At 53.0% G+C, this 55,959-nt stretch overlaps 3 protein-coding genes across 27 annotated transcripts; all 3 read right to left on the bottom strand.

Moving 5' to 3' along the window:
• Positions 1–562: 562 nt before the first annotated feature.
• Positions 563–28,772, bottom strand: Wiz (WIZ zinc finger). 22 transcript variants are annotated; one of them, XM_074053870.1, is made up of 13 exons: positions 28,615–28,772; positions 26,926–27,187; positions 21,460–21,532; positions 17,562–19,690; positions 16,192–16,515; positions 11,946–12,116; positions 10,529–11,032; positions 9,063–9,452; positions 7,918–8,469; positions 6,374–6,901; positions 5,747–6,166; positions 5,290–5,485; positions 563–4,211 (listed from the first exon to the last, which is right to left on the bottom strand). In XM_074053870.1, exons 2-13 carry the CDS (start codon positions 27,128–27,130, stop codon positions 4,052–4,054), a joined length of 5,652 nt encoding a protein of 1,883 aa, XP_073909971.1. In that variant the 5' UTR covers positions 27,131–27,187; positions 28,615–28,772; the 3' UTR covers positions 563–4,051. The 22 variants fall into 22 exon arrangements, with proteins under 22 accessions (XP_073909971.1, XP_073909973.1, XP_073909972.1 ...); XM_074053872.1 differs by lacking the exon at positions 28,615–28,772 and adding an exon at positions 27,984–28,408; XM_074053871.1 differs by lacking the exon at positions 28,615–28,772 and adding an exon at positions 27,291–27,627.
• Positions 28,773–30,096: 1,324 nt separating this feature from the next.
• Rasal3 (RAS protein activator like 3) lies at positions 30,097–42,035 on the bottom strand. 3 transcript variants are annotated; one of them, XM_020167147.2, is made up of 18 exons: positions 41,939–42,035; positions 41,468–41,799; positions 38,400–38,524; positions 38,171–38,252; positions 38,011–38,072; positions 37,518–37,588; positions 36,863–36,989; positions 36,664–36,762; positions 35,616–36,164; positions 35,095–35,239; positions 34,710–34,854; positions 33,639–33,875; positions 33,344–33,545; positions 33,120–33,238; positions 31,781–32,174; positions 31,323–31,480; positions 30,733–30,796; positions 30,097–30,631 (listed from the first exon to the last, which is right to left on the bottom strand). In XM_020167147.2, exons 2-18 carry the CDS (start codon positions 41,787–41,789, stop codon positions 30,488–30,490), a joined length of 3,045 nt encoding a protein of 1,014 aa, XP_020022736.2. In that variant the 5' UTR covers positions 41,790–41,799; positions 41,939–42,035; the 3' UTR covers positions 30,097–30,487. The 3 variants fall into 3 exon arrangements, 2 of the variants coding, with proteins under 2 accessions (XP_020022736.2, XP_073909969.1); XM_074053868.1 differs by having other exon boundaries at positions 38,171–38,249; XR_012441300.1 differs by having other exon boundaries at positions 30,547–30,631; positions 30,733–30,956.
• Positions 42,036–47,300: 5,265 nt separating this feature from the next.
• On the bottom strand, positions 47,301–53,064 carry Pglyrp2 (peptidoglycan recognition protein 2). 2 transcript variants are annotated; one of them, XM_020167148.2, is made up of 5 exons: positions 52,896–53,064; positions 50,711–51,691; positions 49,150–49,360; positions 48,282–48,579; positions 47,319–47,437 (listed from the first exon to the last, which is right to left on the bottom strand). In XM_020167148.2, the coding sequence occupies exons 1-5, from the start codon at positions 52,954–52,956 to the stop codon at positions 47,426–47,428; spliced, it is 1,563 nt and encodes a 520-aa protein (XP_020022737.2). In that variant the 5' UTR covers positions 52,957–53,064; the 3' UTR covers positions 47,319–47,425. The 2 variants fall into 2 exon arrangements, with proteins under 2 accessions (XP_073909968.1, XP_020022737.2); XM_074053867.1 differs by lacking the exon at positions 49,150–49,360 and having other exon boundaries at positions 47,301–47,437.
• Between the last annotated feature and the right edge of the window lie 2,895 nt (positions 53,065–55,959).

The following is a 55,959-nucleotide window of genomic DNA, read 5'->3' as shown; positions in this document are numbered from 1 at the left end:
CTTGTACCTCCCCATCTCAGCCTCTCAAGTAGCTAGGACTACAGGCATGAGCCACTGGCACCCAGGAAAATTTTTAAAATTCCCATTTAATCTGGGCATGGTGGTACATGTCTATAATCGCAGCTACTCAGGAGGCTGAGGCAGAATGGCAAGTTTGAGGCCAGCCTGGGCAATTTAGAAAGACCCTCAAAATAAAATGGGCTGTGTTGCTCAATGGTAGAGCGCCAACCCCCCCCCCCCCCCGTACAGAAAAAGGAACAAGCAAACCCCCTTGGAAACTACTCTCCTAAAACCTTCTTGGTTCATCCTGGACTTCACCCAAGTCTAGGGATGTAAATTGAGTAGTGCAGCATTTGCCTAGCATACATGAGGCAGAGTTCAATTCCCAGAACTCGCCATCCCCCCAAAAAAATGCAGCTCCCCATGCCAGCATTAACCCCAGCACCTTCCTTGGATGTGTGGAAACCACTGTCAGGGACACTTCATAATTTCTAAGAGAAGACAGAGGAGGACCAGACAATGAAAATGGTGCTTGTTTGTGAAAACTTATCAAACTGTATCGTAATTTATGTACTTTTTTATTTTATGGTGCTGGGAATTGAACTCAGGGCACTCTACTACTTGAGCTACACCCTCAGTCCTTGTTTTTGAGAGTTTCAGGCTACCTTTACCCAAGATGGCCTCAAACTCACAATCCTCCTGCCTCTGCCTCCTGAGTAGGTGGGATTACAGACATGTACAACCATGCTGTCAGCTTTTTGTATCCTTTTAAAAAGTTTGAAATAAGCTGCTGCTTTTTGTTAATGATTGCCAGTTTCTTTAGGTATAATAATGACACAGCAAAATACTGAGATGAATTGATCTGAAGGCCAGGATATGCTTCACAGTAATTTAGATAGGAAAGAGGAGAGGGAAGGTAGAGATTAGGTCATAAATTGATAAATGATTAACAAGGGTTCATTCTACTCTTGTATATTTGGATTCTCTGTAATAAAATGCTATGATATAACCCCCCCTCCTCAAAATGGGACTTTTTCAGAACTTTCTGCCCGATGGAATAAAGTTATGATTTTAGTCAAAGTATGAAGTACATAGTGGTGATTAATGTGTTACAGCTTTGGGATGTACTTTCATGTCACCCTCTAGGATGCCTGCCTTGCTTCCAAACTAAAGTAGCTCCACCTCTTCTATATCCCATTCCTTTCTTTGTGACACTTGCCACAGTCATCATTTCACCCTGATCTGAAGATCTGAACACCCAATCTCCTCACAAGCTTAGAGGAAGCAACTCCAAGGCTGAAACTGTGCTCCCTTGCCTGAGACAGTATGAGTGGCTTAAGCAGAGAACGGCCATGCTTAGAAGTTTTAGGAAAAGATTCTTTTCCTAAAAGGGGTAAAAATTGTAGGTGACCATTGCAGGGATACACAGTGTACAATGGTGGGTGGGGAGGTGCTTCCCATGTTATAACTTCTTTATCATTTGACTTTTTTTATTTTTTTCTTTTTGCATCCATCCTATCTCACTTTCACTTTTTTTTGGTGGTACTAGAGTTGAACTCAGGGCCTTACACTTGCTAGACAGGCACACTACTACTTGAGCCACTTTGCCAGCCTGTTTTTGTGATGGGTTTTTTCAAGATAGGGTCTCTTGAAGTATTTGCTTGGGCTGGCTTTGAACCTTGATCCTCCTGAATAGCTAGGATTACAGGCATGAGCCAATGCCACCCAGCTTTGCTTTTACATTTTTAAAACTGAGTTATAAAAAGTTAAAGAGGTAGCACCTTTGGGTCAGCTCTCATCCCTCACAATGCTCTCCCTGCTTCTTGAGTCTTGGATATCACCAACCACAGTACAGGATGGAAGGTGAGGTGAAAGAAGCCCTCCGGTCAGGCCCACCTTGCAGGAGTCTTATTGCTGCCTGCTAACCCCTTCTATTCAGGCAGGGGCATGGAAAGAGGGAGAACAACGAAAAACAGGGTTTGGGATAGAGGAGGTCCCTGCTGTCCACCCCCATGACATCATTTCTCCTTTCCAGAGCTTGGCCAGTTGGTGAAAATCAGCTGAAAAACCACATGCAATAAACACAGGAGCAGCCAACAAAATCTCTTACAATCTCAGAAATCTTCAGTGATCGCTAGTAAAGTGAGAAAATAAGTAAGGTCATGAAAAAATCAGTAGCTCCTTTTTTTTTCTCCCTGTGCTGGTTAGATTAAAATGGAGGCCTCTCTTAGAAGTCACATGGAGTGGGGAGCTGGGGTTGTAGCTCAGTGGCACAGCACTTGTCTAGCATGCCCAAGGCTCCCAAAATGGATATCCAGCACCACATTTTGAAAAAAAAAAAAAAAAGCGGGGCACAGTGACTTGCCTGTAATCCTAGTTACTTAGGAGGCAGAGATCTGGAGGGTTGAAGTTTAAGGGCAGCCCAGGCAGAACAAAAACAAACACAAAAGCATGATGTGTGCCTGTCATGCCAGCCAGACCAGCCCCATCCAGTGGAAAAATACTGGAGACCATGGGCGATCCTACCTGAAAAAAGGAAAAGGGCTGAGAGTGTAGCTTAAATAGTAAAGCACCTGCTTAGCAAGTGTAAGGGCCTGCTTTTGAACTCCAGTACCAAAAAATAGTCATGTTTTAATGGTAGGTGAGTTCCAGCTCTCGGCATCCTCACGACCCCCAACCTATGCTCCTAGAAGCTCTGTGCTTCTCCTCTGTCCCCACCTCCATGGGTCCCCGACACCTTCACTGGACAGCTCCTTTCCTTGGAAAGCCTTCCTAGCCTCAATCACTTCTGGGCTCCTTTCCCAGACCAGTTGCCAGAGCCCTGCTTCTCTGCTCATAGGAGCAGCCTCATCAGCCAGCCAAAGCCCCCCACCAGCCATGGCATTCAGGGCCAACAGCTGGGAACTTGGGTTCATCCCAGCTGCATCTGGTTGACTTGTCGGCCAGTGGGGAAACCCAGGGCCTCCAGGGTTTTGGGCAGCAGTGGAGGCCCTGATCCCAGCCCCAGCTGCTAGCCAATGCCAGCCTGTCCACTCGACAGAAAAACACACGCTGGCCGCCTGCCCCGGGGTGTTTCCAGAAGAGAAATTTAATCTAATTTACATACTTCTAGGTACATCGAGATCGATAACCAAAAGGTGGCCACTGAAAAAAGTTCAAAGGTCAATCAGCTCCCGGTATCTAGCTGGCCCAGGATTGCAAAATAAAAAGATCCACGTTCCTTATCTCTACACAAAACGCGTTTTTAAAAAAGTGAAAGGTCTAGGGAGCTATACATAGAAAGCAACAGTGAAAAGGGGGAGGGAGGCAGGATGAGGGAGGAGAGTCCCACTCCTCACCCTATCCTCTAGGCCCTGGAGCCCCTGAGGCTCTGGGGGCCTTGACATGGCAGGAGGCAGCTGTCAGCTCTGAGCTCTTCCCAGCAGGAAGGCCCCTTTGGGGGGCAGCCAACAAGAATTTCCGTGGCATTGTGGGCTCAGTGGGGGCCCGCAGAGGGAGTGCGGCTTCCCCTGAGCAAGCACCGTGGCATGATGTGGTCGTTTGACTTGGGAACTGGGGGGCTAGGACAGATCCCAGGTCTCACGAGGTGCACGTGCGTGCATGTGTGTGTGTGTGTGTTGCATGTGCGTGAGAGGATAATTCATGGGGGTATAGGGGAACCAGAACAGGGGTCTTTGGGGTCTTTGCAAATGGCCATCAGTGGCAGACATAGCCCCACCTGGCTGCTAGACACAGGGGAGTACTGTCCTTCCCTGTGAGCAGATCGGCTGCCACGAGGGACCTGATTACCCCTGCTGGACCAAACCAGGTGGGCATGGACTGAAGAAAAAGACACCCTGTTGCCCCAGAGTCCTTGGACTGGGGAAAGGGTGGCTAGCTGGCTCCCAGTGCCCCACTTGTAGTGTGCCCGGCCCCTGAGGGGCACCGGGTTTGAGGTTTTGGCTTGCTCCTTTGGAAACGGAAAAGAAAGAGGGAAGAGAGGGAAGAGGACACAGAGGAGAAACATGAGGAGACAGAGGTGGCACAAGTGGGAATCTGGAATGCTTTTGTGTTAGGGTGTCTCTGCCACTGCTGTCTGTGCCTGCACAGCCTGAGGCTCCTCAGGCGGGGGGTCTGCTTTGGAGAAATTCATCTCCAGGATGTGCCGCTGTAAGTGTCGCACCCACTCTTCCTGGATGGAGAGAGGGCCCTGGAATTCCACTTCACAGAACCTGCGTGGGGGGAAAACAAAGAGAAGGCGTGGCCAATGCTGTGAAGAGAGGCAGGAGCTTATTAGCCTTATTCACATTCCTAGGCACACCTGCCACTACTTAGTGTGGACAGAACAAGCCCAGGATTTGAGGAAAAGGTGTCCAAAGGCCAGGTGTCTCGCCCCTGGATGGCCACTTTCATCCATCACAGGGTCATGGTAGGCTTGCCTAGAGATGAAGTTTCGGTAAAGGCCACAGGGCTTCCCAAGCACCTCTGCCGTATGACTGATGCATATGCTCTGAGAAAGTAGCAGGTACAGAGAAGCAGAGCCTGCCTGACTCACAGCCCCCCATCCTCTGTGGCTCCAAAGACTTTTGACTTGGCCTGTCATAGCCTGAGATGAGTCACCCTATGTCTCAAGCAGCCCCGTTTGCTGGTGTCGGATAATACACGTGGACTTGTTAAGAATAAATGAAGGTTCTGAGGATGTAGCTGAGTGATTGAGTGTTTACCTAGCATGCATGAGGCTCTGGGTTTGATCCCCAGAATAAAAAAAACAAAACAAAACTGATATGACCTTTTTCTTGGGGTGGGGAGGCTGTACTAGGGCTTGAACTCAGAGCTCTGCTAGGCGGGTGCTCTACACCTTGAGCCATGCCTCTATCCCCAAAGACCTATGTTTTCAAAATCAGAAAAATACTTGTCGAGTATTTACCATGTGCCAGGCATGTTTCTAGGTCCTTTGTAATAATTAAATTCAGTCCTCAACAAATCTATCAGACAGGTCTGTAATCAACTCTGTCTTACAGGTGAGGAAACTGAGATACGCGGAAGTTAAGTTCTTGTCTAAGGTCACTAAGCTGGTTAAGTGTTGAATCAGAATTTGAACCCAGGTCTGGCTTACTCCAAAGTTTAGGGTGTCAGCCTGAAGCTCCTGAGGTTCCACTGTCTATGAAGAGCCCTTAACTAGGACCCGGCCACACCTAGGGACAGCCCATGAGGCCACACTTTTCAACCTCCACACTGTCCTGTTCCCAAGCTTCTGATGGCCAAGGCCCAGCTAAGTGTCATCCCTTTCTCCCCTCACAGGCAGCGTACCTGCACTTGAGGGTGTAGATGTTGCCAACAAACTTGACAAGTGATGTCTGGGGGGGCCGAGGCACCAGGGAGGGAACTGGCCGAACCCGGGGTGGGGGTTGCCGCACCTCCTCCAGCTTCTGCTGCAAGTCATTGGCCTCCTCGCTTCCCCGGGCTGCAGAGGCATCTGGGGGGCGGGCTTGTCGGCGCTCAAATTCTAAGGTGGGGAAAGGGATGGGAGATGAGCAGGAGGGCCAGGGCTCTAGGGACACCTCTGCCTTCAGTAAGCAAGCAGCAGACACTGTGGGACTCAAAGAAAGGACAGTTGGTAATGCCGCTGTCTGGATAAATGGGATGGAGACAGACGAGTGGAGGGCTGAGCAACTGGGGAAGTAAATGCAGGGCAGGGCCCAGTGGGCAGCTGGTGGGCCCCAGCAGGAGCCTGCCACCCATACGACCCTCTTCCACTGGAACTCACTGTTGATATTCTGCCGCTGGTGTTCCTCAGACTTCACGGTCCCTGGAGGGCTGGTTGCCAGAGGCCGCTCACCGCTGTCAGCCGCCCGGCCGGCCTCAAGCCCAGGTTCCCCCCCAGCACTGCGGCCAACCAAGGACAGGCCCCCGGGTGCCAGCCCCAGGGATGGCCGCTTATCACTGTCACGGCCATGGCCGGCACTGCGGAACTTCTTGGTGAAGGGGCGGCCGCCCTGGATGTAGCTGCGGTAGGCGCCCACCTTCTGGGGCCGGTGCTTGATCCATTCGCTTAGCGTCTCGATGGGCGAGCCGTTGACACACCACTCCGTCACACCGAACTGCCGCAGGTGCGCCCGTGCGTGGCTGGCCAGGGCTTTGCGGTTTTCAAAGTAAAGGCCACATAGCTCGCAGCAGGCCTCGGTGGCTGCAGGCAGAGGGGGTGCTGCTGAGTCATGGCCCGGAGAGGGCAGGCATACCCAAGTGGCCTGAGCAAGGCCAGACGCCAATCCCACCTCCCATAGGGACCTTGCCTCAGGGGCCCTGCTTGGGGACAGTGTGGGTGTTTGTGGCACTGCCCGGCCTTGCAGGACCTGGCAGATGCCCTCCCGGGACCCTGCCACCTGCTGCTTACAGGAGTGGGAGGTCTTCTCGTGGAGGGTCTTTGCCTTGAAGGGCAGTTCAGTCTGGATGTAGGTCTTGGCCTTGACCTCTGCGGGGAGGAGGCGGTCCTCCTGCAGGGGCCTCTTTGCTGCCACTGAGCCCAGGAAACCAGTAGCCGAGGGCTTGGCCCCAGTGATGGGAGTCAGGCTGAGCTCCCGGGGAACCTGGGCTGGCCCAGCTCCTGGTTTGCCTGGCCGGCCAACTAGGGGCGACAATGGCAGTGGGGAATGCACAGGCCCTGGAACAGCTGTTGGGGGCCCATCCTCAGCCAGGGCAGGAGCCAGGTCTCCAGCTGGAGGCTCCTTCTTGATGAGGCACGGTTTGGACTTCTTCTTCAGGATCTCCCGTAGTGTGTCGATGGGTGAGCCATTGACGGACCACTCGGTAACACCCATTTGCCGCAGGTGGGAACGTGCATGGCTTGACAGGCCCTTGCGATTCTCGAAGAACTCACCACAGAACTCACAACGGATGTCACGCACTGGTTCTGCCCGGGATGCTGCAGGGGATCCAGAGGGAGGGGGGGAGGAGAGGGAGGCAGCGGCTACGGCAGGAAGCCTCCATGCTCAAGCCCCGTGTCAGGGCCAGCTGCCTGTCCATGCCTCCCCCAGACTCCAGTGACCTGCTTCCTCATCTGGGTCTCCAGAGACCTTTGTATACATTCAGCCCTCTTGTTCTATCACCTTAAATTCTAGCTGGCTTCACAATGTCTGCCTTTGTGATGCTGGAAAAGCCACTTCCCCTCTCTGAGCCTCAGCTTCCTTCTCTGCAGGACGGAGATGAAAACCCTCACTCCCTAGTGTTACTGGGAGGGGTCAGCACATAGCACAGAACCGGTGTGTGAGCTCTAAAGTAGAGCCTGGGCTATCCTCATGTGCTTGGCATATAGCAGGCACTCAATCAACCCAAGCAGACCGGACACATCATCAGTGTGACAGGGAAGCAAGTAACAGTGACATGATGACAATGACTGCAAAAGACAGCTTTCTGTAAACAGGCCCTGTGCTAAGTGCTTCACCCCACCATACAGACATGGGACTATGCTCACCTCCATCACCCAAATGAGGAAACCTGCCATGGTCATATTTTACTACACTGTAGAGGAACAGTGATCTTGACTCAAACTTGACTGCAAAATGTCAAACACTCAATGAGCAAGAATGTCAGAAGACACAGCTCAGACATCTGTCAGTGCACCCTGTCCCTGCCCATGGCAAACATCACTAATTGATCCCTGCAGTCTTTCTTCCTGGGAATATGGTTGGCAGCCACTACCAATTGGTTGAAGATGGCACAAAAGAAAATCTTTTTGCCATCGCTGAATGACACAGTCCTGCCTCCCCCATGCATAACAGAGAATCAAGAAGCTCAGTGGCAGGAATCTACACAGCAAGAATGCAACAGCTATCCCTGTGTATCCTCCCTTCCGCTTCAACCCAGGTGCTATGGATGCTCCCAAGGGGAGGCAGGGAAGAGATCCCTCCATTCTCCCTGCCCTGCCACAGGCTCACTTACACAGGTTCAAGGGTGTCATGTCTTCCCGCGGCGCCCCCCAGGGACCCTCAGATGGGTGCGACTCCCCATGAAGGGCCCCCGGCAGCATCTCTCGTTTGATCTCCACCCGCATTTGTTCAGGCTTCAGCTTCTTGGGCAGGGAGGGTGCAGCCAGGCCTGTGAACATCTTCCGGGCCGTGGGAGGTGGAGAGGCAGTTGGTGAGTGGCCCAGGGGGCTGCCTGGTGGTGGTGGCAACTTCTTGGTCAGGGGCGAGATATGAAGGTCCGAAGGGCTGCGGGCTTCTAGTGAGCTGCCAGGACCTCCGCTGCCCACCACCTTGGCCAGGGCTTTTGGGCTAGGCCCTGGAGGGTGGGGGTGTCCACCTGGTCGGGACTGGGTCCGTCTCTTCAGAATCTCCCTCAGCGTGTCAATGGGTGAGCCATTGACATACCACTCGGTCACACCCATCTGTCGCAGGTGGGAGCGTGCGTGGCTTGACAGGCCCTTGCGATTCTCGAAGAACTCACCACAGAACTCACAGCGGATGTCTCGAGTTGGCTCTGGCCCAGAGGCTGCAGCAGGAGGAGAAAAGCACAGTTAGAATTATGGGCATCACTAACATGGTCACCTGCAGGAGTGTCCCGGTCAGCTGGGTGTAGGCAGAAGCAGGCCCACAGGCTAGGGTGGTGGCGGAGGGGAGGTTTAAGAATGGGAGCTGAGGAACGGGGCGGGGCCAGACACCAGTCAGGAACAAGGGGAGGCTACAGAGAGCAAATGGTCCCTAGGTCCTGCGGAGGAGGACAGAACCAAGATTCCACGGCTCTACAGGTTCCAAAATGGGCAGGGGCAGGAGGGCAGAAGTGGCAACCTAGGTGCCGTGTGCCGTCCAGACCCAGGGGCAGATGTGGGCACCTTCCACATGAAAAGGCAGGACCCTCCCCTTGGCCTTCATACTCAGGAAGGATCATGGTGATGGACGTCAAGGCCAAGAGAGAGGGCCAAACAGCCCAGTGCCAACAAGATCTCTGGGCAAAGCCGGCCCACTGCCAAGGGCCCCTGTCTACTCCCTGCCCCAATAGGGAGGGAGTAGGGAGGGGGTCATGACCCCCCCAGGAGGGGCTCCAGGGCCCACAGGGAGGAGGGGGCGGCTGAAGCGAGAACCTACAGAGGTTGAGAGGAGACGGCTCCACATCAGAGGCCCAGAAAATGCCGGCGGCCGAGAGGTCCTGCTTCCCCCAGGGGCTGGCCATACCAGCGGCCTTCAGCTTGGCCTTCTTGGCCGGCGGTGGGGGGGGGAGCAAGGAGAGGGCCACGGAGGCGGAAGGAGGCCGCCCCAGCTGGGCCAGAGCTCCACGCCCGGGTGGGAGGCGGATCTGGACGCCGTCCCTCCTGATGAGCCCGTGGAGCACGTCTATGGGGGATCCCTTGGCGTCCGGGTCGCTGACGCCCAGGTGGCGCAGGTGGGCACGGGCGTGGCTGGACAGGCCCTTGCGGGTCTCAAACCAGGCACCACACAGCTGGCAGTCCAGCTCTCTGCCCCCGTCACTATCTAAAGCTGCGGAGACAAAACACAGGGGGGGTTCACGGCCGCCACCTTGGCCGCCCTGGGGCATGAAGGCAGGAGGGTCTAGTGTGATTCTCTGCTGCCTAGGCAGTTTGGGGTTCAAGTGTTATATCGCAGTTTGATTTTGAGAGGTTTTGGGCAGCGGGACTGTTCTTAGGCTAGCCCTTTGGCAACGAAGTGAAGGCAGAGAGCTTAAGGATGTAGGGTGGACAGGAAGTCACCAAACTCCTGTGGCAAATTTTGATGCTCCCAGGCCCTCTCCCCTGGGATCTCTGCTAGGGGAGCTCAGGGGGCAGATGGTGGGTGCAGAGTGGAGGCTCCTGCCGGGCTGCCGAGCACCGTATAGATCAGGGGACAGCTACCAAGGGACCTCAAACCACAGTGGACTCAGTGGAAGCAGCTCCACGTGAACACTAGGTGCCAACTGGGGTGCTTTCCAGGCTGGGGCCAGACTCTGGGGACACCCCCAGACTCTTAATGCCCGCAAACACACAGGAAAGCTTGATGTCCTAAGGGACACGCTCATGAAACCTGTTCACTGCGTTTGGAGGTTTTCTTCCTGGACCCTCCTTGCCAAGCCCACAGGCAGCACAGGTGGAGGGGCTCCACCCCTGGGCACACACAGAGAGACACCTCTGCATGGGATGGCCAGGAAGACGAAGATGGAGCCAACCAAGGGGAACTCCTGTCAGGCAGACCACCTGTCTACCTGCAGGGCCTAAGATGCCCTGAACTCCCACTGGAGAAGACAGGCCCACAATGGCCCTGGTTATTTTTGCTGCCCCAACCCTCAGAGAAGGACAAGAGCTGCCCATAAGTGGCAAGGAGGACCCTGGCAGGCTCAGAGCGGTGGCCATGCCTCCAGGGAAAGATCAGCAAAGTAGGAGACAGATGATCATACGCAGGGCAGCCCAACAGGAGAGGGAGTGAGTGCCTCAACCAGTTTTCTGACCTGGCTAACCCAGGATGTGAGAACCGCATTTCCCACTGTCCCTACCCCAGGCTCAACTGACCCAGTCCCTCCCTCAGCACCAGGACCTCCCTCAGCTCCCAGGACCCGCACTCACTGAGGTTCAGAGGCCCCTCGTCCTCAGACGGGGGCCACTGTGCCTTTGGGGAGGCCGGCCGGGGGCTCAGGGACAGCTGGGGGCTCTTGTCCTCAGGATTCTTGGGAGTAGGGGAGCCCGCCAGGGCCAGTGGTGCCTTCTTGAGGAGTGGAGAGTTGGGTGGGTGGACCAGGCCCTTGGCCGAGAAGCCAGGAGGTGACTTGATGGCTTTGTTGATGGCTGGGGCATCCAAGGGCTTGGTCAGGGTGAGCAGGCCAGGCCGGGTGGCCCCTGCAACCAATTCCTTTGGAGAGTTGGACTTCTTAGTCAGGCCCAGGGGCAGCCCGAGGGGAGCATCCGGCAGACCCTTCTGCTTCACCAGCTCGTAGAGGAGGTCGATGGGGGCACCGCTGCTTTCTGACTCTGCCACCCCCAGCTGCCGCAGGTGGGAACGTGCATGGCTGGACAGGCCCTTGCGGGTCTCAAAGCAGGCGCCGCAGACCTCGCAGGTGGTGAGGCTCTGGGCTGGAGGGCAAGACGGAGGCCAGGAGAGCAGGCTGTGAGACCTGGGGCACAGCTTGCCCTCTTCTCCCAGCCTTACCCAGGCTCCGTGTAAGTGTTTTGCTTCTGTCAACCCTGCTTGATCCTCACAACGATTCTAATGAGGCAGGGATTAGAGTCTGTCTGGTTTGTAAGGAAACTGAGGCTCAGAGAGGAGAAGAGTTGTGCCCAAGAGCATACAGCAGGACGCAGAGCCCTTCTGTGGTCCAACCAGCGAGGACATCTTTCAGATTTCCAATGCACCAGGGTGCCCTGGCAACAGGTTCACACAAAACACTGACTTGCCAACCACGTGCTTCACACTGACCTAAGTAAGTACTAGCCACTCTTTGAGGCTCAACTTATGCTCCCAACACTGGGTCGGAGGCCCCAGCCATGGTCCCTGTGGTTCTCTGCACCCTAGTCTATAGAAGCCTTTAGCCGTGCCTATTTGCTTCTACGCTTCCTGGCTCCCCAGCTTCGATGACCCAAGGGTAAAGACCACGTCCATTTGACTCCTCACATTTCTGGGAACTAACATGGTGCCTGTCACTACTTAAAACAATCTTATGGTCAACAAACACAAATCGGTGTAACACAGATCACACAGCTAACAGAAGTCAGAGCTGGCAAATGACCTGGGTTTGAATATGAGCTCTTGACAACCATGCCTGCTGATTCTCTGGATGCCCCTCCCCTACCCAGTGAGGGTGCAGCTGGGCCATGCATGGCTGGGGTGCAGAAGCTCTCAGGAAAAGACAGCTGGGGTCTCCTTGGTGCCTTAAGGTGCTGGAGATAATACCACTGCCAACCTGGGAACACTCATTAACCCCCCAGGCCCAAGAGCTGTCCTGTTATCACCAGCCTGGCCAGCACCCCTGTCACCTGGACCACTCACCCTTGAGGTCCGGCAGCTCCTGTTTGCTGCCATGAGGAACCTCTGCAGCCACTTTGCTGCTCAGCCGACTGGCCACCTGCTCCAAGGCCCCAGAGACAGGTAGGCTCTTCTTAGGGAGCTGGGGAGACCCCAAGTCCATGGCCACCATTGTGTTTTCCTCAGGACCCAGGCCTGTGGGGTGGAGGAGACAGGCTCAGCCCAGGCGAGGGTCAGACTGTCACCCCCTAAAGGACTGAGATGGCACTTCTTCATCCTTGGCATCTGCTCTCTGTGAAGCCAGTCACTCCATGAGAGCTAAGGCTGCACCCATAACCTCCAGCAGATTATGTCTCTACAATACAGGGACACTGAAGCTGCCCAATGACAGAAAAGGCGAGTTACAGCTTCCACCCACCAGAATGTGGACAGGTCAAAGGGACACGGTGCAAGTCTGAGCTGAGACTTCCACTGGAGGGAATCTTAAGAGAAAACATCTCTGAGCAAAGCTTAGAAGCAGGATGGAGGTAGGGACAGTCAGAAGAAATGGAGAAATGGACAGGGCTATTTGGATTAGGAGGCCAAAAAAGCAATGCAGAAGCAGAGAACTGAGGACAGGGAAGGACTTAGGTAGGACTGGTGAGAAATCTCCACCAGATAAGACAATTGTAACTTCAGAGACAAAGGGGAGTTGGTCTACTCATCACCAGCTGAACACTAATTGACATAAGGTAAGAGTCGGCAGCCGCGAACAGCAGCGATCTGACTGGGGCATAAGAGTGGGTATCACAAAACTTTGTGTAAAGTTTCTGGAACATCTATCAGGCCAGGAAGCTTCCGCGGGAGAGGTGTGCGCAAAGAAAGAATCAAGTGTAGGTTTTTCTAGTCTAATTTTCCACAGAAATGGGCCTGAGAGAACTGTGGAGAGCCAAGCTTAGAGTTTAAAGCATGGCAGGAGTCCTGATGATGAAGAACTGTGCGTCAGATGAGCCTGGGAGATGCTCAGTGGGAGGAAATGGGGCAGGGGTCCAGGCAGATCCCTTGCTCAGTTTGAGCCCGACACAGGCAAGGAGAAAGCAGGCTGGGAGGCCACGGGGAGAACGAGGACACCGAGGACTTTAACAAAGTCTCAAGGTGGGGTGGGCGCGTCTGTCAGATGCGGCAGGACCACAGTGGGTTTCCGCACCGAGGGGACCGGAACCGTGACAAGGAACGCTCCCGGGACTCCGAAGGAAACAGAGGACGTCTGTCAGACGGAGCGAGAGTCCCGAGGAGTGACGGCAGAATGTTTCTGAAGCCCGGGACCCTTCGAACGGCGACAGGAGGCCCGGGGCCCGAGCGACTGATGGGCCGGGGCGGGTGGGGGGGTCCCAGAGCCTGGACGGCGGGCGTTGGGGGTGGCTGCGGCACACGCTGGCGGGACGCCGACTTTCCCCTCCCAGCACCCTTTCCTCTGCCGGCTCTTACCCGGCGGGGGCGCGGGCCCGGGCCCCAGCTCCGGCTCGGCCTTGGGCCCGTCCCGCGGCGGCGGCGGCGGCAGCGGGGGTGGGGGCGGTGGCGGCGGCGGCGCGGGGAGGGCCACGGGGCCCGGGCTCGGGGGCCCGGGTGGGGACGCCCCCGTAGGTGCGCGCTCCCGGACGCCCCCCGCGCGCGGCCCCGCCGCCGCCTTGGTCTCCGCTTTTGTCACTCGGCACTGGGCGGTGGAGGCGGCCATCTTGGCTCCGGCGCACGCGGGGCGGCCGCCCCAGGCGTAAGCAGCGGAGCGCCGTACGCCGCCACCACCGAGCGCGCTCCGCCCCTCCCCTCGGGGCGCGCCCAGGGTGGCCTGCCGAGCGCCGAGCGCCACGAGCACAACGCTGGTCGCGGGCCGGAAGGACCACGGCTGAGCAGCTGGGAGCTGCTTGTGAGCCAGGACTCACTCATGCAGGAACGCCGCGCGCTGAGTGGCCTCCAACTGCTACGCCAACCTGGGCTCGGGGAATCCTACGGCTAGGATGGGAAGCCTTCAGCCATACGCATCCACCTGTACATTAGCATTCAAACTTTGGGCCCCGAAGGGCGGAGTTAGGACCTGCCCCGGGACCCTGCCCAATTCTCAAGTCTCCCTCTCCTAGTCGACAAGCCTGGTCCTGATCTTGAACATCCTTACTTCCAAAGCTTCTAGGACAATCCTGGATGACACCTGATCCTCGTCCACGAGGATCCTCCCAACTTCATTCTGGTATCCAGTTGTCCTCCGATGGTGCTGTCCCACAGTCCTAAGGAAATCCCCCACTCTCACCTACATTTCAAACACTGTGTGCTCCTCCCTTCTCAACTCCAAACCGTTTGTGCCCAGCTGTTTCTTGACAGGTGGGTGGGGCCAGAATCTGGCCGTTGCCCCGCCCCCAACCTGGCATAAGCCCCGCCCCTCACTTGGGGAAAGACGAGAAAGCTTCTAAAAAAACTGTGGTGCAGAGCCACTGCCCAGATCAGGCCCTTAATCTTAGACATCCTACTCAAGCCAAACTGTTCGTAGAACCTTCCCAACTCCTCCTTAACCTCACCCCTCTCCTCAGGTGTTCACTGAATGGATTATAGCTCTTCTCCTCCCTCCGGATAAAGCCAGGGCAAAGGTGACCCCACTTCCTCCCATTCAGCACTCACTCTTTGGGACTGACGCAAGCTCAGGGGTGAGCCTGGCTGTTGGATACATGCTCCCCTCCTTGGGCTGCCTAGACCAGATGCCAGATAAGGAATGTGAACCAGACATCCAGGCCTGACAACGATGTGGAAGGGGGCACAGCTGTAGCCCAAAACTTTCTCCTACAGCTCTGGCCATCATCATAGCTGGCTCTACCTCCCAGGCAACCCTGAGACACCACAAATCAAGTGGGAGCCTGGGGTTCTCTCCCCACTCTGCCTTTCCCTGAAGTATGGCCTCAACCAGCCTTTTCCAAGGAAGAGAGGGGGCTCTGACATACCTGCCTTTCCCTGTGCAAACTCCTGAGTGCCCCTCAGTGGGCTTGCAAATGGAATGGTTCCAGCCAACCCCAGAGGATGGATCTAAGTAAGCCTGGATACTGCAAGTAGGGGACCTGAGTCAATTCTACCTCTCCAGACACCTTTCATTCCTCCTAGTGCAACTGTTCCTTACTGATGAGTTCTCTCTTTTTTGAAAGCACCTACGTAGTTGGCCTTTGCAAGACCAGGACCTGCACTTTTCCACTAACTCCTGTGGTATCCAGCTGGGAACCTACACCAAATACTTATTCTGGATTTCCAGAGACATCCTCCACTGGAGACACCACCAAAAAAAGTGCTCAAAAGTCCAGTTCTGCTTCTGTAGATTGGGGCAAAGCAGATGACACAGGGTTTCCATATCTGTAAAACAGGTCTGCAACAATCCTACCAATAATCCTAGGATCAAGGGTGTAGCTTAAAGATACAGCACTTGCTTAACATGCACAAGGCCCTGGGTTCCAAACCCAGCACCACAAAACAAAATCCTTGGCCCCCACAGGCTTGTTTTTAACATATCTGATATGACACAGTTGAAACCTTAGTGTGCAGCCAGCATTTGTGCATAGGAGATCTTAATCAGTGCTGGTAGACAAGGCAGGCATTGGTAGAAAATCTAGATCTATGTCATTAATAAGATCACCAGTGGCACTAGCCACAATAAGATCAATGTGGCACTAGCCACATTGCAAGTGTTCAGCAGCCACATGTGGACAGTGGTGATCCCCCAGGACAGCACAGATAGCTAAAGAACATTTCTATCATCTAAAAAGGTTCTATCAGACAGTTCTATCCTCTGCTCAAGATTCATCCAGAACAAGGACTCTGGAGTCTGACCACCTTGGTTTCAAAGCCCAGCTCCTTCCAGATATGTAACTTTGGGCAGGTTAATTAAGCTCTCTGGGCCTCAGTTTCCTGGTCTGTAAAATGGGGATGACAATAACGCCTGCTTTGATAGGGTTGTTGTGAGGATCTCAATGACTTTGTGACTGTAAAGTTCTCAGCGAAATGTCTTGGCTCCACATAAAAGCTCAATAAACATTGGCAGGGAGAAAATGGGACCAGAAACATCCTTGGCCCAACCCCTGAGTAAACCAGAAATGACCCCTAAGTGGCAGTATGGTGATAAGGAAAGTTGTCCATGTGCTTTGTAAAGTAGCTTGAAATACTTCCAGGAAAATAGTGTAGCCGCCCCTGCCCCACACACCTCTCCATCCTTGAGTCCCTGGGAAAAGTCAGGGCTCCAGCCCAGCCCACCTCCTTCCCTTACCATCTCCGTAGACTGGCCCAGGGTCCTCAGCCCAGGTGGGTGGAAAGGGCAAGGTGAGAGGTAAGCGTGGCCGGCGGGAGGTCAGGAAGCTGCCAGGTGGCCCGGTAGGCTCACGACCCAGGGGACTGGGGGGCAGTTCAGTGGCTGAGGTGGCCAGCAGCTCCTGGAGAATGTTGATGGGCGAGACAGTGAGTTCCCAGTTGGTGATGCCGAAGTCACGCAGGTGGGCGCGGGCATGGCTGGACAGGCCAGCCCGAGTGTCAAAGCCAGCCCCACAGAAGTCACATCGCATCAGGCTGAAGGTGCCAGGGTCAAAGTTGGCCACTGCAGAGAAAGGATATAGACTTCTTGGTGTGGGGTAGAGGCAGGGAGGTGACCACTCTCCAACCCCAGCCCCTCCCAGTTCCCAGGGCTTCTCACTCTTTGCTGATCACCCTGGATTGTCTTCCTTTTCTACTCTGTGATGCTCCTGCCAGACCCACGGTTCCCAGCTCATGCACCCTGCCCCCCAACACACACTCCAGGAATCCTGTCCTCTGAAGTTCCCCCTCACACATCTGGAACTACACAGCTTCTCTGGCCGTGGATTGCAATTATCTGGGTGCGTATTCAGTGGATACCCATCCATCTCTTAGCTATTTTTGCTCACCACTGCCCAGACTGTAAATTAAGTATGGGATGCACGAAAACCCAAACAAATGGAGTATGTGACGCCCACCTCTGGGAGCCTTCTCAGAGGTACCCCCCAGGTGGAGTTGGGGGGGTTTCCTCTCTCCACATGTTTTTCCAGCCTTCTGGTTCTCCCAGCCCTGATCACTTGATGTCCTAGCTGCCCAGTTTCCTGGCTGTCTATCCCTTGCTTCCCCACTCTAGTGTGTTTCTCTCTCTCTCTCTCACTCTCTCTCTGTCTCTGTGTCTCTCTCTCAGACATGACTGCCAAAGTTAGGTTCTAGAATCAGAGCCCTATCACCAGGGAATCTGTACACGTCACAAATAGCCCCATGTTGTGAAGCCTGTAAAGGATCCCATCACTCTTGGCTTGGGCCATGAATTTCAGAACTGCTGTTTTGCTCACTGCCCAGAGTAAATGGACCCTCATTCAATAAATATTTGTCACATGAAGAAATTAAATGGAATTTTCTGCCTGGTCCTTCCTTCTGCCAGCATGGCTAGGGCATTGGGGTGCCATCCACCAACCTCTGCTTGCAGTAGCTCACAGGCCTCTTAGTGGGGAGACCCTCATTTCACTCTGCATGGCATGGCACTGAGGGAGGATTTAGAGACAGGTGGGTGGATTTAGAACTCAGCTGCCCAATCGTGGGGCTCCCAGACCTTGGAGGGAGGTGAGTGCTGAAGCAGAGCTGCCCTACCTTTTTTCTTTTTCTTCTGGAAGGAAAACCTTCGCTCAATGGCCTTCACCTCCTCTGCGGAGATGAAATGCCGCACGTTGTAGCTGACGCCTACACGGTTCAGGTGGCCCCGGACGTGGTTGGCCAACCCAATGCCATTGTGGAAGCGATCAGGGCAGTAGGGGCATTTCCGCTCCTCATGTTTCAGAGCCACACCCGGATCCCCCTCCAGAAGCGTGTCCAGCCCCAGCGGGCCACCCAGCGGTGCATCCAGGAGCAGGAAATCCAAGGGGTGGGTGCCCCCCAATTCCAGCTCTTCATGCTGCAGCCTTGGGGGTACCCTGGCTGCTGTGGCCTTGACCTGTGGCCCAAGCTCTGCCACCAGGACGATGGGTACCATGCCACGGAGCTGCTGCCGCTGTGCCCATGAGGCCTCTGCCGTGCGCAGCGCATCTCGGAAAGTTCGCTTCAGCTCTAGGGCTGGCTCAGGGATGAGGCTGGAGGTGGCTGAGGGTGGAAAGACCCCATTTTCAGACACAAAATCCATTTCAGAAGTCAGCACTAAATCTTCATCTTCCTCCTCTTCTTCCTCCTCTTCACTCCAAGGGTACCTTCTGTCTGCCAGCCCCTGCAGATGGACACTGTTTTTGTTTCTTCTGAGTTGTATAGAGTAGGGGGTAGATGCCAGTGGAGAAGGAAAGGCCAGTCTTCCAAGAGGCCTCTGGCCTGAGTCGTGCAGGAGTGGCTTTGACAGTGGGAAATCCCTCATGATACCCAGCTGCTGGAAGTCTGGGCCAAAGGCCAGGCTGGGGTCGTATCCAACAGGGTTGTCCTGCCACATGGGGGACAAGAGTGGCTCAGCTTTGCCAAAGTAGTCCATGGTGGCAGGGTCAGGGAAGCGGGTGTATGCATCCTGGCTAGTGCCAGGCTGGCTGGCTGGGTCCTCCCCAAAGGCTTCATCATCCTCCTCCCAGTGGGGACGGCCATGCACCAGCCTCAAGTGCTCCCTGAGCAGGCTCTCACTGGGCGCTGGGAAGCCACACAACATGCAGGCGCTAAAGCCTGAGGAGGCTTCGAAGGGTGAATAGACAAGGGTGCTGGTATCAGGGACTGGGCTGCCGGCCCTGCTGCCACCCCCAAAAGGTTCCTTGGCTGCCTGGCTTGGTTCACGTACATGTAGCTTAGCGTGCTGCACGAAGGCCCTGGAGGAATTGGTGCCAAAGACACACTTAGGGCACTGCAGCCGGGCCTCACGGCCCTCATCACCTGGATATTGCTTCAGCTTCTGGATCTCCTCGATGATCTTCTCCCGGGAAGCCTGGTGCAGCTGCCGGTGCTGCTCAAGGGCAGTGGGATCAGCGAAGGCCCAGCCACACTCACCACAGGCCAGGGGGGCCAAGTCGGCAGGGGGCTCCTGGCCTGGGGCTCGGCGGTGCTGGCTCATGTGTTCCAGAAGGTGTTCCTTGTGCTTGAAGTAGATGCTGCACTCAATGCATGGGAACACAGCTGGCTCCTCATCCTCGTCCTCATCCAGGCTGGTCATCCCATCGGCCACCTCCTCCAACAGTTCACACAGGTAAGGCCCTGTCTGGACTTGAGGCAGCAGTGGTTGCAGACGCTCCACCGAAGCCTCTGAGTTCACTGTCCAGGTCTGTGTGGCCACTTCAGAGGCTGACGTGGGCAGACCCCACTCAGAGGTCTGGGCCAGCCCCTCAAGGTCCTCCAGGTCCTCTCTGGTGCCCACCACTTCCACGTCCAATGTCTTGGGAGTGTCATCCACTGGCACAATCACCCTCCTGAAGGAGGCCAGGGATGGTGGCTGGGGAGGCAGGTCCACTCGTGGCCCTACATCCTGCAGGGGCCCCTGCTCATCTGAGTCTCGGAGCCAGTCAAACCTGGGGCGGGTCCTAGGTTTCAGTTCACCCTGGTGGTGTAAGAACCTTCGAGAGTGCTCGAGCTCAGCATGGGGTTTCATGGTTCTCACAAAGACTGAGTCTTCGAACCTCTGCTCAGGTGGGTGGCCCTCCCCAGCTTCCTGGACCAGGGGGTGTTCCCAGGACCCCCGGTCATCAGGGGTGCCTGGGAAAGGGCCCAAGAGGTGGGGTGGTGGGGAGCCTGGCTGGAAGTCCAGGCTGTCTCCATCCCAGCAGCTGCAAGGAAGTGCCAATGGGGACAGGTTAGCTGTGGGCCTCAGTTTTCCCTTCCTAGGGTGTTGGTAGTGGGAGGTCACCCAGAATGGCTGAGGCAAGCCCCAGAGAACCAGTCCAAGGGTGACCTCAGAGAAGCTAGAAGTATGGGGGTGAGGGTAGGGAAGTCCAAGTAGACCTTCCAGAGACATAGGGTCAAAAGCCAGGTTCAGCTCCCAGGATGCACCTGTCCACATAGCCCAGCCCAGTTGCATCATGGGGGAATGTAGAGAGACCACAAGGATGGGAGGGGGGAATGGGGCTGCCTCAAAGGAGCGTGCCCAAGTCTGAAGGCACAGTCAACTCTCATCTCTCCCCTGGGAGGACCCAAGTCTCTCACCTGTGTTCCAGGCTGCTCTGTCTCAGTCCTCCCCAAACTGATTTAGTTCATTTAATTACACCTCTCTTCCAAATTAGGTGAAAATTAACTTCGTGGCAGAACAGTTTGAAGGATGCACCTTCTCCCTACATCTATCCTCTTTGAAGGGCAGTCAGGAATGGCTGATGGTCCCCATTCAGCCTCTGGCCCCAGTGATCCTAACCTTCCCCAGAGGGAGGTGGGTGAGGCTCAGGTCATGGGAGATAAGGGAATTTCTCTGGGTCTCAGTTTTCCAATCCTAAAAATGGATATGATTCCCAAAAGCCAGAAACCTTCTTATTCTTATTGAACATCTAATGAGCTTTCTGATGACTGTCACCAAGGAAAACCATTACACCCAGCAGGTACTTATTTAAATGCTTGCAACAACTTTTAAAATGGGGTCTGTGTCCCCAGGAAACATAAGGTGAAGACAGACACAATTTGGTGCTTGGGGATACACATGATGCCTGGTTCCTGGTTCACATGAGTTCCTATGATGACTATTCCTCAATTCTTCCTTCATTTTTTTTTTGACAGAGAGTCTCGCTATGTAGCCTAAGCTGACCTTGAATACACAATCCTCCTGCCTCAGCCTCCCTCCCCAGTGCTGGGATTACAGGTGTGTGCTACCATACCCTGTATTTCCATTTTTCGGGTACATTTTTAATGGTTTTCATCATGATCTTGCTTCCAGGAGGGGAGCTCAATCATGCCCATGGAACAGATGAGGACATGGTTTCATGAAGAGGCAGAGGGGAGACCATGCTATCACCTTTCTAAACTCCACTAGGGACATATGATGTCAATAGGATCATCCTCTCATGGCTGTGGCAAAGATTCAGTGGGATAAACACATGCTGAGAACCCAGAACAGCAGTTATTATTAATTCTGAGAGCTATTGTTAATCCTGACAAGATTCTTATTATATATTAACACCTGTCAAGCTGTTTAATAAAGAGTAGCGCATCCTGCTCTTACCCAGTATCCCTTGGTTCCTCAAGGCAAATTTGGGATATGCATCTTATGGCAGATAAGTTTCCATTTTGCAGATGAACAAACTGAGGCTCAGAGAGGACTAGCATCATTCTAAGGGTCACCTGGCAGAGAGACAGCACTCCAAGGGTCCAACCTCCAGGCTGATGCCTCTTTGGCCCTGCTCCTGGCAGGGATAATGAGAGTTGACTGTCTGTGTTCATCCCGAATTCTCCTCCCGGCCACCCACAGCACATACCCAGGGACTTGTCTACTGGGAGTCACTTCTTCCTGCCTGGCTTCCTGATTCCCTTGTGTCCCCTTTTCACTCCCCAGGGCCTAGGCACATCCTGTTTGCCCCCCTACCCTCCCTGAGGTCAGAGCCAGCATGGCACTCACCAACTGCTGATCCGATGGGTGGCGGAGGTGGCACGGGGGAGGGCTTCGCTGAGGCCAGGATGGGGCTGCCCATCTGCAACAGAGAGGGGAGACCCTGAGGGGCTGGGGTCCCCCTGGCCGGGGCTCTCCACACCCCAGCTCCAAGAGTCCTCCAGGGCACCTTGGAAGGGCCCTGCTGGCTCCCAACCCCTGCCCCCTGAGAGGCCTTTGGCCTCTGCATTACTGAGCCCTGAAAAAGGGGTTTCTTTGAAGAAATCCCCTTAGGTCTCCTAGGGGACCCCAGGGGCTTACTGTCTTCCAACCATCCTCTCTTTTCCCCCACCTGGCAGCCAGGGTATTTTAGGGTTTTTTTTTCTTTTTTTTTAAAGTCATACCCTGGTAAAAACTCATCTAGCTTCTCATCTGTCTACAATAAAGCAAATTCCTAACCACCACCACCACCACAAGACTCTATAAGCTCGGGTCTTTGCTGGTTTCTCCAACCTCACTTGCCTCTCCTGGCCCCTCACTGCCTCCACCCTACACAGCCATACTGTGAGCCTTAAGCCCAACTTTTTTCTGGCCTCAGGACCTTTGTACTTGCTATTCTCTCTGCCTGGAGCACATTTCCCAGGACACCTACTCAAGTGAGCCTATGTGATGTTCTCTCTGCACACCTGTTTCTTTTTTCTTTTGAGACAGGCTCTTACTATATAGCCCAGACTGGCCTCAGACTCTTGATCCTCCTACCTCTGCCTCCTGAGTGCTAGAATCACAGGCCTGAGCCATCATGCTGGTACCTATTTCATTTTTTTCTTTCGGTTTCACTATTTTTTTTCTTTGGGTGGCCCTGGGGTTTGAACTCGAGACCTCATGCATGCAAGGCAGGCATTCCTACCACATAAGCCACTCCGCCAGCCCTCATTTCTTTCTTAGCTCATCCAGAAATTGCCTGGTTCCCTCTCTGGATGGCTACTCATCTGGGTCCCCTGCAAGCATCTAAGCTTTGCAGTGAAGTGACTTTGTTACTTTCATTCACTGCAGAGTCCCAGTGCCTCGCACATAAGTGCTCAACAAACTCATGCCAGACACTGAGTGAGGAGCCTGTCCAGTCTGAGCTATGCAGGCTTTCTGGACCCCCTTTCCAGGCCTAAATCCTAGAATGGAATCCCCTGCTTGGAACCCCCCCAACACAGTAGAGCCAACTCTCCATTATCTGCCTGTAGAGCCAATGCCTGGAGCGACCGCAGGAATCCTGGCCTGCGTCTCTCTGCCCGCCATGCTTGCCTGACATGGGTAAATGTGCCAGCAGGAGAGTGGGCCAATTGCGTCGGCCAAGGTTAACACACTGGGGGAACTTGTGCCCCAGCCAGGGCCTGACAGATGCAATTGCTGGATTCACCCCAATTTGAGGATGGCCCAGAAAGAAAGTGAGGCTGGAGTTAATTCTTTTCCAATCCCCACTGCCCAATTTGCCCTGGAAATTAAGAGTTGACTGTTGGCAATCAAGGAATGAAAATGGGAAGGGATGGTGAGGAAGGCGTGGTTGCTGCCTGAGGGTCTGCTGCCGAGCCTGAGAAAAGACTATGACAGTGGCATGGCCTCTGAAAGGAGAGGGTGGAAGTGGGAGTACAGAAATCTGCGTATTCCAGAGCAGACTTGTGTGGGGGGGTGGTTGTTATTTTTTGACAGTACTAGAGGTTGAACTCAGGGCCTGCGATTGCGAGGTAGGCGCTCTACCACTTGAGGCCCTAGCCCTTTTTGCTTTAATTATTTTCGGCATAGGTTCTAGTGCTTTTGCCCTGACCAGCCTAGGACCTCAATCTTCCAACCTATGGCTTCCTGTGAAGTTGAGATGGCAGGTGCACCACTGCACCCAGCTATTGGTTGAGATGGGGGTCTCAATAACTTTTTTGCCTGGGATGGCCTCAAACTTTGACCCTACAGATCTCTGCCGCCACAACAGGTAGAATTACAGGCATGAGCCACCATGCCCAGCCCCGTTTTGCTTTCCTAATTTGTTTTTTGGATAGGGTCTTATGCTGTTCCCTGAGCTGGAGAAGAACCAGCTCCAGCTCCTACCTCCAACTCCTGAGTAGCTGGGATTACAGGTATAATCCACCATGTCTAGCCTCAGAACAGTTTTTTAACCCTGACATTTGAGTACAATATGTTGGAAAGCATTTTTAGCCTCTGTCCACAAGATGCTAGTACCTCCCTATCCCACAGTGTGACAGCCAAAAGTGCCTCCATGCATTACCTAAGTGTCCCCCCAGGGGCCCAATTACCTCCATTTGAGAACTGGGGTAGGTATACAGGGAGCAGGGCGTGATTGGGTGCAAGGGCTGGAGTTAGGGTAGGATGCTAGAGAGGGCCTGAGGGCTGGGAAAACAAGCCCCGTGTCAGCCAAGGGCACAAGACTCTAAGAAACAGGGTCTCTCTAGGACACACAAGTCACATATGTGAGCTTCTCAGGAGAGGGCCACTGAATTTCAGATAAGCAGCCCTAGCACAACCTAGAGATGTGGGTCTGAGGGTCCCAGGTGTCCTGCTTCTGAGATTCTGAGTGTCCCAGATTTGATGGTTGTCTGAGAATTCCATGAGCCAGGGGGCCACACTGGCCTCTTTGTCTGAGCAGCACCGGTGAGGCTCCTATTTTTAGTGACGGCAGCTTTGGAGGAAGGAGGCCAAGCTGGGCCCAGGTCTGAGAAACTTTGCAGTTGGGGGCTCTGCTCAGAGGCCTCCATACCGATGATGATCCAGAAGTGCCTGTGTGTCGCACGAGGAGCCTGGGCAACCCTTGGGCAGTGGGCCACGGGGCCCTCATTAGCTCCTACCATCTGGGGTCTCCAAGACAGCTTGCAAATTACAGGTTCCATGAGTAGCTTGAACCCCAAGCCAGGCAGCTTGGCATGAGTTGCCAAGAATTTAGATTTTGGAGCCAGACAGATCCAAGTTCAAGGCCCAGCAGTGTGACCTGAAAGGGCTCACCTTTCTCACTCCAAGCCCTGGTTTCCTCCTCCATACAATGGGAACGGCCACAGACCCAGTCTCAGAGGGTCAGTGACACATGCCAATAGGTCATAGTAAATGTTCAATCCTTAGAAGCTGTGGTGAAGGAAAGAAGGAAGGTAGGATTCCTGGGGGTTCTGGGCTGGCTCCATGATGTCCCAGGGTAAAAGCTGGAGGCTGAACTCACAGCCTCGGACTTGCTTGTTCCATGCTTGGATTTTCTCCTAGCTGGGGCCCCATGAGGGCAGAAATGGTACACTGTTTGTCCCTGAGTCCCCTGTCCCCAACACAATACCAATACCAGGCAGGCACCAGACTCTTCACCAATCTGTGTGGCACATTTAAGCACCGCCCCCCAAGACCACCTGGAAGGACCAACCCAAAAGGAATATCAGGCAGGGACTGCAAGGGGATTGAAGGGACTCCTGAGAAATACCCACGTTGGAAAACAGAGCAAGCAGTGGACATGTCCTTGTCCAGCAGCGGAATTTGGAGGTGGCCAGTCCAGGGAGTCCTGGGGGAGCTCCGAGGGCTGATTGGGGATGAGGGAGGGCCCAGGCTTTGGGGTAGAATGGCAGCCCCAGAGGCTGTCCTATTTATAGGCCATCACAAGACTCCCAGGGCAAGTGCCTGCTCCAGGAAGGGGGGTTGAGAAAGCTGAGCAAGGCAGACACAGTATTCAAAGCCCAGACCTTCCTCCAACTTCCAGGCTTCCCCAGCCAAGCCGCCCATACCCAATCCCCCATTTTTCCAGGAAACCATGAAGGGTGGGCCTGGCCTCCAAGATGGCCACCTTCCCCTCCTCTCCAGGCTGTAAAACAGGTACATGCATGAATCTCTGCCTGATCTCAGAGGGAGTGAGAACACACAGACCTACCTATCATTCCCCTCTCCACACCTGGGTGTCTACCAGATGGAGATGAGCCCAATCTCTCAGAACCAGAGCTACAGAGGAATGGGGATCCCAAGCCTGTTCCCTTGGATTCCCACAAAGTCAAGGTCCCTGCCCTAGCCAGCTGTGTGGCCTGGACAAGGTCCTGCCACTCTCTGGACCTTGAAGAGGGGATTACCAAAGTTCCCTGGGCACTAAGTTAACCCTGTGCCCTTAGGGATCTCATATTCCACTAATGCCTAATACCTGCAAATGCCAGCAGTGACCATGGGCACCCTGCCTGGATACCTCCCGTCCCCTGTGTCAGGCTCACTGCCCCTCATCCTCTTTCTCAGTACACTTCTGTGTCCTTTGCCCCACATGGTGGGGCAAACTGTGTTTGGTCCCAAGAAGGAGCCTCTGTAAATACCCAAGATTCATGAATGGTGCTGACAGGCAGAGGCAGGTCAGAGATCCTCAAGAATGCAGCATGGTGGTTAAGGGGTAGCTGGGGATGTAGCTCTGTGGTAGAGCAGTTGCCTAGCATGACAGAGGTTCTGGGTTCTATGCTCAGCACCACAAAAAAAAAAAGTGAAAGAAGGATGAGGGCAGTGAAACCTTGTTATTGCCTGGCTCTGTGATCTTGGGTACCTGACTTCACCCCTCAGGGTCTCTGTTTCCCTATCTCTAATGTGAGGTAATAATGGCCAAGGCTACCCCACAGGATTCTTGTAAGAAAGACACAAACTGATCCCACAAAGGGATGTAGAAATCGGATGAGGCGCTGGGAAGTTCTTGGATACCAAAGCCTTTGAGGACAGGCCAAGGAGATGAAGGAAAAAGGAAAAAGTATCAGTCCAGTATTCTCCAACCACATCAGATTCCTGCCTAGTCCCTGACCATCCCAGGGTCCTATCTAGCACAGGGCCTTTGCACTTGCTGTTCCCTCCATGTGGCATGCCCTTCCCACCAGTCACTCAGTGTTCCAGGTGTGCAGGAATGATCCTGACACTCTGCTTAATACCTTCACAGACTGTCACTTATGATATTTGTTTAGTTGTTTCTTGTCCAGTTTCCCTTCTAGAATGACAGCCCCTAGAGGAAACTTTTGCCACTTTTGTTTTTGGACATTTTCCCAGGACCTAGAACAGAGCTGGGCACATAGTCAGTGCTCAGTATTTAATGACTGAATAACAAATCTTTAGGTGGGATACCAGTGTTCAGGGTAAACTGAGGCAGAAAGGGGTGGCAGGCATCCCTGATTTCCCCTGTCTCTCCCTCACCACTAGAGGGCACAAGCTGATTTGGTCCATGGCTCAAGAACAAGAGATAGAAGGATGGAAGTGGGTTTGGAGCAGGGAAATTGGGGTGCTCTTTTAGGCATCTGGATCCAGTTAGTGCCTAGCTTATAGGAGAGAGCCAAGCCACCCTGAATTTGAGTCCCAGCTCCTTGCCACCCTCTGGGGGTCCTTGGTCCACTCACTGGCCCCCCAGACATCTGTTCACATGGTAAAACAGGAAAGTAAGCAGAGTGCCAAGAGAAGACTCACACGAGTCAGAATCCCAACGCAGCTCCCTCTGGGCCACAAGGCCCACCCTCTTACCAGAAATGCCACCTCTGCCATCCAAGATGTCATGGGGACCTTCCTTGGTGATAGGCAGGTAACGTGTAGACCGGAAGATGCCACCTTCCCCCTCTGCAGCCTCGGCCCCACCCTCAATGTCTTCCCTTGGAGCTGGGCCAGGCAGTCTCTCTGGGCCTCGAGGACGATCCGGAGCAGCCAGGCCTCCTGACAGTGGCCCCTCCATAGTTGGTGTCTGTTTGGTGCCACTTATGCTGGGCTGGCTCAGTGGGGCATTGTGGGTCTGGGGACAGAGAGAGGGAGGCACTTAGGGGAGGTAAGAAAGGGACTCTGGCTCAGTTTCCCCTCCCTCAAAACTCCAGTCCTCACCCTTGCAAGCTCATTACCTCAGTTTACCTCCCAATCCAAGTGAGCTAGGCAGATGGTGCTGAGGCTCCATGCACACAATCCTCCCTCAGCGTGCCTCAGTCTCCTTTGGATAACTCCTCTCTTTACCCAGATTCTTCATGCCTCAGTTTACCCCGTTTTTACACACACACACACTCAGACTCCTTTTCTCCCATCATCAATCCTATCACTCCTCCTGGATTCCTCCCTTCATTTACACACAGCTTCACCTTCCCCAATTGCTCTCTGGCTTCCTTGCACGTGCACCTCATATGGCCATGCCTCCCCTTCCAGAAATCCCAGCCACTTCCACATTTTCATCCCATACACCGTCTCAAGTCCTCCCCCACCCCCATCATAACCTCTCCACTTTTCTCATTTAGGTTACCCATATCAATTGCCCCTATACTTTCCTACACTTCACTCCAACCCTTCCCTCCCCCCCACAGGACCTTAGGGCTCTCCAGCATTAACCCCTTCACACGCACTCACAGCCTTAAGTGACCCCATCATTAACTCTTTCTCGTTCCCCAACACTATCCCTCATGCATTCCTAGATTGGGTTTCTCCATCCCCCCACCCTCCACCAAGATCACTCTGGTCCGAGGGCAAAGGGGACCAATGGGCTCCTGGTCCAAAAAAAAAAACGAGGACCCTGGGGGTTGGGGACTGTCCTCTCCACCTATAAATACCTTCAAGGTAACGGCAGAAAGTGAAGGGCAGGAATGAGGCGCCCTCCCCAGGGAGATGGTGGGGAGGCCGGGCCCAGGCAACCGGGGCGGGGCCGGGGCTCCAGGCCTGGTTGCAGGCGCTGCCCTAGGGGGCCTGGAGGTTCCCAGGGGGCCCGTCCGTGGTCTGGCAGTCTTGGCGGGGGTCCCTGCCCAGGCCTGAAGGAAGCACCTGCGGGTGCCCACGGGGTAGGCACTACCCGTGGGGAACAGGCTGGACCGCAACTTCGGAGCACTTTGGCAGCTTGGGGAGGGGGCTCCCGCCCAGACGCCCCCCAGGGGTCGCAGAGGTGGGAGCTGCGCTGCCTTGGCGCATCCCTCGAGGGGCCAGGGTCCTGGGGATGCGCCCTCCGCCCGTGCACCTCGGGGCAGGAGACCCCGCGGGACGCTCCGAGGTAGGGGGGAGACACCTGCCCAAAGACCCCCGCCCCTCCCCCCACCTGCTCGGCCCCGCCCCCGCCCAGGCCCCGCCCCTGCAGTCCCGCCCCGCCCCCCGCCCCGGGGGGTCCCGCCTGGCCCGGCCCGGCCCAGGCCTCCCCCTCCCCGCTCCGGCTCCGCCCCGCCCGCGGGCTCTCCAGGCCGGGCCGGGCCTCACCGGGGAGGCGGTGCCACCGGCCAGGTGCCGCGGCTCCGAGCTCCTCTCTTCTGTGCGGCCGTCACTGCCGCCACCGCCACTGCCGCTCCTGGTGCCGGTGCCGCGGCCTCCGCAGCCGCCGCCGCCTCCACCGCTCGGGGGACATTGTCCCTTTAAATCTCTCCCCCCGCCGCCCCGCCCCCCCGGCGCGCCGCCGTGACCTCAGCGCGACAGCCCCGCCGCGCCGCCATGATGGGGAGGTCTGGGGCGCCCCCTCCCCCCGACACCGCCCCCCCCCCCCGGGGGGGGGTGGACGGCCAGCGGGCGAGCCGCCATGTTGGGAGTGGCCAAGCAGGTCACCCTTAAAGGGCCCGCGCGACCCGAACGTCCAGGGAGAGGCTCTGTTACCATGACAACACCCTTGTCCTCCCGCCCCCAATGGCTCCCATCACCCCGCTAGTTCTTCCCATGCTAGGCTCGTTAATGCCGCCAGAAGAGTGGGAAAGGGGCAGAGAAGTTTCCCCATGCATCAGTCATATGTCATTGAGGACCCCCATCCAGGCAATCCTTAGCTTCCAGTCCCTTGCGTCCTATCAGCTATCTTCAAACATAAGGTCACTCCATCCTTCCCCCTTATTCACACTGGACTTCAACATTTCCAAGCTCTAGGTCCTCAAAGTTAAGCCTCCCTTCTCCACCTATCTCCCAGGATCACAGCCTTAAGACGAGCCCATCATACCAACATCACAAGACTGTTCCCTTCTTCCATCCACCATTCATTTATCTCCCTACCCAGTAATCTACATGATCAATGGTTCAACCACTCAACTGCTCATTGAATCAACTAACCACCTATCCATTCAACCCCCAACCATCTAGTCATCCATCCAAACACCCACTCAACACACCCATCCATATCCCATCTACCTGCCCATCCCTCCACCACCCAAATACCTATTCATCCATACAATCAAGCAAGTATCCCAACCATCACTACACAATCCTTCTACTCAGTCACCCAAACAATCATCCATCAACTGTATATTTGTTTCTCTTCTCCACGTGAAGACAAGGGTCCTGTCTGTCCAGTTCATTATTGTTTTCCCATGGCCCAGCTCAGAGTCTCAGAAGACCTCAACAAATGGCCATAAAACTTATACAATCACTTACTCAGTTCACTCAAGTATTTATTTCCTACAGTCAGCCATGCCTTTTTGAGATAGACCTATCCATCCTAGTTAGCCACCTATCCATCCAACTACTCATCTATCAGATCAAACATCCAGCAAGTGCTAACCTATTCATCTGCCTACTGTTCCATCCACCTTATTCCTCACCCATGATTCAAATGCCTAATCATTTACTCAACCATTCACCCATAAAGCTCAACCATCTTCACACCTACCTACCAATCTAGGAAGATTCTGTTACCTGGGGCCTTTGGGGTTGCAGAGTAGGGTGGGATAAGGGACCCATACTTCATCAAGAAACAGATGCTGCACATACCAACGTCAAATACCCTTTATTTGATACCTTTAACTAAGGGTCTTCACTGTGTAGGGAACTTTAGATCCATCTTGCAGATGAGGGAGTGGAGGATCCTACAGTGATGCCCTGAGGTCACACAGCTAGTTAGAATCTGCTAACATGTCTTTCCCCATTATACCTCAAATTAGGGGAGAATTGAAGAACTGAATAGGAGGCAGGGGGACTCTCTCTTTAGCAATGCTTAGGGGCTGAAATCAAGATTTTACTGGGCAACCTCAGAGTACCAGAGTGGTAAGTACCTCCACTTCTACTCTCCATGTAGGGATTATGTGGGCTTTAGACATCAACCCCCCAAGATGGCTATCTCTTGGCTGGCTCCCAGACGATGTGGGGTAGGATGGGCATTTCAGGTGGTGTCTCCATTGATGCATGGTGCTTTGGGGGACAGGGGCTGGCTCTGAGACTCTGATATTCTTGGAAGAAGCTGTAGGCTCTGGACAGCATCTCTTAGCTGGACCTGAGTTCGCTCCATCTCAGTCAGGCGACGCTCCTGGGGACACAGAGGAGTGGAAAGCGTCGCTTTTCAACCGTCTTTCCTGTACCGCCCAGACCATCTCCCACACCTGTCCAGGGCTCAGATAGGAATCTCACCAGAGTTTTCAGTCTGTGGCCCTCGGTCCTTGGAAGACTACCCTCTGGATCAAGCTCCGAAGTCCTGTGGGGTTCAGGATCAAGGGGCGAAGATCAGAGGCTGGGGAAATACCTTCGAGCTGGGGATAGTCAGGGATCCAAAGGAAGAGCTTGGAGTGGAGGCAGGGTTTGTTCAGACTGGAGGGCGGGGTCTAAGTTTGTCTGAAGAAGAGTTGGATGCGAGCCTGGCATGGTTAAGATGCAAGGGCCAATCAATCAACACTTGGAGGCGGAGCTTCGTTACTTTTGGAAGGGTTGTGATGGGGTAGGGATGCGCCCAGACTGAAGTGTCTCAGTCCTAGCCCAGTCTAGTTATAAGAGGACCTGCCTGGGGCCTGAGCGGCCTGCGTGGGTGGACCTACCCTAAGGGACTGAGTGCCAGGCCCTGATGTCTTAGGGGAGGGTGTAGCTTGGGGGGGGCGTGGCCTTCCCAGGCAAGATTCGGGCGGGCCTAACGGAGACACCAAGGCATGAATGAAGCAAGGCCAGGGCAGATCTCTTTTGGTGTGGGCGCGCCTGGAGGTGGAGCTAATTGAGAGAGCGGGGCTCACCCAGCTCTGAGCCTAGAGTCCAGTTCCTGCAGCTGGCGGCGCAGCTGTTCCTGCTGCTCGGTCAAGGCCCGGATGTGGGTGCTCAGCGACTCCACGTGGCGGGACAGCGTTTTCTGCTCCTCGCGCAGAGCAGCCACCTCGCACTGTAGCTCTGCCAGCTGTGGAGAGGACAGCAGCTGTAATCCGATCCGTTATCCGGCCCCTTTCTCTCCCCAGAGACTCCAGACCTCCTAGTCTTAAACGTTTGGCCTTATTACCCAATTGGGGACCATCGCTCCTACTGTACAGAGGGGGGTAAACTGAGGCACAGAGAGTGTTAGACTACATAGGGTCACATAGCTCAGCGAGCTTGGTATTTGAACTTAATCTTGCCTGGCCTTCAGTCTTTTTTCAGTCCCGTTCCAATCTGCTCCTTGCCCCACCCCGATCCCCGGGGGCAGACCTGGGCTAAACCTCACCTTGCCCACTGGTCGGTGCGTGCCCCCCAGCGCCTGATCTCGGTCCCGTGGCTGGTCCAGCTGGCGCTGCCAGGGCACCGACGGCTTTCGAGGCAAAGAGGCGGAAGCCCCGGTCCGGGGCCGGCAGCGGGGCGCGGAGCTGGTGCGTAGGAAACCTTTGGGTCGTGGCCGGGGCTCTGCAGATGGACGGCGGCGGGCTGGGCGTCTGGCGGGGACGCTCTGCGTGCGCTGCACTGGCCGGGGCCGCCGCGGGGGCCGCTCCTCATTCCGCCGCCGCTCTGCCCAACACCCAGCCCCCTGAAAGCTGCGCAGAGACTGACTCTTGGAGATGAGGGGAGTATGCTTGGGGAGATCGCGGGGTGCCAGAAAGCCGGGCTTCTCCCCTGCGAAGAAACTGGGGTGGAGTGGGGACGCTCAGACCCTCAACTGAGATGACCCCATCCCAACCTCTCGCCAGAAATGACCCCATCCTTGATGTTTTACATCTATGCAACTCTGTCCCTGTCAGGATCACATTTTAACCTATGACCATGTCCTTGACTATATCATACCATCCTCTAGAGAGGACCCTTGACATGACTCCAATCTAAACTTTGCTCCCTTTTCTAACCTTGTCCCTGACTTCTGACACAATGTGACCCTTGAAGTGATCTTGTCAGTAACCTCTGTTTCCAATCTGAGCCTGCACTTGACCTCTGTGCACAGGGGCACCATCTGCATTCCCAGTGTGACTTCATCTTCTTTCCAACCTCTGACCTAGAAATGGTCCCTGACTTGTGATCAAATATGACCCTGCCTACAATGCCTGACCTCTATTTCCTGAGGAAGTCCCTTCTAGCTTGAGGTTGGACAGCTAGGGATCCAGTGAGCAGGATTTGAAGGTGAGGTGGGGTTTGTTCTGACAGGAAGGTGGGGCCTAACTATGTCTGAAGAAGGGTTGGATCAGAGCCTGGCATGGTTAAGATACAAGGAGCAATCAATCAACCGAATTTGATCAGTCCTGGGAGAGTTGTTCATGACCTAAGCCTGACCAGTCTTTCCTGACTCTTGATGACTGCATTCTAACATCTGATTTCAACCTGATCCCCAATTTGACCCCATCCACAACAGCTGACTGAAACCTCACCTTCATTGCTGACCACAAGGTTACTTACTCTCGCTGGCCCCAGAGGTGACCTCTCCCTGACCTCTGACATGACTTGATCTCTACCTTCAATTCAATCTGACTGTGACTGCCTGTCCTCTGAGCACACTGTACCGAATCAAAAACAACAACAACAAAAAAGAATAAAAGAGAGAAAGAAGGAAAAAAAAGAATGTGAATTTGATTTGAGGTTACCTGGAGTGGACCTGGGCCACAGATAGTGGGAGACGCATTGGCACAGACACAGGTACAGGCCGGCCCTCCTCAATGGCTCGTAGGATGGTGGGCAGCGGTTCCAAGCTGTCACAGGTTGCCTGGTGAGGTATGCAGAAAGGATGCTGAGAAGCTGTCTGAGGCCAGAGCCTCCCAGCCTTCTTATCTCCCCACCCTGCATTCAGGGTTGTGGGCTCCGGCCCTACCTGGTCAAGTTCAGCAAAGATCGTACAGAGTTGGGCATGCAGGACTGCCAACTGGAGGGCCAGGTCACCACTGCCCTGGTAACCACTAGGTGCAGCGTCCACATCTACCACAGCCACCTGGTCTAGGAAGCGTTGCATGGCGGGTCCATGGTCCTCCAGGAAGCTGTTCATGAAGCCCATGTAGGCTTCCTTCTCACCAAACCTGGGTTGGAGCCAAGCTGGAAAGGTCAGGACAAGCATCCGCCCCTGCCACCAGCAGCCAAAATTTGCCCCCCACCAGCCTCCCAGGACCTACGGTGCATGGTTGGCAAGGTTCTGAATGACCTTGGCGATCAAGGTGAGGGTGCGAGCTGGGCCAGGTGCTGGGTGCTCTGGTGCCAAGCCAAAGAGGCTGGGTGACAGGATGGCGGGGCACAGGAGCCGCAGGAAGAGAGAGGCACACACCAGTCTGGGGCCTAGTGCCTCAGACCCACGTGCTTTGCACACTTCTCGCCATCCTGAGAACACGGTTCCCAGTTCTGCTGGGAACCAGCTGGGGCAGAAGAAGCAATGGTTAGAGGAGGAGGCTATGGACATAAAGACCGTGGATGGTCAGGGGTTATACATGTAAGAAGCATTGCATGGTTTGTCTGTGATCTATCAGGAAGCTATTTCTGAAGTCTGTGTAGACTTTCTTCTTATTGAACCTGGGGTCTGGGTTCCAGGATTGAGAACATGTGGGATAATGATACTTGTGGGTATGGGTCTCTGGGGGCTTATAGAGTACTTATTATTGACAACCTTTGGAATCAGTGCTTTTAGATTCAGGCTTTATGGGATTACATAGGGACAGAGGTCATGGACTTGGGGGTTATAATTGGATGTGAGATTAGGGAACTACAGTACATGATATGAAGCAGGATGAGATTGGGGTTACAGGGCCACCTGGAGTCAGAAGTCATAAAATTGGAATCCTAGATTTTCCCATGATCATGGGATTTAGGATACAGGGCCACTTAAGATCAGGGGTCTTGGGATTCAGGGTAGGCACCAGCTGGAATCAGAGGTCATAGAATTGAGGTCCTATGTTGGCTAGGGTCAAGTGTCATGGGATTGGGGTATAAAATCACCTGTGGTTAGAGGATAAGGAACAGGGTCCCAGGTTAGTTGGGGTCAGGTGATATGACAGATATAGCAAATAAAACTTCAGGACACCAGTTAAAGTTGACTTTCATATAAACAATGAGTACTTTTTAAAGTATGTCCTAAATATTGCCCCAAATTTGAGTGTCTTGCATTTTATCTGACAGCCTCAATTGGGAGATCAGGGTTAGTATAGTGGCTGAGAGGCAGAGATGGGCTCTAGTGCTGGGCCCCTGATTCTCACTCGTAGGAGTGGACGATGGTTTCAAAGACCTCCTCACAGATGTTTTGGAGTCTGGCCTGGTGTTCGGGCAGCTCTGAGGTGGAGCACTTGCTGGGGTCCACTTCACAGTCCTCAGTGGAGACACAGAGACGCCGCACGACCTGCCCTGCAGCCCACACAACCAGACATGGTTCAGGACCCTGGTGACCAAAACTCACCACACCCAGCGTGCAGCCCTATCACCAACTTACTCCACAAGCACCTAACGTTGTGTGTGGAGAGTATCCAGTTCCCTCAGGATCCTAGCATCCCCAAAGTACCACCCACGACCGGAATTCAGGTTAACCTCTGGGGTCTTGTAGCTCATTCTGCAGGCCTTAGTCACCAACCCCTCCTCCCAACTCACCCAAGGTCTCCTGGAGATAATCCTGTGCCACCAGCTTCATGTACTCATCAATGGCCTTAGTAGCTAATGTGTTTTCTCGGAAAAGCAGTGCCTCGCGGCCTCCGCAGCGTGCCAGTTCTGCAGTGCCCAGGTCTGTCACCAATGCCTGGGTAGGGCAGGGGTCACATTGCACAGACTGAGCCAGAGGGAATCATGGCCCTTGGCCCATCCTTCACACCTGGGACACGGTCTTGTCCTTTCTTAGTCCAGCCCTCACTGCTGGAGACTCCCGAGTTCAGAACTTCCACTTCTCACGTCAGAGCAAACCTTTCCGCTCATAGGCTCAGTTCAGGCCCCGCCCCTGATGGGTGTTGCTCAGGCCCCACCCCTCCAGATGTTACCCAGGTTTTGTTTCTCGAACTGCCCCTCGGGCCACGCCTCCAAAGGTACCCTGCCCTTGACTGGTTCATCTCAGGTTCCTCCCTTCCATTCCAGCCCAGAGCCCCCCTGGTCACCAGATCCGCGTGGTCCTGGAGCCTAACCTGCGCCCGTCCGGTGGCCCGCAGCACACGCACCATGGCGGCTGCCAACTCCTCCTTGGCCTGAGCAGGCAGAGCGGGCTCGAGCGCCCCACAGAGGCGCGCGTAGTGGAAAGTGAGGAACTCGGCCAGCTCCTTGTAGCGCTCCGACGGCAGCACGCGCAGGCGTCGCGCCCGGATCCGCGCCCGCAGCGCCGCACCCGCTGGTGCCCCGAGCAGCGGGAACCAGCGCTCCAGTCCAGCAGCAGGCGCGCGCGGGACACTCAACTCCTCCAGCGTCAGTGCCACCCGGCCCAGAGCTGCGGCACCTGCCGGGCCTGAGCTGCGCAGCCGCAGCGACAGGCGACGGGCTGGTGGCAGCGCCTCGAAGTGGAAGCGCTCGGCCCAGAAGAGCTGGCCTGGGCTGGCCCGCGGTGCGGTACGCGCCAGCAGCGCGCCGTCCAGCCACAGCTCAGCGCGCACGCCGGGTGCCCCCGTGGTCGCCGCCCGGGGCAACCCCTTCGCCTCGTGCACCCACACGCTCAACCACGTCTCTTCGCGCTCCACGTTGTCCTGAGGGCGGGAGTGGGTGGTGGTGAAGGGCAATGTTTCGCAGGCGTCGGCACTCCAAAGCCGGCACCGCTGGAGAAGCTCGGGGCCGCGAACCCCGTGTGCCTTGCACCCTGGGAGATCGCTGGGCCCCAGGAGGAGGACGGGGCCATGGAGATCCAGAGGTGGCTATGCAGGCTTCTAGCTTTTTGGGGGGCAGATCTTCTGGAGAGATCGGGGCACCAGGGCATAGAGGGGTAGCCTTGGGGTGAGGGCTTGACGCTACTTGATAAGTGCGACGTGGGGTGCAAATAGTGAGTGGACTGAATAGAAGAGGCGGGTCTGATATGCGGGGACTGTGCAGAAACAGATGGTAGGGGACTCCAGGAGTTGCAAATGTGCAGGCAGAGCAGGTGTGTTTCAGGGGAGGGGCTATGGTGCGAGCTGGATTCCGTTAGAATAGAAGGGGCGGGGCCTAGCTTATGGGCGGTGTCTCCGAGTCCGGCTTCTTCCTGGCACTCACCTGGCTGGGCTGGAATTGGCGACGAAGGTCCTCGATCCAGCGGTCTCTCTCAGCACCCGAGCGACAAGAAAAGCAGCGGCTCCCGCCGGTCCACGTTACCTGTTGGGGCGCGGGACCCGATCCAAGAGTTTAGTTGAGGCTAAGGGTGGAGTCAAAGGGCCAGGCGTGGGACCCAAGGTGGAGGGTTGCTTGCATATACCTGGAAACAGTGGGGCTCCCCCAGGAGGCTGGGGTGCAGAGGCCAGACCCGCACGTCCCGCTCGGCACCCAGGTCCAACTCGGAGAGTGTGGCCAGCGATTCCCTAGAGCCGAGAGCACTGGGGGGTCTAAGGGAGAACAGTGGAGAAAGCAATCATTCCCTCCCCTGTCTCTCCCCACTCCAACCTGAAGGGTAGAGGAAGGCAAGGGACTTGATTCTAAATTGGATCTTGTCCCTCCCCTCTCATAGTGACTCCCCTGTCCACCATAGTGGGGGGCCCTTGTCACCTTCGACCTTATCTCTCTCCACCTAACCCTTCACTTTCTGAGCTCCAGTCGCCCTAGCTATCCTTGTTTTTGTCCCTTTCTGCCTCTTAGCTTTTCTACTTGTTCCCTCTGCCTGGAATGCTGTTCCTGGCCCATCTTGGTCTAGTCAATTTCCATCCATCCTTCAAATCTCAACTGAAGGGTTCCTTCCTTGATCCTCCCAGAGCAGGATCTAAGAGCCGGCTCTGTAACAGGGTCTTTGTGGTCCTAGGATCCCCTGACATGGAGTAAAGTACAGAGGACCCACAGTCAGTAGGAGAGCAGGTGAGAGTGTTGAACCCCAGCCCCATCAGCTCCCCCAGCTCTTCTAGCTCCTCAGAAACCCTTACCCATCTCTGGAGGCATTGGTTCCCAGCTCCGACCTGGACTTTTTCTTCTCTTTCAGTCTCTTGAGTAACCCCTGGAAAGGAGGGGGATATCAGCAGGGCAGGACCTCTGCTTCCTGCTCAGATCCTTCCCACCCAGGGTGATCCAGATGATCTGTTGGTCTTAGTGCACCAAGTTGAAACCCAGACTTTACCAGCAGCAAAAACAAACAAACAAACAAACAAACAAATAAAATAAAAACCAACCAGCAGCTCACATGTATAAAGCATCAATCATCCACTTTCCTGCCATTCTCCATTGATTTCTCATAAAACAAGAGACAGAAATTTCCTCATTACCTCTACTTGACAGATAGCAGACACTGAGACCCAGAGAGGGCCCCAGATCTCCCAGGAGCATCCAGAGCACGCTTTCAGCTCTGAATATCTGGAAGTCCTTGCTTACCATTGCCCACATCCCCTTCCTCCTCCCATCCCTTCCCACAGGCTGCCTCACCCGCACATTGTGGACCTGGTTGGAGCCAGCAGCTTCTGGCTCTGTCTTTCCAGAGGTCCGATCTGTGGGTGGTCAGAGTTGGGGGGTTGAAATCATCTGAGATCTAGCCCCCCTTTGCAAGGCTTCCAAATACCCCAGCTCTCTCACCTCCCAAACTTACCTGGGTCTCTGAGGTTCCCCATGGATGCTTGCATGCTGCCCTCTGAGCTAGCGCTGCCCACCCGGGGCCGACGAGGACCCTGCTGTCCACAGGAGTGAGCAGTGAGAAAGAGACAGGCAAAGGGAAAGGCAAATGCAATCCTCTTATTCCCCCCACCCCCCACACACACCTCTGTTCTGTTCCATTCCCTCTCCCTCCTTCCCTCCCCTTGCCCATGCACCCCACTCACCTCCTCCTCACCCCCAAGCAGCACCAGTCTTCCATCAAGCAGGGTGAAGCCCCCAATGTCCCAGACAGGCACATCAGGAGTGGGGGCGTCAGGTATTTGTGGAACAGGTGGCTCTGGCTCTGGCTCTGGGAAGAGGATGGGGTGTTGGGAGACCTTAGAGCACCTTTCTTCTCCCTCAGGCCACCCTCTTTATATACCAAGGCTCATCTGAGGTTCCCTCTTAGATGCACACTCCAGCAATCACGTCATGTATGCTCTTGGGTAAGTCCCTGTCTCTCTCTGGATTTTATTCCCACCAACTACACAGCACACCTACTTTGCAGTACTGCGGTTTACCACTCCCATTCATTCTCTCACTCAATCTTCCAAAAGCCACTTAAAGGGGCATTTTTAATTTTATTTTTGCACTGCTGGGGATTGAACTCAGGGCTTCAAGCAGGCTAGGCAAGCACTCTACCACTGAGCCATCTCCAGCCCCTAAAGGGCTATAACTGAGACCCAAAGCTGGTGTGGAGATTTATGCCTGTAATCCCAACTACTCAGGAGGTAGAGACAGGAGGATCAGAGTTTGAGACAGCTCAAGCAAAGGTGTCTATCTATCTATCTATCTATCTATCTATCTATCTATATGTGTGTGTGTGCATATATGTGCATTCATATATATACATACACATATACATATACAAATACATATACATATACAACAGAAACAAAAAGAAGTGGGGACATAGCTCAAGTAGTAGAGTGCTTGCCTAGCATGCACAAGGCTCTAGACTCAATTTCCAACACTACATAAAACAAATGAAGCAAACAACCTCTCCAAACAAACAAACAGAAACATCTAAAGTCCAGAGAGGTTGAGTGACTTGCCCAGTATCACACAGTTTGTGAGTGGTTGAACTGGGCTTTCATACCCAAACATTCTTCTCTTAATCAAGACAGTGAATAGGTCTGAGAGAGTAAAAAAAAGGACAGAAATCTTGGTTGCTGACCTAAATAACTAATCTAACTATTCAAAGTTTGAGAAAGGGACAGGAAAAAAGTTCAGGGTTGGGGAGGTCTCTGTCTTGGGGGAGAAGGGGTGGACCAAGGAAGGCCTCCTAGAGAGAGTGAACTTGTATTAAGTCTTGGGTGGAAGGTTGGAGTCCATCCAGCAGGAGGGAAGAGAATTTAGCAGGGAGAGCCTGAACAAAGGCTGGGAGATGGACAAGGCCTAGGGAAATACAGGGAAGGGCAAAAAAGGGCTTGAGGGCTCAGAGGCTGGAAGGAAAGTTCTAGGAAGACAACAGTGCAGGGTTTTGGCACCAGGTGGAGGAACAGTCCCAGCCTGACAACTAGGGTTTTGTCCTGGAGGTAGTGGGATGCCATGGGAGGTGTTTGAGTAGAGGAGGAGCAAGTCTGCTTGTTAGAGAGCTCTCTCTGAGTCTGATGCAGTGGGTAATCACTGACACCCTGGGGTTGGGGGGAGTTTGAAAGGATGCCTCTATAAAATGAAATATAGATGGTAGGTCAGAAGCAGTGGCTCATGTCTGTAATCCTAGGTATTTGGGAGGTGGGGATCAGGAAGATGGAGGTTCAAAGTCAGCCAAGGCAAAAAGTTAGTGAGACTCCATCTCAAAAAGTCAGAGATGCTGGGTTGCCTGTCATCCCAGTTATGAGGGAAGCATAGGTAGGAGGATGTGAGACCCTACCTGAAAACTAACCAAAGCAAAAAAGGGCTGAGGGTGTAACTCAACTGATAAAGTGCCTGCCTAGCAAGCATGAGGCCTGAAGTTCAAATGCTACTACCACAAGGAAAAAAAAAAAAAAAAGGTGAGAATTAAATGAGCTTCCAGGAAATAGAAGGGCTGAATCAACTCTCCTAGCTGAACTTCTCTCTCTCTCTCTCTCTCTCTCTCTCTCTCTCTCTCTCTCTCTTTCTCTCCTTGTTTTACCACTTGGGGCAATAACATGATAACCCCTCCATTCTCCCTCTCTGGGATGAACCCAGGGCTTCACATGCCAGGCAAGCACTCTCCCACTGAGCCACAATCCCTGCCCTCACTCCTTATTAGTGGATCTCTTACAATATGTTGGCCTCAGGCTACATTCCTGAGCTCTAATCCTCACATCTCCATTCCCCTTTCAGGTTCCTTTGCATGGCACTTGGCACCATCTGTCATTTTCTTGTTGACTTTTTTTTTTTTTTACTGTCTGTCATCCCCCACCATGCTGTGAGTTCCAGGGTATCATCTGTGTCCTCAATGCCTCAAACAGGGACTGGCACACATTAAGTGCTCAACACCTGCTTGAGGGCTGGCAGAGTGGCCTGCCTAGCAAGCATGAAGCCCCGAGTTCAAACCCTAGTACTGCAAAAAAAAAAAAAAAATTAAACCCCTGCTTGAATGAATGAATATGAATTCATTTCATGTTTAACTGATGGGGAAGTTGAGGCCCAAGGAGGTGCAAAAGTAAGACACGAAGCTAGAAGGTAGGAGAGCAGCAGCACCCCTGACAGAAGAAGAGTCTGAGCTGGACTCTGGTGGCTCATGCCTGTGATCCTAGCTACTCAGCAGGCAGAGATCAAGCGGACTGTGGTTCAAAGCCAGCCCCGACAAATAGATCATGAGATTCTATCTTGAAAATACTTAACACAAAAAGGGCTGGTGGAGTGGCTCAAGGTATAGGCCCTGAGTTCAAGCCCCAGAGCCGCAAAAAAGAAGAAGAAGAAGAAGAAGAAGAAGAAGAAGAAGAAGAAGAAGAAGAAGAAGAAGAAGAAGAAGAATCTGGACCATTGGATACAGAAGAGACCCACTGGAGGCAAGAGCCAGTTGGCATCTGGAGATAGTCCATTTCCTGTCCCTTCCTCAGACTGGACTCCCTGCTCTCAGATCCCCAGCATTTCCACTTCACTCTTGTTTAGGTGGAAAGAGGGAAGAGGGCTGAGAGGGGCCCTAGCCACTTCCTTCTCGCCTTCTGCAGTCCCCACAACTTCCTGTGTCTAGAGGGCTTGATGCTCTGGTGGCAGACAGAACCCAAGCATCCGGCCACCCAGCCGGGGCCCCAACTCAGGGTGGGGGAGCAGGTACCTGAGGCCTGTGGCTCGGGCTCTGGTTCCAGCGCTGCGTTCTTGTGCCTCCCCCAGAGGGTCTTGGATAGCCGGAGGCGACTGGTCCGTGACTCCTTGGGAGGTGCAGAGAGGACCCGACGGAACAGCGAGCGAGGTGCTGGCTGGCTGCTAACTATGGGCTCCTGGTGGCTCAGTGCCCTGCCCCAGCCGGCAAAGCGACCCCAGCGGAACCCACCAGCCCCCTTTTCCCCGCCACCTCCTGTGTGCCAGCGGTAGGACGTGATCAGAGAGGGGGCTGAGGACTGGGTTTGGGAGGCCTGGCTTGGCGGCGGTGGGTTCATGGCGCAGGCTCTGTTGGGAGATGACAGAGGATCAGTTCTGCCCAGTGTCTCCTCACATACCATCCTCATCTTGCCCTTCTGTCCGTTCTCAGCTCTGCCTCCAGGGAACCCAGTTGGTGGTGGGTGACACACGCACTCCCTCCTCTTACCTTAATTTCCTGGCTAGCTCCAGGATCAGTAGTCGCCTGCACCCTGCCTGGCTTCCTCCCGCGGCACCCAACCCCACGTGACCCTGTCTGTCCTGTCCCACCCCACAGCCAGGCTGGGAGGGCATGGTGGGGCAGGATGCAGCGGTGGGGGTGGAGGAGAAGTGGCAGTGTCTGATTCTGGCAAGAAGGACTTAGAAGGCAGCCCTTTCTCTGAACCTCAGTTGCTTTCTACATACTGAATAAATGTTGGCAAAGATACTGAGTTTCCATCCTGCTGCGACTCGCCTGTGTTGGAAAATGGCTTGGTTGTGAGTGATCTCCTGATAGAAATGAATAATTTTTTTTGAGGGGAAGGTGATGGGAATAGAACCTAGGACATGCTTGACAAATGTTCTACCTTCTGACCCAGCAATTTCACTGCTAGGTAAACCCTGGATAAACACGCCCACCAGCACTATTCTTAATGGTCCCCAAGTGGGAAACAACCCATGAGTCCACTTCTAATAGAATGAATAAACTGTGGTGTCTACCCACAGACCAAGGCCATACAGCAAAGAAAACTAACAAACTCTTAAATGAATGACTTGGATGAATCCCAATCTTGAACCAGCAGACAAGTTGAAAAGCCAAAAAGCAGTGAGGAGTACACACTGTGTGAGTCAATTGATACAAAGTTCCGGAGAAGGTAAAACGATGTGTAACAGCTCAGGGTATCGGTTCCCTTTTGAGGTGCTAATGACTGGGTGGACTTTTGGAAGCTGAATGTGTGGTTTTGTTTTGTTCTGTTGAGACAGGGTCTTGCTATGTAGTGCACGCCAGCCTGGAACTCAAAATCCTTCTGATCCACCTTCCAAGTGCTAGGATTATAGGCTCAGTTTTGTGTGTGTGTGCACATTGGGTATTTTTGAGATAGGGTCTCGCTTTTTTATTTTTTTTCTTTTGCCTGAGATGGCCTCCTGAATAGCTAGGATTATAGGTGTGAGCCACCAGCATCCAGCAGTACTAGGGTTTGAACTCAGGGCCTTAAACTTTCTAGGCAGGTGCTCTACTGCTTGAGCCACATCTCTGGCCCTTTTGGTGTTAGTTATTTTTCAGATAGGGTCTCTTGTTTTTGCCTGGGGTGACCTGAGATCTTGATCCTCCTATTTAAATGTCCTGCATAGCTTGGATGACAGGTGCTTATCACTACTCCAAGCTTGGTTGAGATAAGTTTCAGTAGTTTTATTTTTTCTTTAATGGAAGTGAAATTCATACCACACAAATATAACATGTTCTATTTTTTCACTTGAGTGCGAGTTACATGGGTGTGTTGTGCTGCAAAAATTCATCAAGATGTATGCTTTGGTGTACTGTTTTATCATTATCTTTCACGCCTCAATAAATGTTTACTTGAAAAACAGAGGTGGGCAAATTGCTGTTCTGAAAAATAAGTGAGTCAGCATCATTCTGGCCCAGGAACCAGACAGGAGTGGGTCAGAGTGCCAGCTGGCCTCTCTCTCACTGTGTGACCTCAGCCAAGTCACTTCCTCTCTCTGAGCCTCGGTTTCCTTATTTGTACAAGATGATAATATCAGTTTCAGAAAGTTCATGGTATGAGCCTTTGTTTATTTGACAAACATTTCCCGAGTGCCTACTATGTGCTAGGTGCCCAAGAAGCCACTGGGAACTAAATAAACTTGGTTTCTGCCTTCCTGGAGCTCATAATCTAATGAGGGAGACAGATCCAGAATGCAAACACAAGACATGGCAAGCTGGTAAGGAGGATTTAGAGGGAAATGGATATACTGGAGTATGAGCTCAGCAGAAGTGCCATTCTTTGGGCTGGAAAAATCAGGGAGGGCTTCTGTGAGGAAGTGACCTTTGCAACTTAAAACATGAGAAGGAACCAGATCATACCAGGTAGAACAAACAAGTTTGTGCAAAGTCAAGGATCACAAGAATCCATGGAGTGTGGGATGTGGTGGTGTATGCTTGTAATCCCACTTACTTGGTTGGCAGAGATAGGAGGATACAGGTTCAAGACTAGCCTGAGCAAAAACTTACCAAGACCCTATCTCAAAAACCCAGTTGGCCAGGGTGCAAGTTGCTCAGGACTGTAATCCCAGCTACTCAGGAGGCAGAGATCAGGAGGATCAAGACTCAAGTTAGTGGTACTGGGGCTTGAATTTGGGGCCTTCACCTTGAGCCATTCCACCAGCCCTATTTTTGTGAAGGTTTTTTTTGAGATAGGGTCTCACAAACTATTTACCCAGGCTGGCTTCAAACTGCAATCCTCCTGATCTCTGCCTCCTGAGTAGCTAGGATTACAGGTGTGAGTCACTGATGCCCAGCTGGTAAATAGTTCTTAAGACCCTATCTTGGAAAAACTATCACAAGAAAGAGCTGATGGAGTGGTTCAAGGTGTAGGCCCTGAGTTCAAACCACAAAAACAAACAAACAGAAAACCCAATTGGGCATGGTCCCAGGCTAGACTGGGCAAAAACATCAGACTCTATTTGAAAAAGCACAAGGGCTGGGGACATGCTCAAGTGGTAGGAGTGCCTGCCTAGCAACCTCAAGGTCCAGAGTTCAATCACCAGTACTGAATCAATCAATCAATCAATCTTTTGTGGAGAGTGGATTATGAGAAGCCTATGAGAACTGGACATAAGCAAGGTGAGATGCGACTCATCTGCTTTTCCTAAGATGTTTTTGTAGGCTGAGATTGGCACAGCCCTGGCTGCAGAAGAGGAAAATGCAGAACAGCTGCTTTTCCTAAGTTTATGTTCAGAGAGGTAGAACTCAGGTTTCTCCTGTTACAATGTCACACCCCTCCCTGAGAACTGCTGCTCCTCCTTTTTACCACTGGATATAAAAGACTTGCTGAAGGAGGATGTGAGGCTTTTGCTTTTGGCTTTTTGATGGGGAAGGCTTTTGGCTTTTGGCTTTTGGGCTTTTGGCTTTTAGATGAAGGGAGGTTTTTTGATGTGGGAGTCTTTGGAAGGGAAAAGGATTGCTAAAGGGAAAAGAATTGCTGAAGGAAAAAGGATTGCTGAAGGGAAAAGAATTGCTAAAGGGGGATTGCTAGCAAGTCTGAGGGACGAGATTTTAAGAAAGCTAAAGAGAGAACATGGGACAGTGCAAGTCTAGGGGCAAAGACTTTAAGAGAGATTGTGCTAAAGAAAAGCTAGGAGAAAATATGGGACAGTGCAAGTCTAAGGAAAGAGGCTTTAAAGAATATGAAGCAAGGTTTTAAAGAAGACTTTAGAAGCAAGATTTTAAAGAACTGTAAAGGAGTAAGGCCTTAAAGAATAAAGATAGAAGCAGAGTAACTGAAGAGAATAATAGAGAAAAGAAGCAATGAGGTAGTTGTGTGTCTCCACCCCAGTGCCCAACACACCTGATCCCACTTTCTGTCTGTCTGCTATCCTGTGTCATTTCTGCATCTCCCATCATTGCCCAGTTAGCCCCCGTTTTATTCGGTAATAACAGGAGCGAGAAAAAGCTCGCTCCAATCATTCGATGAATAACTGGTGTGTAGGGAACTATTAAGCCTGAGACAATATGGTGGAACACAGAGAGGTTTGACACAAGTATACCGTGAGAGGCCTTAGTGTGGTGGGAATGGGAGGGGTCTATCTGGGGTGTATATACAGCTGCATAAACCCATCTGCCTCCAGAAGACTCTTTGGCCCTTATTAAAAACAGCCCACACCTTGGGCTTGGGTGCAGCTCAATGGTAGAGTGTTTTCTTAGCATGCATGAGGCCCTAGGTTAAAAAAAAAAAGGAATAAAGAAAGAAAAAGAAAAATACTCCCAGCTTCATTTACTTATTTCACGTTGTATATGCATACCGTAATGTTACATTGCACCCCACAAATATATATGATTATAATTTGTCAATTAAAAATAATAATAGGCTGGGCACTGGTGGCTCACAGCTGTAATCCTAGCTAACTCATGAAGCAGAGATCAGGAGGATCACAGCTCCAAGCCAGCCTTGGGCAAATGGTTCAAGAGACCCTATCTTGAAAATGCCATCATAAAACAAGGCTGGTGGAGTTGCTTTAGTGGTACAGAGCCTGCCTAGCAAGCATAAAGCCCTGAGTTCTAACTCCAGTACTGCCAAGAAAATAAATAATATAAAAAAAAATAGGAGCTGGGTGTCATGGCCTACACCTAGCACTTTGTAGCCAGCCTGGGCTACATAGCAAGACCCTGTCTCAAAACACCAGAAATAAATAAATAAAATTAAGTAAAAATAGGGCTAGGGATAGAGCTTAGCACTTTCCCAGCATATGTAAGGTCCTGAGTTCTATTCCCCAGCACTAAAAAATAGTAAATAAATATATTTTTTTTTTTTTGCAGTACTGGGGCTTGAACTCAGGACTTGAGCCACTCCACCAGCCATTTTTAGTGAAGGGTTTTTGGAGGTAGGGTCTCTCAAACTAGTTAGCTGGGCTGACCTTGAACTGTGATTCTCCTGATCTCTGCCTCTTAAGTAGCTAGGGTTACAGGCGTGAGCCACCAGCACCCAGCAAAACTAATTTTTTAATTAGCTCAGAATGGGCTACAGAGTTTTCAAGATCCTGTGAAAAATAAATTAACAGGATCTGTGGTTCAAAGCAAGAATTTCAAGACAGCAACAACAAAACCAAGTGTGGGGGCCTCCTGAGCCAAGGGACCTTTGTCCCTGCTCTATGTTCATGGAGCCAGCCTTATTCTCCCAACTCCATGGATTCTTTTTTCTTCTTCTTCTTCCTTTTTATGTATATCTTTTTGTAGTATTAAGGATTAAACTCAGGACCTTGCATTTTCTGGGCAAGCGCTCTACAACTTGAGCCACACCTCTAGCCCTTTTTGTCTTAGTTTGTTTTTCAGATAGACTTTCTTGTTTTTGCCAGGGCCATGGACCACAATCCTCCTTCCTTTGAATCCCAAATAGCTGGGATTACAGATGTACACCACCATACTTGGCATCCTTGCCAGCAAATGAAGTTTGATCTGTCCCTGTGACAAGCAGCCCGAAAGTGTCACACTCCTTGAGTGTGACCCACTTCCCTTGCCTCCTAAGTGGGATGACTCTGAGCAGTTGTCCTCCAGTGGGACTGAACTTTGGTGGCCTGCGTGGGAACTTGCTTGCTAACACATCTTTTCCTAGCTGCTTTTCCTCATTCCCCAACTGAAATGTCCTGGGATCACCTCTCAATCAACTACTTGTCCTGGAATTTTTAATTTTTTATATTTTACTAAACATGGGATGGAGCCCAGGGCCTCATGCATGCGAGGCAAGTGCTCTACCTCTGAGCTACAAACATCCCTAGTCCTTTGTACTGGAATTCTTGTCTAGGGTCTGCTTCTAGCCCAAGCCAAACAAAGACAAACACAGATGATATAAGAACAGAGACTATTTTTTTCCACAGTCCCTTTATTGGAGATCAGTGGCTGCTGGTAGGACCATCAAGGGTAACACCCTCCTGGGTCTCTGAGAAAGCCTCCTGGTAGTCCTTAGCTTTCAGTCTAGAAGAGACAAGGCAGTGTGAGACTTGGGGGTGGGAGTAGCTGGGTCTTCCCTCCTCTTGATGGGACCTTGGATGAGGGTAAAGGATCAGGACCCAAAGTAAGGGAGTGGGTAGAAAGCTGGCTGCAGACCAGGGTGGGCAGGTCAAAGGCTTAATGAAATGGAGTGACAGGATGCAGGTAGCTCTAGATTGTCAGTTATCAAGGGCAGGTACTGGATAAAGGCCTTAGGCAGATAATGTGCTGGCTGGATCTAGATCACTTTAATCTTACAGTTGGGGGTCAGAGAGTCAAAAGCTAAGCAAGCATCCTTAGCATTGAGATTTTCTGAGCAACACAAGATCGGGGGCTGGGTACAGGTTGTACAGGCAAAGAAGTTTGGGGTAGACAGTCATAGGCTAAGTTAGTGTGGATAGGGCCATAGGTGAGGCTGAGGTTGGGTCGGCTGGGTTAAGGTAGAGCAGGCAGAAGGGTTGTGACTTGGGTATGGGTCATAAGAGGCCAGGCTGAGGTTGTGTACCCAGAGGTTGGTAGCAGGGATCAGAGCCATGCCCTGGTTGACAGGTCAGAGGCGTTGGGGAACTGGGCAAAGGGCAAGCTAGCTGGGTGAGGGGCAGGACTGAAGTTCTGTGGGCAGAAGTCACAGGATGGGGGGTGGGGGCTGGTGAATGTTGCAGGCAGTGAGTGACTGAAGGCTGGGCCTGGATTGTCTGAACTACAAGGAACATCAGCCTGGTTGAAGCTAGGAAGACTCAGGGCAGACAGGCAGGGGTCAGGCATTACACTAAGCCTGCATACACCGGGTGTGGTGTCCTGGTACTGAGGACGGATGGTGCAGACTCACCTCGGTGAAGTGTGGCCAGGTGCGCAGCAGGCCAAAGAGCGCGTCGCCGGGGCAGTCGGTGTGCACGAGCTGGCGGTGGCCGAGCACCTTGTAGTCTGGTCGCAGAAGGCCTGCGCGCAACGCGCAACTCGGCAGCTCATCGCGTACGGTGCGCAGCGCGGCCTCAGTGGGCAGTGTCGCCGTGTAGTTGCCCACGAAGGCCACGCCGAAGCCCCGAGAGTTACGGCCGCGCGTGTGTGCACCCATCCGGTGCCAGCCGCGGCCCTCGTACACGTAGCCATCGGAGCCCACCACGAAACTGCAGAGGGGAGAGGGCAGGAGGCACCAAGTGGAGTGAGGGGGGCCCCGCCCCCCAGATTCTGCCACTGTGCTTTAGAGCCATCTTCCCCAAGTTTCGAGGATGCAGACACACTATCCCTGTTCTGTCCACCTCAGTTCCACTCCCACACCAAGTGTCACCCCAGAAACAGTCCTGTCATGTTGGAACCATCCCTCAGCATTGAACACGCCCATTTTAAACCAACCCCCCGCTCCCCCCTCCAGCTTGTTCTCAAGTTCATCTCTTGCTCAGTTCACAGTCTTTTTCTGCTTTAGGTCATCTCTGCCCCACCCCAAACCCAGACCCTAACACAGGCCCCATCCTTCCATCAGGGCCCGCCTACTATCCTGGTTCTCTTCCCTGACCCAAGAGTCCCACTGTTTAGCTGTTTCTGGGCCTTATTAAGGCCCCGCCCCTAGTATAGACCACGCCTCTTTTCTTGGCCCCCACCCACCACAAGCTGGCCCATCCCCCCGATTTACAGGCCCCGCCCCACTCACTCTACTCTTGCCCTGTGGCCCCGCCCCCGAGGAGCCAGGCCCCGCCCACCTGTAGCCAATGTCGTCCCAACCCTGTGTGTCCTGGTGGAATCGTTGCATGGAGCGCATGTTGGCTGCGCAGCGCGCAAAGGTGGTGCAGGGTGACGCAGGCACGTAAGTGTGATGTACATATAAGAACCCAAGCGGCAGCTGCAGTGGCGTAGGGCGGCCCTTGTATGGCGCAGCTCCCCAACGACAGCGGGGGTGGATGGCCGGGCATTCTGTGGTCAAGGGATCAACACGCATTTCCTTCCTGCATCCCCCATTAAAGCGCACTTACCAGGCCATCCCTCCAGCCTCCTCCCAGATTTAGTTAAGAGTCCAGTCTCACCCCACACAGGCCTCCACTGGGATCTAACTTAACTACATCTAACAACATCCCAGTCTTTTTGGAATATCTGCTTTGTTTCTCATCACCTAGAGCTCAAGAATTTTAGCTCAGACTTCAAAACCTGTCCTGAGCCCTGGGGAAAGGCAGCCACACTTAGGAAAAAAAAAACAATCTCAGCAGGGTGAGGTAGTGCATGTCTATAGTCCCAGCACTCGGGAGACTGAGGGAAAATGAGACAGGGAAATTTGAGGCCAGCCTGGGCTACCTCCCAAGACCCTGTCCAAAAATAAATAAATAAATAAATAAAAAAAATCAGCCCCATTTATTGAGCTCCAACGGTGTGCTCAAGGCCTGGCACACCTCCAGCCCCTTTGGCTTTAGTTATTTTTCGAATAAGGTCTTGTGTTTTATTTGGCTTAGACTGGCCTGATCAAGCTGCTCTTAGTTACACCTCCCATGTAGCTGGGATGACAGGTGTGCACACCACCACACCAAGCTTGTTGATTGAGACGGGAGTCTCACTAACTTTTTGTCCAGGCTGGCCTCTAACCTTGATCTCCCCAATTTCTGCCTCCTGAGTTGCTGAATAGGCATGAACCACCACACCCAGCTGTGTGAGACTATTCAATTATCCAGCAAATCCAATAAATTGCTGAGCCCACTGGCTGGAAAGCCCTTGCTATAGTTTGGATCTGCAAAGTCTCCAACAGCCCATGTGTTAAAGTCTCAGTCCTCAGCTTTGGTGCTATTGGGAGGTGGTGCCTAGAGGCAGGAGTTAGGTCATTGTGGGAGTGTCCTTGAAGGGGAGAGTGAGACCTCTGTCTGTCTTCTCTTTTTGCTTCCCAGCTGCCATAAGGCAAGCAGACTCCTCTGTCACTTGCCATGTGCTCCACCTTGATGTGCTGCCTTGTCCCAGGCTCAGAAGCAGTGAATAAAATCTCCAAAACTGTGAGCCAAAATAAACCTGTCTTTTTTAAAAGTTGTTTCATCTCAGATATTTTGTTACAGTAATGGAAAGCTAACATAGCCCTCTTCCTCACTTAAAAAAATCAGATGAACTCCTACTCATGCTTCGAGGGCCAATTTTAGCATTTCCTCACCTGTGCAACTGTCCTACACCCCCCCATCTCACTCCAGAGCCATTATTGTCCCCTCTGGAATCCCTTGGCCTGGATCCCCCTGACCACACAAGGCTGGTCATGTCTGAATCCCTGAGGGGAGGGTCACAGGACCTTCTTACCTAGGAAGGCCTCAGTGAACTCCTTGGTAGCATGGGAGGCCACCTGGGCCAGTTGTTCTTGGGTCATGTTCTGTAGCTGGGGGTGTCCAGGTTCCAGCCTCTGTAGCAGAATGAGTGTTCCCCACACCTGCTGAGTCAAGTCTGAGACTGAAGTCAGAGCAGCTCCTTTCTGCCGACGGAAATTGCTGCGGAACTCTGGGTCCCCAGACACCCCAGCTCCATAATACTGGCTCAGCAGCTGGCTGAAAGGTGGCCGGGGCTCAGGGATCTGGCTCAGGTGGTCTCCAAGGAGGGCTCCATCCAGGGCACCATTGAGGAAGGCCATGGTGACCATCGATGCCTTGGGGTTCAGCAATGTGAAGGTCTGAGGGACAGAGACCTGATCCCAGCAGCCTTCTGTTCCCAGGCCAGGGTGGCTCTGAGTTTGGGGGGATTGGAGGAAGGTCAGGCCCAGGTCTCCAGCTAGGGTAACAGCCAGGATGCTGTCTACAGTTGTGGGGGGCTTGGCTTTGTCATTTGGTAAGACAGTTCTGACATTTGGAGAGGTGACATCTGGAGAAGCATCCCTGAGTCCTGGCAAGGTGTCTCCAGTATCCCAAGGGGTGGCCTGGCTGGCCAAGGACAAGTTCACAGCCCTGCGCCCCTGCAGCCCAGCCTCCAGTCCAGCTAGTAGAGGCTTCACAGCCACTGTGGAGCCATCAGGGGCCAGCACCACTCCATACTCCTGCCCACCTCGTACATCATGTTGGGTCACCCTGTTGATCAAGTCTTGAAGCTGTGGGCTCAGTGAGTGAGGAACCAATTTGACAGCTTTGAGGCTTGGAGCTCCCAGCAGGAAGTGGTGGAGAGGATTGTGGGGGTTGGAGTCCTTGGTTGGTAGACTCTGTGCAGAGGCCCCTCTGCTGGCCTCCATCACTGGAGCCTTCTGCTCAAGCTCAACCAGAGCCTGGATGACAGAGTCCATAACCAGGGGCAATGAGGCTGCAGGAGGAGAGAACACATCAGCCAGGCAGCCCAGTCTCACCTGTCCCTCAGCCTCTCCCTGCTGATTTCACATCTTCCCAAGGTCCTTCGCTCTCCATCACACAACTACAAAGCAGTAGAGGCAGGATTTGTACCCATGAAGTTGCTTTTTTTTTTGAGATAGGATCTCATTATATAGCCTTCCTTCCTTCCTTCCTTCCTTCCTTCTTTCCTTCCTTCCTTTGGTGCTGGGGTTTGAACTCAGGACCTACATCTTAAGCCACTCCACCAGCCCTTTTTTTTGTGGTGGGTTTTTTCAAGATACAGTCTCATGAACTATTTGCCCCAGCTGGCTTTGAATCGAAAACCTCCTGATCTCTGCCATCTGTGTAGCTAGGATTACAGGCCTGAGCTACTTGCACCTGGTTGCTGGCCTTGAACTATCAATCCCTCTGACTCCACCTCCCAAGTGCTGGGTAGACAAGTGTATGCCACTAGGCCTGGCTTTTCCAGAATTTCAATCCCTACACTCTGCTGTTTAGATCCTGGTTCTTTCCCCCACAGTCCATTTTGTCTATTTTGTAATTCCTCTACAACTTTTTCTTTCTTTTTTTTTTTCTTCAGAATTGGGTTTGAACTCAGGACTTTGTGCTTGTTAGGCAGGTGTTCTACCACTTGAGCCATGCCTACAGTCCTTTTTCTCTGGTTATCTTTGAGATAGGGTCTTGCTTTTTTTCCTGGGTTGGGCCTTGACCTCAATCTTCCTATTTATGCTTCCTGCAGTAGCCGGGAGGACAACACTCAATCACATCCAGCTTTTTCTATTGAGATAGGGTCTCTCAAACTTTTTGCCCAAGATCCTTTCAATCTCAGCTTCCCAAGTAGCTAGGATTACAGGCCACTGGTGTCTGGTTTATAACTTTGTTCTTTTCTGTCTAAAATGTCCTTTCTAGCTTCACCAAACACAATGCTCCTTCTTCCTATCCTAATTCTGTGATTTCCTCCTGTGGAAGCCTCTATTTTTGGTCTCCAGATCCCAGGTTCTTTCCCCAAATCCCTTTCCCTAGCCCTGCTTTGACTCTATGGGTCTGAGAACATCTGAAACCCCAGACTGGAGCTTCCTGGAGAGCTAGGGCCTGCTGGGGTTGCCTCACCCCACCCAGGGCTATTGTGACTTCTGCAGATCTCAGAGTCTCACCCAGGTGTCTGACTTCTGACCCACCTGTGCCCAGTTCTGTCCACAGCAGTAGTCCAAGCACGGTCCACAGGACACCGTGGGCCATTGTTATGGAGTTTCAGCTTCTAGGGGACAAGCCTGGCTGACCTCAGCAGAGAACCTCAGCCACACTCAGGCATGGAGAACTGAATGTAGACTTCAGTCCCTGTCAAAGTCCAGCAGTGAATGACACAGGGTTGCCCCTTTGCAGAGCCGTGGGCGGGAGGCAGAGGGAGCATGGGAGCAGAGTGCCTTGGGTCAAGGGCATCAGGCCTCAAGCCCTCCTTCTCCATCCTATCCTGCCTTCCTGCTCCTCTCAAACTGACATCAAGAATCAGTGAGCCAGGCCCACTCCAGGAAGAGCTTGGAGGCTGGGTTGTTCATTGTGCAGCATTTTTTTGTTTTGAGACAGAGTCTCTTTATGCAGAGTAGGCATGCCTTTAATGTACTATGTAACCCAGCCTGGCCTTGAATTCTCAAGCTTCCTGCCTCTTCTTGTGGAAGTGCTGGGATTACAGATGTGCACCACCATGCCCAGCTATTCCACAACAAACTCTGACTTTTTTTTGCTGTACTGGCGTTTGAACTCAGGGCCTTGTGATTGCTAGGCAGGTGCTTTCTACTACTTGAGCCATACCCCCAACCATCTATCCATTCTTGAGAGAAGTAAATGGAGGCCAATCTAGCAGGCTCTGCCCCCGCCCTACACGGACAACTCCAATAGCTGCTGCTGGCCACCTGAGGAGACTTTCAGCTGCCTGGTAAGACAGACTGTGCTGGAAGAGACAGCTTTTAGTTTCTGACACTGTAACAAAGTACCTGAGATAATCAAATTATAAAGACGATAGATTTAGATGGGCGCCAATGGCTCACATCTGTAATCCAGCTACTTAGGAGGCAGAGATCAGGAAGATCAAAGTTCAAAGCCAGCCTGGGCAAATAGTTCTTGAGAACCTGTCTTGAAAAAACCCATCACAAAAAAGGGCTGGTGGAGTGGCTCAAGGTGTAGGCCCTGACTTCAAACTCTAGTACCTCAAAAAAACCCAAAAAAGATAGGTTTATTTTGGCTCACAGTTTTGAAGGATTCAGTCCTTAAATCAATTGATTAGGTTGCTCTTGGGCCTATTGTGAGGAGGGAAGAGGATGTGATGGAGAAGGGGGGTTCACCTCATGGGAGGTGGGAAGCAAAAAGAGAGACAGGAAGAGGCCCAGGTCCCATTTCCCTCACGCACACTCCTCCAGTGACCTAATGGCCTAACTTCACCTCATCTACAGCTCTTAAAGGTTCCACCACCTCCCAACAGTGACATGGGCTGGGGACCAAGCCTTCCACACATGGGTCTTTGGGGGACATTCCAGATCTAGGCTATAGCAAGCAGAGAAAAGCGGCTGTGGTTGGCCCCACCCTCTTCTTCCTGCACTGCTGACACTCCAGGCTCAGCAGGAGCAATTGTCTTTTCTGAGACTTACTTCAAGCCCATGGGGACCAGGTGACCTCAGCACTTACCCATTTCCAGCCCCTGATCCAAAGTCACCAGATGTAGCTGAAAGCAGGGGTTGGACCCAATCTTGGGGACCCTGGTTTGTTCTAGGAGCTGGGCTCACCTGCATTGATAGTGAGGGATCCTCTTTTCTGGGTGTTGTGGCTGAGTCCTACTGAGTTGGCTTGTGTTCTCTCAATCTCTCTCTCTCTCTCTCTCTCTCTCTCTCTCTCTCTCTCTCTCTCTTTCTCTCCCTCTCTCTGAGATAGGGTCTCACCATATAGCCCAGGCTGGATTGGAGCTCATGATCCTCCTGTCTTAGCCTCTTGAGAACTAAGATTACAGATGTGCACCACTATCTCCCTTTTATTCTGACCTCAGATGGGGCAGGCTCAGTGAGGCTGTGCTGCCCTGTGTGTTAAATTGCTTCTCCGTGGGCCTCCCACCCCAAAACCAGGCAGAAGAGTTTCCAGGGTACCCACCAGGCTGGGTACTCAGCATGAGGGAGGAATTGGACAGGCCTGGGAAAGCCCAGACTGATCCAGGCTTGGAATTCCCCAGGGAGCCACCCATGGCACCTGTTCAACTACCAGGCATCCTGTTTCTGGGTATTCAGCACTAGCTACCACAAGGCCAGGCACCCAGTGGGGACTGCAGAAGGAAAGCACTAAGAGGCCAAGCAATGGATCCTGTCCCCAGGGGAGTCAGAAGCGATGTCCTCTTCCAACCCCAAGTTTCCAAGGATCTGGGGTTGGGGGCTCTGCCTTGTAGAACCGTGTGGAGGATGGTGGGCTGTGGGTCCACTGAGGGCCAGCACTAAGGTTCAGACATCTTCCGTGGATGCCGCTAAAAAATCTCAGGCGTCAAGATAAATTAGATGAGTGCTGGTGGCTCACGCCTGTAATCCTGGCTCCTTGGGAGGCTGAGATTGGAGGATTGAGGTTTAAGGCCAGTTCCGTTAAAAAAAACAAAACAAAACTAGTTAAGATCTCATCTAAACCAACAGCTGGGTGTGGTGGCACAGCTCTGTCCTCCCAGGTACCATGAGAAGCCTAAAATCAGAAGATCACGGTCCAGGTTGACCTGGGCAAAAGCCAAGACTTACCTACAAAATAACCTAAGCAAAAAGGGCTAGAAATGTGGCTCAAGAGGTAGAACATCTGCCTTGCAAGAACAAATGAAGCCTGAGTTCAAATCCAAGTAACTCCAAAAAATGATAGATTGACTTTTTGAAGACTTAATTTGCAGTGGAATTTCTTTTCCTTTACTTTATTTGGTGCAACTGGGGTTTGAACTCAGGGCTTTGCCCTATCAAAGCAGGCAGTCTATCACTTGAGCCACACCTCCAGTCCATTTTGCTCTGGTTATTTTGGAGATGGGGGTCTTGAGAACCTCCATTTTCCTGATTTCAGCCTCCTAAGTAGCCAGGATTGACTATTTTTTTTTAGAGCAATTTTAGGTCCATGTCAAAATTGACAGACCCATTAAGTAGGACTCAGCCACAGAGAACAGGACAAATTTCTTCCTAGAGAATTCTAGTAAACGCCCTGCCCCCCCCCCACAGCCTCTCCCACTGTCAACATCTCCCA

This window comes from Castor canadensis, chromosome 14 (genome assembly GCF_047511655.1).
Source record: "Castor canadensis chromosome 14, mCasCan1.hap1v2, whole genome shotgun sequence".
Taxonomy (NCBI): Eukaryota; Metazoa; Chordata; class Mammalia; order Rodentia; family Castoridae; genus Castor; species Castor canadensis.
Note: the sequence above shows the minus strand (reverse complement) of the source record. Positions and strands in the feature narration are given on the sequence as shown.

Excerpts from the sequence above, each read along its gene's own strand:
- Wiz (XM_074053869.1), bottom strand. The coding sequence starts at position 26,958 with ATGACATCTTGGATGGCAGAGGTGGCATTTCTG. Across the intron at positions 21,248-21,459 it reads ACCCATCGGATCAGCAGTTG|GAGCAGGGCCAAAGAGGCAT; the intron begins GTGAGTGCCATG and ends TATCCCTGCCAG. Across the intron at positions 11,033-11,945 it reads GGAGCTGCCGGACCTCAAGG|CCCAGAGCCTCACCACCTGC; the intron begins GTGAGTGGTCCA and ends CTTGCCCTCCAG.
- Rasal3 (XM_020167147.2), bottom strand. The coding sequence starts at position 41,789 with ATGAACCCACCGCCGCCAAGCCAGGCCTCCCAAACCCAGTCCTCAGCC. Across the intron at positions 36,165-36,663 it reads GCCAATTCCAGCCCAGCCAG|GACAACGTGGAGCGCGAAGA; the intron begins GTGAGTGCCAGG and ends TCCCGCCCTCAG. Across the intron at positions 31,481-31,780 it reads CGCACCGACCAGTGGGCAAG|CTGGCAGAGCTACAGTGCGA; the intron begins GTGAGGTTTAGC and ends TCCTCTCCACAG.
- Pglyrp2 (XM_020167148.2), bottom strand. The coding sequence starts at position 52,956 with ATGGCCCACGGTGTCCTGTGGACCGTGCTTGGACTACTGCTGTGGACA. Across the intron at positions 51,692-52,895 it reads GTGGACAGAACTGGGCACAG|CCTCATTGCCCCTGGTTATG; the intron begins GTGGGTCAGAAG and ends CTCCTCCTGCAG. Across the intron at positions 49,361-50,710 it reads GTTCACTGAGGCCTTCCTAG|AATGCCCGGCCATCCACCCC; the intron begins GTAAGAAGGTCC and ends CCTTGACCACAG.